General features: G+C 37.3%; 2 protein-coding genes and 2 pseudogenes across 4 annotated transcripts; 3 read left to right on the forward strand and 1 right to left on the reverse strand.

The window, feature by feature from the left end:
* Nucleotides 1-6,067: 6,067 nt before the first annotated feature.
* LOC143266736 (R3H domain-containing protein 2 pseudogene) lies at nucleotides 6,068-6,673 on the forward strand (annotated as a pseudogene).
* Nucleotides 6,674-7,282: 609 nt separating this feature from the next.
* LOC102915107 (R3H domain-containing protein 2 pseudogene) lies at nucleotides 7,283-9,169 on the forward strand (annotated as a pseudogene).
* A 3,181-nt stretch (nucleotides 9,170-12,350) lies between these two features.
* Nucleotides 12,351-20,356, reverse strand: LOC102913554 (prolactin-7C1-like). 2 transcript variants are annotated; one of them, XM_076573107.1, is made up of 6 exons: nucleotides 20,248-20,356; nucleotides 17,406-17,581; nucleotides 16,630-16,668; nucleotides 15,278-15,385; nucleotides 13,352-13,531; nucleotides 12,351-12,668 (listed from the first exon to the last, which is right to left on the reverse strand). In XM_076573107.1, exons 1-6 carry the CDS (start codon nucleotides 20,276-20,278, stop codon nucleotides 12,462-12,464), a joined length of 741 nt encoding a protein of 246 aa, XP_076429222.1. In that variant the 5' UTR covers nucleotides 20,279-20,356; the 3' UTR covers nucleotides 12,351-12,461. The 2 variants fall into 2 exon arrangements, with proteins under 2 accessions (XP_076429222.1, XP_076429221.1); XM_076573106.1 differs by having other exon boundaries at nucleotides 17,406-17,584.
* A 1,649-nt stretch (nucleotides 20,357-22,005) lies between these two features.
* On the forward strand, nucleotides 22,006-42,302 carry LOC102913246 (prolactin-2A1-like). 2 transcript variants are annotated; one of them, XM_076573108.1, is made up of 5 exons: nucleotides 22,006-22,085; nucleotides 37,827-38,002; nucleotides 39,329-39,430; nucleotides 40,651-40,830; nucleotides 41,941-42,302. In XM_076573108.1, the coding sequence occupies exons 1-5, from the start codon at nucleotides 22,070-22,072 to the stop codon at nucleotides 42,130-42,132; spliced, it is 666 nt and encodes a 221-aa protein (XP_076429223.1). In that variant the 5' UTR covers nucleotides 22,006-22,069; the 3' UTR covers nucleotides 42,133-42,302. The 2 variants fall into 2 exon arrangements, with proteins under 2 accessions (XP_076429223.1, XP_006992558.1); XM_006992496.2 differs by lacking the exon at nucleotides 22,006-22,085 and adding an exon at nucleotides 34,881-34,988.
* The last annotated feature ends 29,787 nt before the right edge of the window (nucleotides 42,303-72,089 follow it).

Here is a 72,089-nt window from a genome sequence, read left to right on the forward strand (position 1 = left end):
GAGAAACTCAAAGCAATTCCACTAAAATCAGGAACGAGACAAGGCTGTCCACTCTCCCCATACTTATTCAATATAGTACTTGAAGTTCTAGCCAGAGCAATAAGACAACATAAGGAGATTAAGGGGATTCAAATTGGAAAGGAAGAAGTCAAGCTTTCCCTATTTGCAGACGACATGATAGTATACTTGAGTGACCCCAAAGATTCCACCCAGGAATTGATAAAGCTTATAAACACCTTCAGCAACATAGCAGGATACAAGATCAACTCAAAAAAATCAGTAGCCCTCCTATATACAATGGACAAAGAAGCTGAGAAGGCAATTAGAGATACATCACCCTTTACAATAGCCAAAAATGACATAAAATACCTTGGGGTAACACTAACCAAGCAAGTGAAGGACCTATATGACAAGAACTTTAAGTCCTTGAAAAAAGAAATTGAAGAAGATCTCAGAAAATGGAAAGATCTCCCATGCTCATGGATAGGCAGGGTTAACATAGTAAAAATGGCAATTTTACCAAAAGCAATTTACAGATTCAATGCAATCCCCATCAAAATACCAACACAATTCTTCTCAGATCTGGGAAGAACAATACTCAACTTCATATGGAAAAACAAAAAACCCAGGATAGCTAAAAGAAACCTGTACAATAAAACAACTTCTGGAGGCATCACAATCCCCGACTTCAAGCTCTACTATAGAGCTACAGTAATAAAAACAGCCTGGTATTGGCATAAAACCCGACATGTGGACCAATGGAATCGAATTGAAGACCCTGACATTAACCCACACACCTATAGACATATAATTTTTGACAAAGAAGCCAAAAGTGTACAATGGAAAAAAGAAAGCATCTTCAACAAATGGTGCTGGCATAACTGGATATCGACGTGTAGAAGGCTGCAAATAGATCCATATCTGTCACCGTGCACAAAACTTAAGTCCAAGTGGATCAAAGACCTCAACATAAATCCAGCTACTCTAAACCTGCTAGAAGAGAAAGTAGGAAGTAGTCTTGAACGCATTGGCATAGGAGATCACTTCCTAAATATAACACCAGTAGCACAGACACTGAGACAAACAATCAATCAGTGGGACCTCTTGAAACTGAGAAGCTTTTGTAGAGCAAAGGATACGGTCAACAAGGCAAAGGGACAGCCTACAGAATGGGAAAAGATCTTCACCAACCCCACAGGTGACAGAGGACTGATATCCAGAATATATAAGGAACTCAAGAAATTAGACATCAAAATGACCAACAGTCCAATTGAGAAATGGGCTTTAGAACTAAACAGAGAATTCTCAACAGAGGAAACCCAAATGGCTGAAAGACATTTAAGGAATTGCTCAACATCCCTATTCATCAGGGAAATGCAAATCAAAACAACTCTGAGATACCACCTTACGCCTGTCAGAGTGGCTAAGATCAAAAACACTGAAGACACTTTATGCTAGAGAGGTTGTGGAACTCACGGAACTCTCCTCCACTGCTGGTGGGAATGCAAGCTTGTACAACCACTTTGGAAATCAATATGGCGCTTTCTTAGAAAATTGGGAATCACTCTCCCCCAAGATCCAGCTATACCACTTTTGGGCATATACCCAAGAAATGCTCAATCATACCACAAGAGCACTTGCTCAGCTATGTTCATATCAGCATTGTTTGTAATAGCCAAAACCTGGAAACAACCTAGATGCCCTTCAACTGAAGAATGGATAAATAAATTGTGGCACATATACACAATGGAATACTACTCAGCAGAGAAAAAGAATGACATCATAAGGTTTGCAGACAAATGGATCGATCTAGAAAAAATCATCCTGAGTGAGGTGACCCAGACTCAGAAAGACAAATATGGTATGTACTCACTCATAGGAAGATGCTAGATGTGGAACAAGGATGACTGGACTGCTACTCACATCACCAGTGAGGCTACCTGGAAAACGAGACTCCAAAAAAGACACGGAGAAATGGATGAGATCTACATGAACAGCCTGGTCATGAGTGGGAACAATGAAGGGCAACGGTCGAGGGAAAGAGAGTGGGAGATCCTAGCTGGATCAAGAAAAGAGAGGGAGAACAAGGAATAGGAGACCATGGTAAATGAAGACCACATGAGAAGGGTAGGAAGCAGAGAGCTAGGGAGGCCCACGGAGATCCACAAAGATACCCCCACAAAAGACTGCTGGCAATGGTCGAGAGACGGCAGGAACTGACCTACTCTGGTGATGGGATGGCCAGACACCCTGTTAGTTGTGCCATAAACCCCATCCAAGGAAGGTCTAAGGAATCTGGATGCAGACATCCACGGCTGGGCCCCTGGTGGAGCACTGGGAGTCTAATTAGTGAGAAAGAAGAGGGTTTATATGAGCGAGAATTGTTGAAGCCAAGGTTGGATAAAGCACAGGGACAAATAACCAAATGAATGGAAGCACAGGATCTATGAACCAAAGGCTGAGGGGCCCCCAACTGGATCCGGCCCCCTGAATGGGTGAGACAGTCATTTGGCTTGATCTGTTTGGGAGGCAGCTGTGTGTTGGTGCCGGGTCCTGGGCTCGTTGCATGAGCTGGCTGTTTGAATCCTGGGACCTATGCAGGGACGCTTGGCTCGGTCTGGGAGGGGGGGACTGGACCTGGCTGGACTGAGTCTACCAGGTCGATCCCGGTCCTCGGGGGAGACCTTGATCTGGAGGAGGTGGGAATGGGGGGTGGGGGAGGGGGAGGGGGGCGAGAGTGGGAGAACAGGGGAATCTGTGGCTATTATGTTGAACTAAATGATGTTGTAAAATAAATTTACTAAAAAATAAAAAAAAAACAAAAAAGAGTATAATCAAAATATCACCACATAAACCCCTTCGAAGTTTCATTTGTTGTTCCTGTCTTGAGACTTAGTTTTTGATATCTTAATGAATTTTTATCATAAGCACTCACCTGTGTTAAAAACCCTTTGATTTGCTTTTGCTGAATCCCAAAGTTTCTAAAACATTGTTACCATTCTTGTTCCAGAGTTTATTCCACTGTTTAAATACATAACCTTGATTTATTTAATGGCATACTGTTTAGTTTGGTCTCTCGGTATTTTTATAATAAGTTTGGTTTTTCTTATAACTGATTGCTGGTTTTATTCCACTGTGTATTCTAAATCCCTCCAGGACACTATTTTGTATCTTTCATACTTAAGGTTTACCTTATAGTCTAAAATGAGATCTTTGGAAGTATGATCCTTCAAACTGGATCCTAGATTCTCATCCAGTGAATAACACTGAATTTTTTCTTATGGCTTGTAGAATTTTCTTTTAATTTTTACAATGTTAAAACGCTGATCTTATGTGGAATCTTCTAACCAGACCTTTCACACAGGGACTCTTAAATGGAGAACTGAATCTTTAATCATAGAGCTAAGACCTTTTACATTTAGGATTATTATTCACGCCTTACTCATTCCTACATTTTTTTTTTAACTTGGTTGGACTGATGCTTCTTCTTCCGTATTTTACCAGGTTAATATTAGAAATTGAGTTGTTTATTAGGTTGCATATGATTCATTTTTTTCTTTTTTTAAGTATAATTTCTATTTTATTTTATTTTTTACCAGATGGTTTTGCTTCTGTCCTTATGAAGAGAGATATTTACATGGGCTTTGGTAAAGTTGGTAGGGCAGCACCAGCAACTCTAAATCATGATGGGGTATTTAGTTCTCCTTGGCTTCCAGTGGTGGATTCCTGACCACCTTGCAATTAATGTTACTACTCTTGCAGCAATGTAACTTGATATGGAGCTTGGAAAGCATATAAGCATCAAAGACACTGCTTTGGAAATGTCCCTGACTGTACTGAGTTCTACAATGTTCCAAATGAAAAACTTCTTAACAGCTCTGTCCTTGGCCATAAACTGGGCCCAGGCGGTGCAGTAAATTGTCTTCTTCTTCTTCTTCTTCTTCTTCTTCTTCTTCTTCTTCTTCTTCTTCTTCTTCTTCTTCTTCTTCTTCTTCTTCTTCTTCTTCTTCTTCTTCTCCTCCTCCTCCTTCCCCTCCTCCTCCTTCTCCTCCTCCTCCTCCTCCTCTTCTTCTTCTCTTCTTCTCCTTTTCCTTCTCTTCCCTCTTCCTGTCCTGTTTCTTGCCATCTTGGAGCCTGAAATCAAAAAATCCATTATTTCCTATTCACTATCACTCTGTCTCTGATCTTTTATCTCTCTCACTCTCTCTCTGTATCTCTCTCTTTCTCTCTGTGTGTGTATGTGTGTGTGTGTGTTACTCAATCTCTACCTTTCTATTTTATTTCATTCTTTCTTTCTACATACACACATACACACACACACACACACACACACACACACACACATCTCCTTGTGACAAATAATTGACACAAGCAAATTACTTTAAGGAGAATTGACTTTTTTTACAGTTTGTGATTGCATTCGACCTTATTAAGGAAAGCACAATTGCACTCATAGCTCTTGTCCTTTGAGGCAGCAACATGATGGCATTTGCATAGATTTGGGTGCCTAGATGAAAGAGTGTGTTACTAAAATGCACTGGGATTTTTCTTTTTCTCTATCATTCAGAATGAGTTTCCAGCCTATGCTATTATGCTATACTTCACCTCCATTTGGGTTGGTTTTAGCTCTTCTGTTAATGCTTTCTGGCAACAGCTTCAATGCAGGGCCTAGAGTTGTATCTCTGGAGTGATTATTAATCCAGTTATGTTAAGAATGAAGATTTCCTGTAATGGATATCTGACTATAATGACATGGAAGTTTGTTTTCTGATTTTATCTATTTCAGGATCTAGAAGTTTCCTGTATGTTTGTATTTTCCTTTTCTTCCTCCAATTGGGGAAATGTTTTGCTACATTTTAATTGAACAAATTCACCATACCTTCCATTTTTATTTCAGATCCCTTTTCTGGCCTACGGACTCTTGTTTATCTTGTGGGTCACTTTCAGGAGTAGTCATGCTTATATAATCTACTTTTCCATGTATATAAACATACTTTTTTCTTGAACTAATTCTTCATCCTTGACATTCTTTCTGGGTGATTTTGTCCACTGTTTGTACTTTCCATAACACTGGCAAGACCATACATTGTGGAGGTTTAGTCACATATTTGTGTCAATAGGAAAGAAATAAAAAGAAAAAACACATACATACAGATGATAAATGGATAGAAACAGAATGAAAGAGAGATGTACATAGAGAGACAGAGAAAGATACACACACACACACACACACACACACACGAGAGAGAGAGAGAGAGAGAGAGAAACAGAGAGAGAGAGAGAGAGAGAGAGACAGAGAGACAGAGAGACAGAGACAGAGAGAGAGAGAAACAGAGAGAGAGAGAGACAGAGAGACAGAGAGACAGAGACAGAGAGAGAAAGGGAAGAGGAGAGAGAGAGAAAGAGTTGAGAATCCCCTTAGAGGAAAACACAGTGAAATCTTGTACCAGGTTCCGTCTCTTAAATCTCCCACCACCCTAATGCTGATAAAAGCTTCAACTTCAAGCCTGAGCTCTTGGGGATGGTATAGTTCTATACTGTAACATGACAAATTGTAGACTTTAAAAAGTTTGGACTTCACCTTCCCTGCTTTTCTTCATTTCTGAATTGCCCCTCTTTCTTCCTTTCTCTACCTCCTTCATGATGCCCACTCTTTCTCCCTCTCTGTTCCCCTACCTCCACACCCCAGACTCCAATTAAGGACACCAAAAGAACCCCACAGCCTTCAGCCTGTTATCTGGGCCTAGCAGCAGCTGAGCAAAGAGCGGAAATAGAAGATAAGGTGACTCACCAGCTCCAGCCCTTCTGGCCAGGTGAATTGCCAGAGGCTATTCACTGTTGTTCCTCAGTGTCTCTCAAAATTATTCTTGATGAATACTGTTCTGAACACTTCACCTGCATAGATGAACCCAGGTGTCTATGTCAGAGATCAGAGTAAATTTGTTCCTTAAATGAGATTCTATACCCACACTGAATTCACTGAGAAATTTACTCAGAAATCCATGGAGGCTACTGTATTGTGCTAAAGAAATGTCAAACAGTCAGTATGTAGGAAAGTCCAGGAACAATGAAAGAATCAGAAAAACAAAACCTGGTGGATGAATCTGTAAACAAAAACAGGTTTATATCTAAGACTCCAAGTAGGAAGAAGCTGAGAATGGTGTTGAAGATATTGGTTTATATCAGGAGACAGAGCAGGACATCTGGGCATGGTTACACCAGGAAAAGAACCAAGTCAAACTCCAAGTTCAAGCTGGTACGCAGCCTGACAGTATGTATAACACTGTTATACAACTCCGTATCACCCTTCCTTCTGACAGGGAGGAGGAAATTCCACAAGGATGTCTTTGAAATGGAAGGCAAGGTCAAAAGCAAAGAAAAGTTCTCAAGGGAATTGTTGTCTAGAGACTCCTGCCAAGAATATACAAACTCCACTGGAATAGACCTATTTGAATTTAGCTAATCTGAAAAAGAGCCCAAGAGATAGAATGATCCTGCGAAAATTAGAGTAGGAGATTCTGCAGCTTATTAATGGCAACAGTAACCTGTTCAAGAAGTTCCCACAGACAATTTCATATCACCAATGCTATTACAACAGGGAGCTACTTATTTAGAGATGGCCAACAATGTTGACCAAACTGGGAAAGAAAATCATCAATGCAAGAATCCTTGAACATTGGTTCTCAGGATTCATAAAAGATGAGAATAGAGAATTCATTTTTATGATTATAATTCTCTCATATAATACATCCTGACTCCAGCCTCCCTTCCCTCCTCTCCTCCCATCCCCTACAACCCACTTCCCCTCTCCCACATATCCACTTCTCTGCTTGCCTTCAGAAAACAGCAGGCCTTCCAGGGATATCAACTGAACTTGGCATAACAGGATGCCATAAGACTAGGCACAAACCCTCATATCAAGGCTTGACAAGGCAACCTAGTAGGAGAGAAAGGGTCCCAACAAAAGGCAAAAGAGTCAGAGATACCTCTGTTTCCATTGTTAGGAATCCCACAAACATCCCAAGCTAAACAACCATAGCATGCATGCAGAGGACCCAGCACAGATCCATGCAGGCTCTGTGATAGCCACTTCAGTCTCTGTGAGCCCCTGTGAGCCCTGTCTAGTAGATTCTGTGGGTCATGTTCTCCTGGTGTCCTTGACCCCTCTGGCTCCCACAATCTTTCTTCCCCCCTCCTCTGCAAGACTCCCCAAGTTCTGCCTAGTGTTTGACTATGGATCTCTGCATCAATAGAGATTCTTTTCAAGAGAGATGAGGACAGTATGGATGGATATCATACACTGATCAGAGTTCCACTGCAGAATAAAATCAATGGAAGACAGAGAGGATATCAAAGAGTCTGAGAGAGAATTTTTACCCAAGAGACTGACTAGAGTAGTTATCCAAATGACATATGGGGAAATAGAAAGTCTGAGCCACACCTCAAGCAACTGCCAGAGTAGCATAGATGGTGAACTCAAATCCCTGGAGCCATGGCCTCAGAGCAGCGCAGGCTCAGAAGGTTCAGTCCAGATGATGTGATCCTATCACCCAATCAAGAAACTCCAGTGGAATTTCCATCCTCATCAGAGCCAACAGCAGTGGTAGCAGCCAGGTACGGTACTAGGTGGCCCAAACATGAGTAACCAGGTCATCTCACACCAGTCTTTTGGGCCTTCTCCCTTGTACTGCCCAGCTGTAACAACAGTAGAGCAACAACTTCCTGCTCTGACCCCCTCTCCTCATCAACTGTCACCCTTGAATAATCCCATGATTTCACAGCAGGCAAATGACCTCAACATCCCCTTCAGACAAATGGCATTCAACTGAGGCAGCTGATTCATTCTCATCTCTCTTCCAGCCCCAAATATTCCCCCAGCATCCTCAGCAACTTAGCTCCACCATGACTTCTATAAGCCAGCTGTTCCCTACTTCCAACCACTGCACCTCTCTCCTTGTACCACCTACTCACAACGAATCCTGTCACTTCAAGGCTACCTGCAGGCCCCTCCACAGTTCCAGTTATTTTTTAATATCCTTGGACAGTATCAAGCTAGCAATATCCACTTCTCTCTCTCCCCCCTCACACAGGCATGCACACATATACACACCTGGTGGCCTATAGCCCCCAGCATGGTCAACAGCTGCCTCTCTCAATAGCCTATTTTATAGCTCATGACTCCTAGCCAGCAGCACACAAGTTACGTGCTTGGGGTCCAGCAGCCTCAGAACCAGGATCTCCTCAACAAACAGAGAAGTGGCATGGGAGGCCATATGCAAGGCCCTGAATTCAGTTCACTCTGCTGCCTTCTTACCAAGCTCTACTATGCAGTGACTCACAAAACATTGTCCAGCCACCTTTCCAACAGCCCATGCTGATCCCTCACATCAGCCTGTGGAAGGAGGCCTCTCAGCAGGGCCTGTACCCATGTTCAGTATGATCCTGCTAGCACAGCAGACTTGTCTATGTCCTTCTATAGGGTTTGTGCAGCCTCCTGGCTCTAATCAGTATCAGATACCTCAGCCTCCCTCTCTCTGAAGCTCACCACAGATAGCAGAGCAGTGCACAGGAACGCCACCTTCTGGACCAAGTGCATTAATCATGCAATTGAATGTGCCTAAAGAACAACAGCACACACACACACACACACACACACACACACACACACACACACACACACATCCACCCATGGTCCAGTGGAGTCACTGCAGACATTACAGTGTAGACCAGCAGGGTCAGAAGCCTGGAGACTTGTACAATCCTGACAGTAACCTCAGGCCAACACACACCGGTGCAACAGCCCTGTCATATCTCTTAGTCTCGAGCACCCTCTCCTGTCACCATGCTGCCTGCACTGGACTCAATCTCCTGCCTGTCCTCATATAGTCCCACAAGTCTGGGGGTCCTTCACAGGATGGTGGGCACCATTCCCTCTAATGGGCAGTCATCACAACACAGTCTGTCCATTTGCTCTATGGCCAGTCAATTCACAGTGTGTCAGGGACAGAATAGAATGAAGCAAAAAAAAAAAAAAAAAAAAAAAAAAAACGGAGCAAGAGACAAGCACTCCACCGACTGAGAGACAGCAAGTGCTCTGCTGGGAATGGTGCTGGAAGTGACAGATGTCCCTGAAGGTATCAGCTACACAGAAGCAGACAATTCTGCATGAAGCTGGCACCAAGATCCAGTGGTTTGTAACAGACAAACATGCACATTATGTAGTTTACAGGTGTTTGCTGAGTATATTCACTGTAAATTTTATATAAGCCATTATTGATTGTTTGGGGAGTTACTTGGGGGATGGTTTTATTTTTAACTTTAAAAAATACTTGTAAAAATTGACAGAGAATAGACCTCTCTTATACGAAGTCCTTAAGGAGAACAAGTGACTTATAACTCATCATTGCCAAACAATAGAAATTCTGGTTGTGGGACAGTATATATTTAAAGTGTTTCAATCAGCTCATTTTTGTGATTTCCCTAGAATTACTCATTTTTGTTAAGTTCTGGTAAAAAGTCAATGTCATTTAGGAAAATCAAGTCCATGTTCAATTGGTCATAAAATTCATTCTTTTTATCCCCTCTTCTCTTGGGTTATCCCTCATTAACTTTTCCATCTAGTCTTGTGTTTAAAGCTTTTTTGTCACTTTCATCTGCCAGACCCCCACACTGAACCATGGCCCACTTATGCCTCTATTGGTCCTATACTCTATAAACACTTCATCATTAAAATGCCCTTATTACATTTCTTTTCAAGTCTTAGCATTGTACATCAACTCAGTTCTGGGACCCTTCTCTTAAAATTCAACCAAATCTCCTGAAAAATAGACATTTGAAAACCGCTGTTTTGGGTCTGTATCACTCTCACGATGAGTAATTCTCTATTTTATTAGGTATATCCATTTCCAGAATCGGACTCTTTCTGTTTTAATGGCACTGTTGTTATTCTTGCTGCAGAGAGACCATACCTTCAAATGCCATCTTATATTGAAACCCAGAGTGTTAAGTACACTCACTCACTCTCATTAAAGAAGGGTTGTTTCAAAATGTCTTTTAAGTATTCTTTCCAGTTATTTTTTCTTGAATCTATATACTACCTGTAGCCACAATAAATCTGTCTGAAAATTTTGATTTCAATTATAGGCCACTTTGAGGCCTTTTACTGTCACACTGGAACTGGAGAGATTTCCCAGAAGTCTAAAATTCCTTCTTACTATAAACTTATATAACACTGAAAATTTCACAGAATTGAATTGTCATTTATTTCCAATACCCTCCAATAAATTGCCATCACCTGTGTTGGAAACAGGCATGGATCAATGGGAAGAATGTTAAGAGAGAACACTGTAAGATGCTTTTGACAACCAATGACTGAGATATAAACTATTTGTGGGTCTCATGACAATCTCTGGCCTTTTGAATGAAAAGAAAGATAAAATATATCAGAGTAGTTAACACTTTGCCTACATCCAAGAGGTAATGAAGATGTTGCTAGCTTAGCATGGAGCACAACCTTCTCTACTGTTCTAAAATATGGAACCATAGCAAGGTTTAGATTAAATACTCCCCAGGCTATGTATGAGAGCCCAGAATGGTTTGGCTGAAACACTGGTGCTATGCACATCAGGGATTTTTCTCATGTGGTAGAAATTTAACTTGAATTCTTAAAAAGAAAAAGATCTAGACTTGTTTTGCTTTAGAGCTGTAAAATTCCCATGGATGAAAGAAGAGATTTTTTTCTAATGATGAAACCTCTAGGAAAGCAAGGAACAAAAGAGGCATGAAAGGAGAACACGGGATACCACGGGTTATGTGAGTCAAAGAGTAAGGTAGCTTGGAGTTCTCGTGAAGTTGGATATCTTGACAGCACATTATCTTTCATACCCTGTATTTTACTGATTTTTTCCTTTATTCTTTTATTCCCTTGTTCTATTTTATTCCATAATTCTATTTTCTTGGTTCCATTTCAGTCTTTTTTTTTTCTATCAAGATGCCAGCTGGATCATCATTTAGTTTCTAAACCTCCTTGATAATCTAATATTTACTGGAAAGTACCTGGCAGTCTTTCCTTTCAGGAGACCCACAGTGAGATAAGCCTATATCCTAATTAGTCATAATCAGTTGATAAACTGAGTCTCCATTGTCCTAAGAGTCAAGATGAAGTAAATGAAATTTAAGTGTTTTAACATTATATTGAAGTCTTCTTAGGATTAGTGGTTTCCTAAGGAATGTCTGTGTGACTGACTCTAAGATGATTGTTCCTAGACAAAATTACTTTGGGGAGTCAAAAGAAGAGAATAATAGCATCTGTTTTCTCTGGTGCCATGTGTTAATTATTTCTTATTGCTGTAGTACGTATTTGTATGAATAGGAAAGAAGAATTGGTAGAGACCACAGGGTGGAGTCAGCAGTGATCTTTCACTGTTGTGACTCCACTAATACAGTGATCTTGATGTATTTCCCTGTCAGTTTCTGGAAATCATACTTACAGCCACTCTTCTTCAGTAGAGTGGCATCTGGACAAATGAGAAAGGGTGTATGATACAAATGGCAGAGATTTAGAGCAGATAGGAAAATATAGCCAGGAATGTCTTCTGCCGAAGTGCTCTAGCTGGTTTTAAGAAAATGCTAGTGAGCCTCAAGGACCCCAAGAGAGGTATCTTCAATTTAAGTAATTCACCTTGTGGCAACTTCAGCAGTAAGTCTTTGAAAGAACCCTGCAAGTTGCCCATAGAGGAAGTGTTCCCTTTTTCTTGGTCCTCTTTCCAAAGGAATAGATATCAAGAAGCAGGAAAAGATAAGTTGTAGGAAATGTCCATCTCAGCCTTTCTTATTGTATGACTTGGACCACAAGAAAGTGAAGTGGATGCATTATATAATTTCAGCATGTGATGGGGTTGAAATCACTTTAAAGGAGACTTGTTAAACACAGAATAAAAAGATCTTATAGGATATGTCTATGATGAAGCTGAGGAGATGAGCATCAATAATTAGTCTTGTAAACTTTAAAAAAACAAGGATACAAAGTTGCATGTTTAGGGAAGAGTTGGGAGTAAATGTGATTAAAACAATTGGTGCAAAATTCTCAAATAACTAAGAAAATTGTTGAGTGTCTCAAAGTATCCCATTATTTCCAAGTTCTAAGTAGCATGGCTTTGGCTATATTTTTCTTATTGATGCCACTCTTTTATTCTAACAACTTGATCCATACTCACTGTGATCCTAAAGTAAGTGGTAATTCATCTTATTTGTCTCTCAAACATTTCTTTGTGCTAGGGTGTTCTCAGTGCTACTGATACATTTAGTGCTAAATGAACCAAAGATACTGACACGTATTTTCACACTTTGGCATAGCTAGAATGTCTCTTTTTATTTTATAAAGGAGAACAATTACACTCCGGCATACTTTAAAAAGTATGAAATTATAAGAAGCTTAAAAGGATGGCTCATCAAGGATCTTTTCAAAATTCTTCAGCGTAGCAGCTGTCACCATTAACAAGCACACACCTCAGGTACTTGAGGTAAATATCAACTGTATATGTGTCAACACGAAGGCAGTAGAACAATTTATAAAGAGCAAAAAAGTGACTTTCTTCATCAGCAGCCCGTAAGGAATCTAGATCCTTCCAGTCAGGGTATGTCTCATTTTCCTCCAGTCCAGGATGAACCTAAAGACCAAACAGGTAGTCAGACACTTAATATTACCACTGATTGTATGATTGTATTTAACATTACTGATTGTATTTTTTTATGTCTTTTTCCCTTCTAAATACTGATTTATATTAGGGGAAATGTTAGTAATGTACAACGTTGGTCGGGAGCATGGATTTTCAGAAATCTAGCACAGAATACGTAAAATCTGTCATTTAAAAACTAGGATGGAAACCCGCTTTTCCATTTTCTTACAATAAATTGATACCATTTAAAGTGTGGTATTTTGTGACTAAAGAGATAGAGGACCAGGGAATTGTCACCTGAGCATAGATTTCTGTTTTGCCAAGGGACAATGAAAGAGCTGATGACAGTTTTCTCACTTATGAGGCAGACAGGCCAGGGGTGAATGTGCTAAGAGACAAGGAAATAATCAGGAGCATGTCACTTTGCTCAGGAAAGTTACTCTCTAAATGACTGTAAAGAATAGCTTCTTTTATGTACATCATAATGGTTTAGCTGCATGCAAGATGTGTAGCTGACGTTTTCTAGGACCTGGGCAGGACCAAGAAAATTTCAGCTACAAAGATGGAGTGCCTATATTGTGCTCTTATTAAGTGAGGTGTGTCAATTTTATCACTCACTACAGACATAAAGTCATTAGGGAAGGAGAAAAGTGGGAGGTAAGAGGACTGCTCACCTTGCTCAGTATCATTATGATGCTCTCCAGAAGCTCACTGTTTAGGATCTTAATGCCTTTGGCTCCTGTTAAAATAGCAGCAGGGGCACCTCTCATATCACGGAGTTCAGCCACTAGGTGATGCAGAGGCTTATTCCAGGCATGCACTAAGCTGCGAATCATTTTCAGGAAGTTTTCAAACTGTATATCATAAAGGAGCAACAATATTAAGATAAATGAAGCACATGAGGATTAGTTAAATGCATTTTTAATTAGAAAAAATAACATAAACACTCTTGTAGATAAAAGTGTTGTAGAGCTGTAAATTTCAACCATTCACCTACATTCTGCCAGAATAAAAAACTTACATAAATAACTTTTAAAATACAAATTTAAATTTATAATAAAAACATATAAATAACTTATATAAATTACTTTTTGTAATGAGCTATATTGATCATATTTTCATGTCCATTTGAAATTCTACCATCTGCTCCCCATGTGAGATCTTACATATTTGATTGTTTTGCTTGTCCATGGGACACCAAGGCTTTGCTTGTAACTCAGAAGGTTCCTAGCAAACATGATTTAGAAAAGACAGATGTCTCAAGTATCAAATACTTATCATTTAACTCAGATTCACCTTTCTAATAAACTAGATTGATCACTGTTGTGCTAGTTTACTACATTTAGGTTATTTTACAATATTAATAAAAAGATATCTTGAAGGCACTTGCTATTGACAAATGTGATATCCTGAGTCAACATGATTCTTTGCCCCTTGTCTCTAACAGAACAATCTGTTTCTTGGCATGTACATCAGAAGAACAATGATACAACCTTGACTTTAATGAGCACATGGATAGAAATCACAAGGGAATTCTGACCCTCCGGGTGTGTGCTCTCTGCAGTAATCTTACATGAAATTAACTGTTTTAGAATGCCTCCTGTATTAACATTCACTAACTATTCCAGTGGTCATGAAAATGAAGAGAAGAAGGAATCCAATGGGCACAGCAATAGAAAGAATAGAAAGTTGTAAAAAATAAAAGGAGAGAGGCAAATCAAATGGTGATGACATAAATATAGGTTGCTTAGATAATGGCAGCATATGCCTAATAACAAGGGCTTGAGTTGATAAATATCAGACATTCCTCCTAGTTACTGTAAAGGTCCATTGCATTAATATTTTTAATTCCTCATTTTTGCTATCTCAGCTAACTTTTACAAGGCTATTTGTAGTAACGTTTTGTTTTGTTTTTTAAAAAGAGTAGTCTATGAAGTGCCTAGTCATGGAGTGAGTCTCTAAAAACATCTACAAACATTCTCTATTCCTTTAAATCTTATTCCTTCACTTCCTTTTATTGTTTTCAAAATGATGTCAAATTAATTCATTGGGAGAGAAGTTATGGCAGGAACTCAGAAAGGAAAGATCATAATAATTATGAATGCAGTTGCAGGATTAATTTGTACAGATACTTTTATTAAGGCTCAGAAGAAAGTACAAAAGTCATGAAGTAATGCAAACATAAAAATAAGAACCAGGAGAATTGTGAGAATCAAGAAGAGTCAGTGTAGTGGTCAGTATTGAGAAATGTTGTCAATGAGGAGATATTAGTAATAGATAATAATGACAATGGCTTTCACACATCTTAGGAATATCCAGGGATATCCAATTCAGTTAGTAAGCCCTCATATAATAATAAATAAAATCCAGTGACAGGATATTTCTGTGTGGCTTTGAGAGTTTATGACTCTCCTACAATACTATTTAACATCTGCTTTAACTTATAATTTATCAACTATCGCACAAGATTTTTTATTTAATTGATCACTCTTGCCCCATTTCCCTGCAGGTGTAATTATAGTGTTTATAACAATCTACAAAATGGCAAAGCCAATGTGTTGCTTGAGTTATTATGTGAAAAACCTGGCCTGAGTACTCACTGAGATATCTCGGGCTTCCTCCACAGTTTCTGGAGTATTAAGAGAAAATGTGTGACAGCTGTTAAGAGTCTCGGTCATGTACGCCTTATTCTTGAGGAAATCCAATACCTACAAATGTTAAAATAGAAACTGTGTTAGTTCAGTTTTGGGGATTGAGTAAATGAATCCATAATGAGCATATGAATTAATTCAGTAGATCTGTAATTTTTACAAATGAGCACTACATAAAATCTAAGATGAAGAAATTAAAAAGCTATCCCTTTATCTAGAATTTTCCCATTAAATTTGTAATCTCAATTTGTTTTTTATCTAATTATTTTTTAATTCTCAGACTCTTTCCCTCTTTATCAAGCTCTTCTGTTCTCACACATCAAAAATTTTTGTTTGAAGGAAAAACCCTAAAAATAATGAAATTACAAAATATGAACGGTTTTAGAGATAACCTGTATTTATGGTTTGAGCCCACTGTCATGGTTTCTACGAATCTATATTTATTAGTCTTTATTTTTTGATTGTCTAAACTGAAATGCATGTAGGCATTATAAAATTATAAATATTCTTTCTACTACCACTGAACACATATAACTTGTACCATTCAAAGTAAAACATAATACTTGAATGCAATTTTTTCAATATTACTAAGTGTAAATTTATTAATATCTATGAGTAATTAGATAAGAAATAGTGATCCTCCTTAGGAAATGCAAGTTTCAAATCAATTAAAAACATAAAAGAGAAATTAATGTTTACATATTTATCAATATATAAACTTAAATACTATATTGATTTAAATATAGTTCTTGAAAATCTTTTATGTAAATCTGTTAAAAGCTAGTTTGTGGAAGTTTAAAGGATGACTATGAATGTTGAGACTTAAAGGATATTAGTCAAGAATGGGGAATAAAAAGATCTTATGAATAAAAAGACAATATAACACAAATTTATATCAAATACAGACATTCTTGGGATGCCCATTGTTGTATTGAAAGCCTTATCTCTTTTCTCCTGCCATTAATTCACTTGAATACATAGCATATAATCAGCAGTAAAAGAGAATCCAGTTTCTCTCCTAAACCATCCCTCCAATTGAACAAACGTTGGCCTCTGAATCGTCTAAGCAATGATTCCTAGCATTCTCTTTTTAGTGAGGGATATTTTTTTTTACTTGTGGAGGTAAATTCTTGAGATTTGTTTTGAGGTGTTTATCATGTAAATAACATTGCAAACCTTAGCAAGAAGGTTTTGAGTTGTTTTTTGTTTGTTTGCTTGCTCCCCCCACCCACCTGGTGTGGATATTAGTTTTGTTACTGTTGTTTGTCTTTGAAGAAGGTAGAAATCAGTGGGGTACTTACAAATTTTTTGAACATTTTTGCGGAGAAACCATCGGAGAACTAAAACATCATGAGGGGATGAAAGGAAACTCGTGAGTAAGCACAGAATGAGCACATGCATACTGTAAATGCAGAGATGAATTCTCTGGCTCCATTATCTCCTGCAAATGCTGTCTGACGTCAAATAGATAACATACAGCCATTGGGAAGAGATAACTCATGTCCCTTCTAAACCTGCCCTCCCATAGAATAAGCCTGAACTGGAAATCTTTTATACAATGACTCCCGGGATTTTAAGAGTTTCTGAGAGGCTAATAGCTTTTGATTATTCTTCTTTGTCCCTACTCGGCATCAAAAGAGTTGATATTTGTTTTACACATTCTAGGAAAGTCACTATACTGCACTTCTCTACTGCATGTCTGCAGTGGATAACTGAAGATGCCACTGGAGACTGGCCTCCTGCCAACAAGGTAAGGAAGTCAAATCTCTTTCTGAGATGTGACTAGTAGGTATTATGTTACAAAAGTAAATTTAAGAATAATGTATTTTAAGAAAAATAGCATGTCACTAGAAGCAAATTTTGTAAGTCAACAGATTCTTTGAAAATCCTTGTGATATCTCAAAACTGCCCTACCCTCCTTGTTTTACTCTTCAGTAGTTCTTGCTTTCTCTTATCTATGAAACTTGTATTATTAGAAATATGGTCCAGGTGATTTCTAGTTAAGACTAGAACACACTAGAGTCATTGGCTGGGAGGCTCTTTCTGCGAGGAAGCCAGAAGTAAGTGAGGTACTTACAAATAATTTTCGCATCTCCATAGTGAGAGCACTGGTGGTCTGTGACAGTGCAATGGCATAATCAAACAGGTCCTTGAGGGACACCTCACCACGGTCACTCGCCTTGTCGTGTACGGGAGCAGAAGTCACAGTCTCCCAATGGAGTAGATTTGACATGGACAGTAACAGGAGTACCCCTACTTATAGAAAAGAAACACAAGCTATACTGGACCTCTCCATCTGTGGTCATCAACCATGACTCTTTCTTGGTTACTAAGAAAAATGTCACCTCTTCCAGACCCGCCACTCTCTGCTCTGTCACTGTACAGCTGTGCTACTGAACAGACATCTTCTAATGAAAAAATCCAATTAAGTAACTACATTTGCACAGATATATAGTTTCTGAACTTTGGTGGTAGTTCCTATTTTTTGGATTGTTATCAGAAATTATTATCAGAAATTATTATGAAGTTTTCAAACATTTGAGCTTAAAACTATTGAGTGAGTGTTTTTAAGTCATTCTCTGGGGACAGATTAGAGTATTGGGTATTTCTGCAGAGGTTAAGTAGTCACCATCTCCTATACATTTTTGTTATAGTGTAGACAATGTTTACACTGTGACAAGGACAACATACTACCATTTCAACTTCATGTCTGATAAAAAATAAACACAAAATTGCCTGTTGCTCAATACTGAGGATGCAGAGAATCCTGCCATGAAAAGGATTCTATAGCTAGCATTGCTCACTCACAATAATAATCCCATTCATTTGCCATGCTACCAAAAGCTTCAGGTTTTTTTCTCTGTGAATTTGAGCTTCACAACAACTGTGTAGGTAGACTGGGCTAGTGTATTATCATTAAACTATATTGACCAATGAAGAGCCTTACAGGGTTAAGTGATTTTCCTTAAATCCTATTCTTAGCTTGTGTGGGAAGCAAAATGCCAACAGTATAGACTTTGCACCTCACACTGGCCTATCTTAATTGTCTTGGGCTTTCATATAGATTAGGGTGGCAGAGACCACGCCCAAAATCTTGAAGCTCAATGTCACCAGGCACTGTTATTTGTAAAGTACAAACTTTACCTTTGATTACATGCCCTGGTAGTTTAGATTTTTGTCTACTTCTATGGCTCTATCATATAATCTCCCTTTTCTTTTTACAGTGACTGGTGTTGGTTTCATCACCAATTTTATTTCACAGATGGACAGAAACAGAGCTGTAACATATCAGTAATTTACACACTCAGCAGGATTGAACTAGCATATGTCTCAGCATGAAAAATCCATTCACATTTAGTAATACAAATTTTAAAAAATTCTCTGTTCCATGAAACTTTTAATGAATGCAATTGGAAAATGTATAACATAAAATTAGGACACTGGTAAGACTTTTTCATGAAAAATACTTAAACTTAAATACTAAAAAATAACTAAATAAACCAAAATCTTTGCACTACACAAGATAACTATCAACCATTTGCATGCAAAGAAAACATACTTCTGAAAATTTTTATTCTATAAAATAAATTAAAAAACATGATGCTTCTTCAAATTTGTATTCGCTTCATAGATATTTATATATTAAATAAATATATCTGCTTTCCTGCCATTTGTCATCTGAAGGATTTTCATAGTTTAAGAAGAGTACAAGGGGTCAAGATCATGATGGGGAAACCCACAGAGACAGCTGACTGGAGCTAGTTGAAGCTCACTGACTCTGGACTGACAGCTGGGGAACCTGCATGGGACCGAACGACACCTTCTAAATGCAGGTGACAGTTGTGTGGCTTGGGCAGTTTGTGGGGCCATTGGCAGTGGGACCAGGATTTATCCCTAGTGCATGAACTGACTTTTTGGAGCCCATTCCCTATGGAAGAACACCTTGCTCAGAGTATCCCTCCATAGGGATACAGGGGGGAAGACTTGTCCTACCTCAACTTGATATGCCAGACTTTGTGACTCCCCTTGGGAGGCTTTACTCTTTCTGAGGAGCTGATGGAGGGTAGGGTGAGAGGGAGGTCGGGGGTGAGCAGGGGAAGGGGAGGGAGGGTGAACTCTGGTGTGGAAAGAAATTAAATACAAATAAAAAAGAAGAGTACAAGGAAACTACTGACTCAGTTTTTCACTTCACAAAATGCAATTTGTTTTTGTTAACAAATCCATTTAATTGGAAATATTGTCAGGAAAAGAAAAGCAAATATTAGTAGTGATTCATGTTTTGAAAAGGATATTTTGCTTGAATGAAACTGACAAAACAGTATAGCTCTTCTAGCCTTGTCTAATTTGCTTCTAGAATTGAAGGTATGATAAAGTTCACTCAATTCCTACAACTCCTAGCAGAGACCCAGGAACCAGAACATGCTGCTTTCTTCTACATTAGTTCCATATGGAATTTATAAAATTCTGTGGTCTCATTACAGTCAAATGTCCCAGTATCTGCAATTTTGACTTTTAGAGGTTGGTCAGTCCACATTCTGGAGCTCTCCATGTTGTACATTGCTGAGCAGACTCATTGCTGGTCTCTTCCATTAGACACAGTACTATTCTTTTTTTCTACTTAGATCAAAAAAGATTATGCAAAATGTCTCTAGAGATTGCTGTCTATCTCCAGGGTAAGAAGGCTTCCCTTTTGGAATCACTGATGTCAAAGTATACTGTGCAGTTATGCTCTAGAGCAATGATTAGAAAGTACTTCTCTGTTCCATGTAGCTTTACTTTTGTGAGTTAGGCATAAATAAAGGTCAATTCAGACCATGCATAAGAGCAAAAACACCAAAGAGGCAAATGGTCCAAACCAGCTTTGCAAAATAATGCATTGTTTAAGCTCACCTAGAAGAAATTGGGAAAGAATTACTTACATAGGGATGGCTTAGTCAAAGACAGCAACATCTCTGAAGAGCTGACCACAGCTTGACTGCTGATTCGGGATAGCTGCTTCAAAGCCGTTCTGCTTTAAGTTAATTTTCCACTGCTACATATTGCAGTACACCATGCCCAAGGCCATCAACTGCTAGGAGGCAGGCGGAAGTACACGCCTGCAATCTCAGTGACGGCTCCATGTTTCAATTCCCCTCAGAGGATGTCAACAGCATCATAACAATGGTGACTAAAGTGGTCATAGCTACATCATTCAGCTTATTTCAGGGTCAAGACGAAGCTCCAATTGAAATCATAAATAACCAGAGTCATCTCTACCCTATGAAGATTGAATTTCACAAGCTAGAAAAAGAACTATGCCTTAGACCTTTATTTTTTTCCTTTAGATTCTTGTGTATTTTGGTGACTACTTCTGAAATATTTCCTGAATATTGTATAAGATGACCTATTTGTTTCATGGTTTCTGAACAATGGAACACAAGACCACAGGATGAATCACATGCTGAGCAGCTTAGCTTTTATGAGTCTTTGCAGGTATCCATGGATCACTGCAGCTGTTTGCTATTATATTATACTCTAGGCCCACAAGAGTAACACAGGGTGCAAATGCAGATCCTTAGAAGGCTTTTGCACTAGTAAATGACATTCATATCCTGAAACAACATCAATGAATTTCTCATTAGTGCCTAAGACTTGACCTCTATAGACTTTGAGCAAGGCTTATTGTAACAATCAGGTTCTTTCCATGAAATTAACTTTAATCTATTCTAGATGTATTGGGCTACACCTATATGAGTTGGAACACTATTGGATGAGTTGATACATATGGTTTGGTTCAGCAATAATCTTAACTTGGACTTAATAAAGTTATCTTTGTGACAGTTCTCAACAGTAGCCATCTATCACATGGCACTACAGAAGTCAAGCAATGCTACGTTTTCTTCTATTTAATCAGATGTCTTTTTTATCATGAAACCAGAGCATGTGACTTCTCATTCCACTGTCTCTTAATTTTGGTACATTTATATCTAAGACACTGTTATATTAGACAGCTGGCCCCTGGAGCCTCACTGTCACACACTTCATAGGCAGACTGGGAAAATGAGGTATGAAGAAGAGTTCATTCAAAAGAAGAAGTTCAACTGGTAGTTCCCTGATAGTGTTTAGGATTCTAATGCTTTGGTGACTACAAGACTAATGAAAAGCAATTTGGATCACTGAGCTTTGTTGGATGTATTAAGAAACAGGGCCATAAAGGTGACAATGATATCACATCTCCTATGTTAAGTAATGATCCTGCCAAAATTTTATACAGTGTACTTCCTCAAATAAAAGGGAACACACACACACTAAACACATCTCTGCTTGAGATCATGGTATGTATCCAAAGTAGAGAGTCTTACCAGAGATTAAGACAAATATGTTGAACTTATTTTTTAGAGGAAAGGAAAGCATTTGTGGTGGAAATTTTTCATATAACCCTGAAATCTTTCCACAGACGGATGTGACTAATAAAAAGCAGTGGCCAAAGAGTCTAGAAGCCAACAAATCAGGAGTGTTCTTAACAAGATAACTGGGTTGGCAGGTGTGAATTGTCCTTTCCCCCACTTACCTGAACTGGGCTTATCAGTTCAAGTTCCTCCCAAGTTATCTATTCTTTTGTCCACTGGAAGATCTCATAAATACAGAAGCAAAATGCTCCTAGGAAAGACAATGTCTTATGGAGACATAAAGGTGGCAATGACTGCTATTCACTCTGCTTTGCCCAAAATTGATATTTAAAGGAATCAACTGAAATAAGTCATGGAGTATTTCATTTGTAAGTTGTATCTTATTTGATTTTTCTAAGATTTCATTTTTATGTTAACTATTATATGCATGTGTGTATATGTTTGAGTCTGGGTTTGGCACACAGGTGCAATGCCCATGGAGGGCAGAAAGGGGTGTTATATCTCCTGAAGCTGGATCTATTGTCGGTTGTGAACCATGTTGCCCTGATGCTGGAAATCAAACTCATTTTCTCTGTAGGAATGATATGCACTCTTAAAACACTGAGCCGTCAATCTGGGAGGAGGGGACTGGACCTGCCTGGACTGAGTCTATCAGGTTGATCCCCGTCCTCGGGGGAGACCTTCATCTGAAGGAGGTGGGAATGGGAGTTGGGCTTGGGGGAAGGGGAGGGGGGCAGGAAGGGAGAGAACAAGGGAATCTGTGGCTATTATGTAGAACTGAATAGTATTGTAAAATAAATAAAAAAATATAAAAATAAATAAATAAATAAATAAATTTTGATAACCTAAAAAAAAATTAAAAAAAAAACACTGAGCTGTATCTCCATCCCCTGCTTATATTTGTTTGCTAATTTCATTTCTGAAATAGTCAATTATTTATTAGTGTTTTAAATAGAATTATATCATTCCACCTCCATTTCCTCACTTCAGGCCCACCCAAAGACGCTTCCTTAAACCCCTGCTATGAAGACTCCACTCTCAAGTTGATAGTCTCTTCTATTTTATGTTTGTTTTATGCACACACATGTGTGTGTTGTTATATAAAAATACAAACTGATGAGTTTGTTGTTTGTATGAATATAGTTTTAGAACTGAGGACTCTTCATTGAACAACCCATAAGAGGGCTCATCTGTGGGAAAGGCTGTTTCCTTCTAGCAGTCAATAGTTGCCTGCAGTTCTTTGTCTAGGGGTGGAACCCTCTGGAAGTTTCCTCTTCCATATTAAGATGTCCATTGATATTGCTACTCTATTCTCATTTATGGAGCCACTTTTTAGAATGGAGTGGTTGAGGGCAGACTTTCTGATATTGTGGTTCTTTCTGTCTTTCTGTCCCCTCTTCTGAAATGTTTCCTGAGCCAGCAGTGCAGTCACTGTGATGTAGATGTGTCTATTAGAGCTGGAGTTTTCATGACCATTTAATCTCTGTATTGTGTCCAGTTTTGATTTTCAGTGACAGTTTCCATCTGATGCAAAGAGAAGCTTCTTGGTGGAGGGTAGCAGCTACACTTATCTGTAGCTGTAAGGATAAGATTCAGAATGTAATAATGAATTATCCTGGTCAAGGATATGAAGGCAGTGTTTTTTCCTAAGGTCCAATGATCTTACTAGCATGGAGGTTAGGTTTTCTCTATGAAGGATGATTTTTCTCTTGTTGAGTGAACCTTAAGTCAAATTAGAGGGCTGTTTGTTACCATTGACATGTGAGTACCATTCACTGTACCTTTAGGCATATATCTTGCCTTGCTGGTGATTATTATACTTCATAGGTGTTTCAGCTGGGTAGGACTGTTTAATTGCTTTTCCCCTCTTTGTAGCTTGCACAGTATTTTCTGGAGTCCTGGAAGCTAGACCACAGGGAAGAGACCTTGAGGTCCGATCCAACTTGAATTGTCTGAGTTGTGTGTCCTAAATATGTAATGTCTTGTCTTCATCAATAGGGCCCTCCCTTAAACTCTGAGAGGTAACCAAGGCTTTGCTGATATTTACATTGTTTTAGGAGTCACATAAATACATCCACTTTTTGGATCTAAATTACTACATTCAATATCATCTTTTCTAGGTCCACTCATTTCTCTGAAAACTTCACGCTTTCATTTTCTTAACAGCTGAATAGTACTCCATTGTATGTACATACCACATTTTCATTATCTATTCATCAGTTAAAGTACATGTACATTGTTTACATTTCCAGGCTATCATGAACATACTAGAAGCAATTGTTTTCTGTTTTTTAATGCTCCTAGGTGCTGAATTCCTATATTAGCTCATAATTGTTTGAAGGTTTTATCACTGACTTTTAATGATATAGCCCATCCTATTACAAATGTTCATTATGTTATGCTAACATCTACCATCTCATAGATTCACACAATTAAAATTGCCTATAAAAACAAACAGAGCAAATGAGATTTAGAAAGACACCATTTACGAGAGGAAAAAGATGTATTTGAATGCATGGGGTTATTAAAAATCTACACTCAAGAGTGTTTTCTTTTGTACTAATATGTATCTCATTGGTAATACTAAATGAAGTACTAGAGAGACTATAGGACAGAAAGATAATACATGTGGGAATGACAGATGTTTCTCCACACTCTAATGGCTCTGTTGACTTTGGAATGGACACTAGTTATTTGCTGTTTGGAATTACATACATGTCTATAATGTGTTCATTAAACCCATTCCCTTCCAACTCTTTTTGTAATCCCACCACTACTTTTCCTTCCCAACTTCATGCAAACTTTTACAAACAATCCAAGTACATTTAGTGTTGCCAGTATACACAATAGTATAAGGACATCCACTGAGGCAGGGCTATTTATATTTCTAAGGGATGACATGACATCACCTAGGAAATCTGAATCTCCCTCTCCAAACAGCCATTGAATGAAAATAACTCCTTATCCATGGTCAGGACTTTATAAGCCCATCTTATAACCATGCTGGAATTTTGGCTGAATTGATCATGTGCAGATCTTTTGTATACACTGACAACTGTGTGTGCAAAGTATTATGTCTATCAAATTCTATTTCATATCAGTATTCCTCTATTTCTGGTTCTGATAACAAATCTATATTAGTTTTGTCTTGTGGGAAAACACCTTCAATCTAATTAGGAAGTAGTCAGATATTCCTATTACATTTGTGCTGTTACTGCAAAAATGAGCTTAGCTTGCAGTCCAGCAGTCACTATAGCTTTAAGGGTTCACAACTGGGAAAGGCTGCTGATTACTCCTCTTCCCCAGTAACATGCACCTTCTGACACTATGAAAGCTATGCAGTAGAGATGATATATCTTAGTCAATAAAGCATGGTATCTCTATGTGTAATGTCTTCAGTAATAGGATCTTACAATCAAGTTGATATGGGTAACCAAGAGAAATGATAATAGGCTGTATTCTTTTATGGGAGGCCTCTCAAACCCAATGGAACAACAGCTCAAGGGATTTGAGAACACCTGACTTTGGAGTGATTCCATACAATGAGAAACCCCCTACTACATTAAGAGATTCAGTACCAGCATTTTAGAATTCTTGTCAGTGAACTGTCCTCTCAACATTAAAACATTCCTGAAACACTTGTGTTCATCTGACAAACTTTCTCCAGAATTTCTGCTTCTGACCTATCCTAAGTGGCCTCAAATTCTTCTTTCTGTGAACTTATTGCATTTTCATTTTTTCCTAAGTCTCCATACTTCAATTACTTTCATACCATACAGGTCTATTTTATTTTATTTTTTAATTTCTCATTAGGTTTATTCATTCACTCACTCATTCATTCATTCATTCATTTTACATCTTGACCACAGTCCCCCTCACCGTCTCCTCCCAGTCCCCATGCCCCACCTCCCTTCTGCCCTCCACAATCTACTTCTATTCATAAAAGGGCAGGGCTCCCATGGATATCAACAAAACATGGCATATACATATCTATTTTAAACACCAGCCACTGTTACACAGATTCATTAAGGCTCTCTTGTCCTTATAAAGTTGTCAATACAAGAGAAGAGATATTCTAAAGAGAAAAATGCATGGGTTCATCCACTGTCTATTGCACCTCTCATAGTATATCCTTTTTCAATGTTCCAGAATTTAGTTTCTTTACTAGACATAAATAATTTGGGAACTGATGCTGTTCTATGATTGAATATGGGGCAGCCTTCCAATCTTTGCTTACCACAAAATAGACTGTCAGTAAAGAAGTTAGCCATGAATGCAATTAAGCTAGAATTAGGAAGCACAAATTGATAATTTCATATCCCTATAAAATTCCTATAGAAATTCTAAAATATTTATGTGAATCTTTATTGCACAAGCTAACAAAGACAGTACTCTATCCATGATTCAGGCCTCAGGCTTTCCAGATGATTTATCTCCTGTTCCTACTTATTATACACTTTACCAAGATGACTCTCAATGTTTGTCTGTCACTGAAATGTGGAGACTGAGATTAAACCAAGACTTGAACAAACAAATACAAAACCAGGCTACATGTAAAAGGAAAGTGAGTGCCCTGGCAAGCAAAGTGTTAGATAATGAAAAGACACTCAACAAAAGTTTTTTTTTTTTTTTTTACAAATATACACTAAGAACACAAAACAATACATATCTGGACTGTAAGAACTTCCCAATGCATAAAACTAGATAACCAGACTACTATTAATAGGCAATAAAATGAATAATTAGAAAGTTCTTTCACAAACCTCTTTTCTCTAAAAATTCTTCTCTGTGTAATTCATCACCTGAGTGTGATTGAACTGGGGTAAAACACCCCACCAGGTGGGATTCCCTCCATTATAACTACAGTGAACAGTTAATCAAACTTAGACTTCTGGTTATACTAATATCAAGCTACTCTTGGCACCTAGGTCAATAAGCCTGCTGCCTCCGTTTTTGGCTATCAAAGATTTGGGGGGAAATTTGCCAAAAAAAAATCAAGTGACTTGATTTAGCCTGGACAAAAAGATGGAGGAAGGGAGAAAGTTCTACAAGTTAATCCCCTCAATAAAGCCTGTTACTCTCTTGTCATTTATCCAAAGCCATAGATGTGTACCACATCATTTACAGTCAGAGATGTTACAAAAATGCACTGGTACAATCTTCAGAACAAGGGAACCAGTGACCCAGGCTGTCTGCAATCTTTATTATAGATACAAATATTCAGAGATATGAGATCTTCACTAATTGTAGGTCTGGCAAATAAGGGTGCTTGGTGCATTCCTTTCACAGCTAGAGATGGAAGATTTTCAACAGTCTTTTGAAGGTATTATTGATCTTTAAATTCCCACGTTGCTGACAAATCTACTAATTTTGTAAGTGCAAACCTAATAGACTGGTGAATAAAGGGTAAGACTTCAGTGTTTATCTTTAGAGTATCTCCTCTCCAGCCAGGGATTCAGCATAGGTCATATATAGAGCAAGTGACATTTTTCTGGATCTCAGTGACAGAGACTGTCCTGTATATTTGATTTGAGAAGTTCTAAAGCAATCAAGATGAGTTGAAAAAAGGGAGTGAAAAAACAGTAAAGGAGGATTGCTCAAAAAAATAGATCAAGAATTACCATGAACTCAAAGCAGACTTCTTTGGAAAATTTTAGGAGTGAGCCTGGGGAGGCTCTAAGTTCCCAACAAGAAATCATTGATTAGAGAAAGAGTTCTTTCTCTAATCAATGATTAGATGATCTTCCAATTTGTAGAAATCTGAATCTTTGGTGAACTCAAGATCAACGAGAATCAAATTGGTAAGCCTAAAGTCCATCTGAGCCATGGAGCAACTGTGGATGGATGTAGATACAGAGCCATGCAGATGAAAATGCTCTACCATTTCTTAAGCTAGGGGACCATCTTGTCCCAGATAATACGCTGTGAGCTTTTCTCTGCTGAAAGAATATATGTCAAAGGTGCATTTGCTCCTGGGACTCATGGTGTACCCAAGAGGTGGAGTTTTGTCTGATGGCACAAGGGTAAGGGTGACATATTTGTTTGTAAGGAAATGACAGCCTTTGGGTCTGGAAAATCTTTGCGCAACCCTTGGCCTTTTCAGCAGGCAAGGATATGGGAGAGAAGCAGTGGCAACCAGATAGCCTAGAGGCAATGAGAGCAAGGGCACATTCTGGAAAAACAACTGGGACACCAGGTGACAATGAGATGGTTCCCTTTTAACCATGACTGAACAGAGGAATATGAGTTCCTCCCAAATTATCCATTTCCTTGTCTATTTGGAGCAGCTCCAGATAGGAATGACAGGAAATACATTGAGAATAATAACATAATACAGAGAGCTGCACATGGAAGTGATTTGTGCCATGAAAGAGACAACTGCCACCAAGTATGAATTCAAGTTGAGACTTTGTCAGTAATAAGGGTTATTTTTTTCACCAAATAAGTTGTTTGTGGGAGACTTTCCACTCTTTTCACAATCTTTCACTACATTCTGATAAAGTGAAAGGAACAGACATTGAGAAGTAGGAAGTGACGAAGCTGAGTTCTTCTCTGAATTCCCTGCTGTGGGACTTGAACCAGAAGAGGAAGGTGGGGATGTATTAAACATTTTAATGTTAGATGAAGTGGAAAGTAGACCAAAAGAAACTTATTAGACAGAATGAAGAAAGTATACAGAATGTATCTAGGATGATGCTGTGATGATATGAATTCAAAGGAGCAAAGTGGAAGGAAGTTATTAGAGAAGTCTTCAGCTATTTAGTAATGCTTGTTACACTACAATTTTCTGTTTATAAAAGTAGTTATTGTTTACTCATGGTAAAGCTCTATGATAACTGTCTTTCCTGTCATTTCACTGTGAATGTTGGCTTCTAGAAATGACTGACTTTTTAAAGGTATTCCGATATTTCTAAGTTCTTAGTAGTATTGCTGCTCTTTTAATAGTGATCTTAGTCATGATCGGAAGTTGATCCAGATGGTGGACTAGAAGCCAAATCAGGCTGAATGGCAGATTGAAGTCTGTGATGTAAGAGAATACTAATAGTTTATCCCTCCATCTGCTACATCTCCAGTCCAAGGAAAAATTCATTCAGTACTATCACAAATTTATTTTAGCACTGGGCCCAGGAACTTTCTTAATCGTGGAACTGAACTTGCTACTACTAGTACAATAAAAACGCAGTAGCTACCACTGTATGTAAGCATGTTCACCCTGGCAAACTATGCTAAAGGACTCCTACATGGAAATCTATAAAAGCATTGAGGATTTAACTTTTACTGCAGGAGATTCTAGAATTAAATAAAAATGAAGCACAATATATAAAAGATCTATGAGACATTGTGAAAAAGTATTAATAGAAAAAGTTTATACAACTGTATGACATCAAAAATTATGAGATATCTCAAATCAGTAACTCAATGATACACCTGAGCATATTAGAAAAAAAAAGAACAAACAACATCCTCCAAAAAGTGGACAGAAATAGATATCAAAATCAGATCTGAAATTGATAAAACAAAATTTTAAAAATGAATCAATGAAACAGAAATTTTAAAAACAAATCAATGAAACAATCTGTTTGTTCTTTGAAAATATTAAAATATTGGCAAAATTTTAGCCAAATTAAATAAAGATACAGAATCCAGCTAATAAAATTAGAGATAAAAGAGGAAATAGAAACACAGAAGAAATTCTGCAAACCATAAGGACACTTCTAAAAATTTATATTCCATCAACTTAGAAAAATATGAAAGGATATGATGAATTTGTAGATGTATATAACATACAAAAGTTAAATCAAGATGATGAAAATAATTAAAGTAGACTCACATCATCTGATGGGATAGGAGCACTAATTTAAAATCTCCCAATTAAAAATTGCACAAGGCTGTGTGGATTCAATGCAGAATTCTACCATATCTTCAAAGAATTGCCAATTCAAAATATTGCAATTATCCCTCAAAATATTCCAAAAAATAGGGAAGTCTGAGCCAGAGTTATCAGAGTCATGAAGAAGATGAAGGAGATACAAATAAGAAAGGAAGGAGCCAAAATATTCTTATTTAGAGGCAGTATAATTCTATATATTAAAGACCCTAAGGACTCTACTAGAAAATTCCCACAATGATAAATACGTTCAGCAAAAAGCAGGACACAAAATTAACACACAATAACCAGTATCTTTCTATACATACTTAATAAGCATACAGAGAGTAAAATCAGTGAAATAATACAATTCACTCTATGCTAAAAAATATCTTAGCATGAATTTAACCCTGAGGAATGAAATGAAAACTTTAAAACACTAAAGAAGATACCAGAAGATGGGAAGACCTCAGATGCTAGTGGATTGGTAGAATTAACACATGAAAGTGGCCACCCTACCAAAAACAACCTACACATTCAATATAGTCTACATAAAAAGTACAGTGTAATTCTTCACAGAAGAAAAACATAATCATTGATTTCCTATGGAAGCATAATCAATTCACTCTTACTCGGGCCTTACAGACTCACAGGGTCCAGGAGCATAGCCTCTATCATACTACTAACATCTTATATAAAACTCTGGTTTGAGATGAGCATAATTATTGACATGTTTTCCTTTAAGTGTCTCCTTTTATCATTTCTTTTTTCACACTTCTTGATTGATTTAGCCTTTCACAAATCTAAGTTCCATGACGATCTCTCTCATATACATCTAGCAATGCATGTCTTACTATAATAAACACAATCTTTTGCTGAATCCCAAAATGGAACAGAAATATTGTAAAAAAAAAAAAAGATAAAGTCACATCATTTATCTATTTTTTATATTAAAGAATTACTGGGTTTGTCAGGCATTTAGGGATTGGGGGACCAAGAGCAACTAAAAAGAAGATAGAAAAATTTTCTGTCTCCAACTACCAAAGAAGTGGACCCAGCAACAGCAACAGCTGCTAGGGCTAACATTGGCTAGGATCATATACTCAGCATAATCTGTACTTGTTTGTAATAGAGGATGAGGGCAACTTGGGTGACTGGCTACTTTGATCCTAAGAATGCACTCTTGAAATTCTCTCACATTCATATCTAAAAGTGATATAATTGATTTCAATAACTGGATAAATTGTAAGATGATAGCATGCACAGAAGAATGAATTCTATTAGATAGATTTCTCCATCAACATGTTTAAACAGGATAAAATGAGTAAATGTAATTTCTTTTATCAAATTGTTTTCCCCAAATTTGGGGAAAAATGGAAAACTGAAGCAACAGGTTTATGGAACTATGTACCCATCAGCAATTTAGCTTTAATGCACCCTCGAGAAAAGATTTTATTAAGTAACTGCTTCCAGAGATTATAGTGTAGGAACTCCATGTGTTATGATGTTTTATCCCAGGTCAATCACCTTAGGGTGTTGGTTTCCTACAAGTCCATATTGAAGAATATGAAGAGAAAGTAAGTTTCGAGCTTGGAAAGAATATTGTAGTTATCTATTTCCTTTCTTGTCAATGATAGTCAAGTTATTCATTTTCAAAAGCTGGGGAGTTCCTGGTGAACTGTTTTGAGATGCTGATGAATTTCTGCTCATGTTTCCCATTTGTAAAGACTGTTTTTATTGAACGCTTTGTGGAACAGGGTCATTCATATTTTGCTTGACAGAGCACTCACGTTGTTTGCTGCTCTGTTTAGACCAGTTTTGATTCACTTGTTCAGATTTTAGTTTACTTTTTACCTTCACATTTTGCTAACAACAAGCTTTTGTAGCTATGTATAGCAACATTGAAATAAATGATGACACTAGATAAACTATTAAATTGATCTGAGGCTTGAATAGTGGATATTTTCTGTTTTATTGTATTGTGTAATAAGGATTTCAAATACACTTTGAACATTTCCATTGCAATTTTTAGTACAGGGGATGTGAAATCTAAGCTATGTTTCTCTGGCCAGAATTCTAGCTAAATTCCATTCCTGGCAGATGCCTTTTGTTGTTCAATCCATCTCTTTATTGAACAGAATTTGGGAGACTGTTGAATATTTTCTCAGATAGGCATCAGCTCCCAACTGCTGTATGCCTGATAAGAAGGGAATTTGTGAGTACAAACATGATAATTGTATGAAACATATAAGGAGGGACTCCTGTGTTTCTCTTCAGAATATCTCCTGTCTGGACCACAGTAGAGGGAACAGTAAGGTCTAGGAAGATCAGAATAGTGATGCCTAGTGTGAAAACTGGGCTGGTAAAGTGCTAAAGTGAATGAAACGCAATGAATAAGAAAAAGAGTGGGAAAGGTACACATGGAAAGAAGCATGTTGGGAGACTGGGGTCGCCTTCAAGTATAGTTTCTAGGGACAGTTTGACTGAGGGCTGGATGTCACACTAAAATGTTTCTTAAAGATGAGAATGTTGAGAGTTCAGTTCACTGAAGACAAAAGGAGGTACAGGTGTTAGCAGTGAACCTGTTGCTGTGGTGAAGGAGATGCCATTAATGGGAATCCATTCAGGCATTTTATTTGCAGAATGGTCATTGTTACTGGTATATATGGGCACAGAGCACTGCTGACTAATCTCTCACTGTTAATTTATAGATGTATTGAATTCCCACTAATACACTGAAAACTACTGTTTTGCTGAATGTTCAACTAATAGAGCATAAATCCTTAACAAATAACAATTGTAGGATTTAACAGACAGCAATCAGCAGGATATAGCTATGGACATAGTAACATTAAAGTGGAATGGATTTAACTTAAGCTAAGAGTAGACAATTATCTCTACCAAACACATCATACAGTGTAAAATGTATAGTAAAAGATCTGTAACATGGGTAGGAGCCAATTACAATACAGCGTGTTCCAGCATTGAAAAGAGTCATCTAAAGACATGAAATCAGGTTGAGTTTTGCAATCATGGAAAAGAAAAACTATTGAATGTGAACATTGCTCTTCCAGCTCTGGGCCCTTTCAGCAGACATGTATGGCTAATAAACAGGATGTGGCCACGGGGTCAGCCTGAAGCCAGTCTTACACAAGTAGCCAGGTGAAATGGCAAGGATCTGCAAACAAGAATGGACCTGGTTCCCCACTTCCTCATGGCCAACACAAGTCATGCCCCTGGCCAGCAAAAATAATATAAGCTGCATACGCCAAAGCACCAGTTGTTCTGGGAAGTGCCTCAAGATGGTGAGCACTGACGTTTAGTGGGTGATGACATTTGCACAAACCCCATTTTTCAGTGATCTGATAAAGGCAATTTTGATTTGGTAGAGTTAATTGTGGCTAATATTGCAGTGGAATGTCATCATAGCAGGGCAGATGACACAGCTGGTCATATTGCTCCCACCCTCAGGAAGCAGCAGGGACAATGCTGTTTTTGCACTTACCTTGTCGTTTTCTTTCAGTCTGAGACACAACCCATGGAGTGATACTGCTCATAAATTGGTCCTCTTGCCTAAGGTAGCAAGGTATAGACTCTTCCTCATGAAACTACCCAGAGTTTTGTCTCAGGGGATTCTAGAGCCTATCCAGCTGCCAATCTATATTAGCAATCACAGTTCTAAGCTCTGTCAACATGACACATAACTATAACATTTTATGCAAAACTTTTCTGTCCCTTTCCGCATGGTTAATACCCTTGTCATAGTACATGACTCATTGGGCCTATTCATGAGTCCTCATAGTGAATCAGAGTTTCAATAATGCTCATTCATCTACTATTTCTACTTTGACTCAAGGCAATTTCTTGATTGTGAGAATCTTATTGTTAGATTGGTACAACGTCAAAAATGAAACATTCCCTTGCAAAAAGAAGGAATATGGGATAATATCTACAGCCATATAAGGCACTGCCTGGGGTATACCATGTTGTCCACAATTTCACTCTTTGGAGGAAACAAAACAAATGAGATCTTTTCATTGTATAGTATAATGTAATAACTGTTTTCATTTGTAATGATTCCTGTATACGCTGAATTCATTCCAACTTGCATTTGTTTGTGACAGAGAATACCAGGCCATTGATGATTCTGATAACCATCTGCAAGGGTTGACTATATAAAGATAGCATCTAGTATTGTAAATATTTCAAAGGCCTTCTGTAAGCAAAGACAACAGTTAATTTGAAGGCAGTAACATGCCATTGTTGGAAGAAGTCTAAGTCAAATTACAAAGTTACTGAAATATCCCAAGGTCTAGTTACTGTCTTCTTATGAGTTATACAACAGCACGACCCTATTGACTACTTATGTAATAAACTGTCAGTGGATTAGATGTAAGCAATACTAAATATAAGAGACCATAGAATGAGATGCCACAAGTCATGATTGCTTGAAGTGTATAAATCCATCAGGCAGAAGATCTAATGCTAGTATTTGACTTCCATAGGACAAATGTAAGTATCCTGGCTACTGCTAGGAAATGTCACTAAAGAAGCTGTTCAGCCAAAGTCAGTGACATTACCAAGCCAAGCAGGATGTACAGATTTATCTAATACTGGTACGTAGACAAACACATTTGGATTTAAGTCTAATTCCATGGATATAACCCATGTATATTCACTGTAAATCTGACTGAAAGTCTATAAGTGGGGCTATCATAGGCTCCAACTAGAAGGTCTTTGCTGTTTTTTCTTATAATGAATGTGATTACCTACCAAAAGTCCCTCTAAACATTTGTATCTGGCCCTACACTATTCTCTTATGTGCTTACTATTTAAAGGCAAATGCTATTCAGTGTTCCAAGGATATTGGAAAAAACTCACAAGGCTAAATTGTTCAGAATTTCTGACTCATTCCTGACCTTCTTCCCAGTGCTCCAAAAACAATGAAATCAATATTTTGACATACCTAAGATTCAGTGAAAATTTCAGAAGTAATAACTAAAATATAAGAAGATAAAGAAAATAATGAATGCTTTGGGCACATGAAGAAAAGTCACATATCTTCTTGAAGCAGAGTTTACTGGTGTGAATTACAATGCAATTAGGACTCTAACCACATACTTAGAATAAAATAAGCAATGCAGTTATACATAGGTTAATCATCATGACAATTAGGCTGTAAAACAGCCCCTGAGGGGGGAGAGTCAAGGTATCCTCAACTTGGATTTGCATATTACTTCCTCCTGCCCCTGGCAGTATATGGCCTTGGGGATAGTGTGAAACACTATATAGGAGGGAAAATTAACTTTAGGTACGATTGTTGTAGAGAAGATTTCTTAAGTTGGAGCCGTGCTGCTGTGGGACTCGTCAGAGATGCAGCTGTCTTTAACTCATCCACGCTTTTGTAAGTAACTCATTACTAAGGTGCTTTCAAATGACCACCTTACACATTACATTGATTTACAAAGCTGCACTGGGCAGTTTTATTTTGGGGGTGTTGTTCCTACATTGTGTTCTGGTTCCCAAGCTTTAATAGACTCTGTAGAGGTAGAGCTATCTTTAATTCAACTCTGCTCATGTCAGTGACTCTTCGCCAGAATTCCTCCAGGTGACCTTAATTAAACATTGCCTTATTTTAAAATGAAACTGGTTTGGAGAGGTTTGTTGTTGTTCTTGGGTTTGGTTGTTTTGGTGTGTGTGTGTGTGTGTGTGTGTGTGTGTGTGTGTGTGTGTGTGTGCATGTGCTGTGCATGTATGCATGTGTGTGCATTCATGCATGCATGCCTGTGTAGGGGTGTGTGTGTGTGTGTGTGTGTGTGTGTGTGTGTGTGTGTGTGTGTGTGTGTTATTGTTCTCATATATGCAGTGAATGGAAATTGTCCACCAGAGAAGTCAGAAGGAGCTGAGAAATAATTTCTAACTATTGCTCTAGAAAACAACTGCACAGTGCACTGATGTATCAATGGCTCTGAAAGGGAAGTCTTCTTATCTGGAGACATCCAGCAATCACTAGAGACATTTTGCATAGGCTTAGTTGCCCTAAGTGGAAAACAGGAACAGCACCTGTCTCTAGTGGTAGATACCAGCAGTGAGTCGTTTTAATAATTCGTATTGAAGAGAATTCCAGAACATGGAATGATCCACCTTATAGAGCCAAACTTGCAAACATTGGTATTTCTAGTCAGAGAAACAACAAAAGTGGGTACAATTTGTTACAGCTGTAGAAGGAAGACTATAACATATTCTGATTTCTGGGTCTTGCTTGACTTGAATGAACGGAATCATATTTTCAGTTTTGTCCACAGAATAGATAAAGCTACCAGATGTGGCTCTCTACAGCTTTGAGAATTTCAGTCAAGCAAAGTACTCTTTAATACAACGGACGCTTTGCTAATATTTACCTTTATTTTCTTGCTAATATTTCCAACTAAAATGAATTATTAACATCCAAACATTTCACAAAGGCAAGCTTTTAAATTTTATGAAGTTATAAGCCAAAACCCTTAGCTCCTTTTACTCCACTTAGATTGTGAAAATCTTTCAGATGATAAATTAAAGATATGCATATATGCTTATATTTATTTTACAAATAAATGTCTCCCGTGTATAAAATAAATTTGGAAAACTTTCATGATTTTTGAACAGCTTTCTTCTATAATAGGAATTATCCAAATATTTTTATTTTATTTGAAAAGGTTCCTGTTTATCTGTATACCACAGAGTATTTTTGATAGTTTTAGTTATTTTGCATATTTAGTTTGTGTTTTCCATTATAAATCTTATCAAGTTTCTAAATTTCTGATGTGCATATCCAACTCCATTTATCACAGCTTCTGAGGGTCAAGGAGTCTTCTCAGATTGGTGTCACTGAAGGTGCATAAAGTTTCCACTTTGGGACATTGATGGTAATTCATAGTATTGAGACTATAAATTATCCATATGTTATGGGGTTTTTTTTGTTCTTTTATGAAAAATGAGTTGATTATGACACCAATCCAGCTCATTAGAAAACACTTTGTAACTGTTTTACACAAAGAAGATAAAATCTACTTCTTACCGCCTGGCCTGTGTTATCCAACCACATGGACAGTGTGTAGCAGTGTAGGATGCTGACAGCCTGCCACAACACAAGGCTCAGGTGCTGGCCAAGAACTCCACTGTCAGTGTGGTGACTCCTCAAGCGACTGAGGGGAGAGACAATAAAAAATGTAGAATATCTACATGCAATCTATTTCATCATCACGGTTGGTAGAATCTATAAATTCAGAAGAAAAGTATGAACATTTTAACAAAAAAAGAAATGCATGACATTATTACACTGAGCTGGAAGTTCCACGATGTGACTTCATTTTCATAACACCATTCTCTTTGTCATAAGTATTTGTAAATAAATAATCATGAGTTTATTCCCATTTTGCCATGAAAATAAACCCAGAAACAGAACTGTTCTTCTTACATTGGTGTTCAAAATACTAATATTAGACACTGAATTCAAGTTAGAAATTTGGGGACTAGAGTGATGGCTCAGTGGATAAAAACAATTGCTTTTATTGAACAGGACCTGGGTTTTGTTTCTACCACCAACTTGGCTGCTCACAACTTTATCTTTAATCCCAGAAAAACTGACCCCCTTCTTCTGGCCTCTTTGGGTACCAGGCATATCTCTCTCTCTCTCTCTCTCTCTCTCTCTCTCTCTCTCTCTCTCTCTCTCTCTCTCTCTCTCTCTCTCTCTCTCTCCTCTCTCTCTCTCTCCTCTCTCTCTCTCTCTCACACACACACACACACACTCACAGACAGACACACATACACACACACACATACACACACAGATAAAAAACTGCTACACATGAAATAAAATTAACAATTTTATTAAAAATATTACAAATTCATGAGTGGTGTTACTGAAAACCAGCAGAGAACCACAAGACCTTCAACTATCTGAAGAGTTAAGCTTGAACACACACTGGCACACTTAAGTTAGACTCCAAAAGTTTGGAGACTGCAGAAGCAAGTCTCCAGGAGTAATAAAGAACTGCCAAAAGACACTCATATTACGAAATATGAATATAAGAAAGTATAATCCTCTACTTGAATATCCACCTTGGAAAATGCTCATTATTCTCACAAAATTAAACAACAATTTGTACAAAGGAGGCCACTGTTAGCAAAGGCTTAGATTGATGACGTCACTGTTGATAAACTCAGATGACTAGATCTCACAGTCATTATTCTCCTTTAACAGGGTCGCTGTTTCTACTACTGATGTCCAACCTGCTCCTGTGGGAGGATGTGGCCTCAGTGCCCATGTGTTTAATGAGGAATGGGCGCTGCTTTGCTCCTTTGGGAGAAATGCTTGATCGAGCAGTCAGTTTGTCTGAGCACATAAGTAAACAAGCATTTGAAATGTTCACTGAATTCGTAAGTACTGCCCCCTGACTTCCAGCTTCTTACCAAATTGTTTCTCCATTGAAATGGTTAGTTTATAGTATAGTCTAAAGTGGAAAGCATCGTGGTCCAAACTTCAAACAATGTAGCTTCATAGGTAGAAAAAAAATAGAGGCTACAAGATTATGAACCAGAAAATAGGGCAGTCTCATGGAATGCCAGATATAATCTTAGTTTCGCTATTGTTAAATTTTTTATTAATTCATTGTTGTGACATGAATATACACAAGACATGCTGAGGAAAGATTTGACTCTCTTTCAAGTATTTGGTAGGCTAGTCTTTGTTTGCATTACTCTCATTTAGATTTTATATTACCTACAAGAGAAGAATGTATTGCAGTGACTTGCAAAGGTTAAATAGAGTTAAAGACACTGAGGCCATGTTGGGAGAAAAAGAAAATTAATATTCAATCTTCATATTCACAAATGTTACTAATAATTTTAAACTAGTCAAGATATGTAATTTAATAACAAAGGGTCTGATGCAGGGAGCTAGGTCAGGTATTCATGATGAAGACATCTTTAAGGCTTCATGGCACATGTTCTGATCCAGTCAATGAAGTAACAAGCAATGATGACTGCTCTACATTAATGGGCTTCTCAGAAGTTGGCTCAGTCCTTGCAAAGCCCATATATTCCTAACATTAATTTCGCATATTATTGTTTCTGCCATTTACATTTCCTGATGGGCCACCTAGGACATTCAGAATCATCCTAAAATTTCGTTCAAACTGCCAAATGTCATTAATAGTAGTTTTGAATAATAGATATTTTACAAAATAAAGATTTAGAAGTACATAACAAATAAATATTGATGAGAATACAAAAAATCTAATAATTTTCAATTTTAATTGGTTCATGGCTTAATATTTTCTAGTATATTATGCATAGAGTATAACTTAATTTTGTCATTATCGATACAATAGTTTTTTGTTATTCTTAATGAACTAAATGAGGAATACCTGTGTAGATGCCAAGGTATTTGTAAGAAAAATTGTTTACCATGGCATTTGTTACAAATGATACTTTAAAAAATTGGTACTTGGTAGCCTTGCTGGTTTTTGCTGAGCAGCAAAGCTAAGAATAGTAAATAGGAGGGAGTTTGGGAATTTAGAAGTTATATGAATAGAAAAATAAGACTACAGATTGAATGTAAATGTAGTTAAATGGCTCATTTCCTTACTATATTAATATTTTATTTGTAAAATGAAACATCTATCAAATTCATTAATGTGTTGATCATTGATTCATTTACACAATTTCTAGTCACCAACTAACTGAATATTTTATCATTTCCAGGATAGTCAGTATGCCCAGAGCCACCAGCTCATTAGCAAGACCCTCAAAAAATGCCACACATCTTCTCTTGATCTTCCCAGGAATAAAGCTCTGCAGACACACGTGAGTCCCCACCCTTTGCATTTCTTTCACACTGGCTTTGCCATACTAGAAGTTATTGTAGTCAATATATTGAGTATGAGAACAATATCTGCAAGAAATGGACATGGAGTGAGTAACAAGAAGAAATTTTATTATATAGTTCATAAATTGTAAGGAAAATCTGCCAAGTAACATTTAACAAATCTATAAATCCTTTATGGCAAGGACCCTCTTTCAATGCCAAACCTTACGGATTCACATATCCTATAGAAAAAGTTAAATTATCATTGACATTGTTAAGGGCAGTAATGTGGATTTATACAATACCAATGTGGTTGTATTTATCTTATGTTGCTAATGGACCATGTTGACAGCTCTTTATGTTACTAACTCGTTTACCACTTCTTCTTGCCACCTCCTGGTTCTACTTATGTTTCTGATCCCAAGTGTTGATTCCTAAGTGATTGTTCTGCCTTTTCTGCTGATTTTTCACACCTGAAAGTCAGCTAAAGAAAGGAGCACAGTTAACATTCTAAGATGTTCGTAACTGTACGAACCCCAGTTCGTAACCATCCCCCCAGCATGCTGACAAGGTTACATATCACACATCTCATTTAATTCCTAATCTTTATCACCTCTCATTTCTGATCTCCTGCCATAAATGATCTCAAGGTAATTTAAACTAAACTTTATTGTATATCCTTGCATAACCCCATACTTAGAATGCATATTCTATGTACGGCTTAAGGGCTATAGCATTTTGTCTCTAAAATTCTTATTAAAATAATGATGAATTAATGAAAGAAAGCAGGGAAGGCAGAGCTGAGATGAGAATACATTTAATAGAAGTTATTACTATAGGGATTGGGGATTTAGTTCAGTGGTAGAGCACTTGCCTAGCAAGTACAAGGGCCTGTGTTCTGTCCTCAGCTCCAAATAAATAAATAAATAAATAAATAAATAAATAAATAAATAAATAAATAAATAAAAATAAAAGCTATTACTTTGCTAACAACTTTAAAGTACTCTACTAGAATTTCTGAATTTAATTTACTCAAGTTTTATATACAAGGTCAATGGCAATATTTCATATCATCATATAATTTACAAAAGAATGTTTTAAATGCACGCACAAGTAACAAAGAAAGCTTAATTAACCCTTTTGAGTAAAAAAACTGTCTGTGTCTAATGCTGTTCCTTTTCACTTATTTTCATATGATTGTTCAAATATGGTTACTTAGCCAATCACCCTACTGAAATTAGTGGAAAGCTTGTTGAGTGCCTGGAAAGTCCCCATGTATCATCTAGTGAAAGAAATGCCTTCCTTGAAAGACATCCCTGCTACAGTCCTCGCCAAAGCCAGAGACATTGAAGAAAAGAACAATGGACTCCTGGAGGGGGTTAGGAGCATTCTCATCCAGGTGAGCAGTCCTTTCCACTTCTCTATTTTTCTCCTTACTAAACCAAGTCACCAGGGCAAGGAGAATTGAGTTTTGCAAAATGTCTCTTTATTAAAAAAGAACTGTATTTATAATTTTTTTCATTTTTCTTTATTAAGAAATTTTCTACTCACTCCACTTACCATCCACAGATCCCCCCTCCTCCCTCTTCCCCCCGCAGCCCTCTTTCCCAAGCCACTCCACATCCCCACATCCCCTGTATTATTTGTACAACTGAAAGAGAATAGTTGAAAAGCAAGAACAAATAAAAAACAGAGAAATCTGTCTATCATGATTACAATCTTAAACATTGTAGAAAATATCAAATCATCATGGTGTACACAATATATATGCAATTGACATATGCCTATTAAAAGGAAATATGTTTGAATTAAAAAAAGAGAGAGAACTGTAGGCACTGAACTATCACAGACACACCATTTAAGGAGAAGCTGTTAATTACAACCATCTAAGGGGTGTTTCACTCAAAACTGCACATCCCAGGGACCTCAGAAGAAAACATCTGCTCATCATTTATACTGGGACAGGACTCTTCATAGTCCAAAAGTCAATCACTTAGGTAGTTGAGCAGATCTTGTAGCATGGTTATCCCTTGACTATTTGCACCTAAAACTGTCAAGTGCAAGAGTTATTGAATCTCAGAATTGGGGTGGATACATTATATGAAGAATTTATTTGATTGAAAATAAGAGTGGACAATGTTTCAATATAAGAACCTATTGAGAAAAAAAAGGACAAGTTAGGAACTATGTTGAAGACATGTAACATTACTTAAGAGATTGAATGGACACTGGATTTTTCCTTGTACTTTTTTCAAATCCATGTCTAAAATCAAGTAACTTCCTGTCAGTTCTTTCTTCAACTTCCACAAGACTTTAGTTTATCAGGCAGAAAATGCATACATCAGTTTGTCACATTTTAAGTGCCTTGGTTCAATTCTCATGAAAATCCATAGGTTTGGCTGAGTTTAGCAATCCTTCCTCTCCTCAAGTATTCATTCCACATTTTAAAAAGTGTGCACCCCAAAATACTAAACTATAATTGATCTTTGACTCTCCTTTTGTTGATCAGATTCAAAGTAAAGACGAAAGAAATGAGAACTACCCTGTGTGGTCTGGACTGGCAGCCTTGAAATCTGACAGTGAAGATACTCGCCAGTTTGCATTTTATAACCTGATCCGCTGTGCAGGCAGAAATGCTCAAAAGGTTGAATCTTCTCTCAAGATTGTGAAGTGCAAAATATTAAAACAAAACAACTGTTAAGCCCTTTCCACCACACCTTTTCTGAGATGCTACTGGATGATCTGTTGATGTGAAACGTCCTTTAAGTTTTTCCCTTCTGAATGCATGCTTGTTGTGATGGTTATCTTCTTTTAAAATAAAAACTGACTCCATATATGCTACCCTCTGAGGAGCCAGCCAAATGATCCTAACTGCTGTATGTCATTTAATTTAAAAAAATCTGTTCCCGGGTCCTGGGCTCGTTGCATGAGTTGGCTGTTTGAATCCTGGGACCTATGCAGGGACGCTTGGCTCGGTCTGGGAGGGGGGGACTGGACCTGGCTGGACTGAGTCTACCAGGTCGATCCCGGTCCTCGGGGAGACCTTGATCTGGAGGAGGTGAGAATGGGGGGTGGTGTGGGGGGAGGGGGAAGGGGGCGAGAGTGGGAGAACAGGGGACTCTGTGGCTATTATGTTGAACTAAATGATGTTGTAAAATAAATTTACAAAAAAAAAGAAAAAAAAGTTATATTACTATGCTTTCTAAAAAAAAAATCTGTTTATACCATTAACATATTCCCATCAATATTTCACAAATAACAGAAGTTAGGCATGCAACTGACATATTTCACAACTAATTTAACCGTTAGGGAATTGTAGCAGGAATCTTAGAAGGTCTTATTAATAAAATCAAACCTGGATCCAGGTATTAGGGTGAACACTGGAAGATCAGAGAGACAGAACAGGCCACAGCTAACCTCACCTGGCCAACTTCTCAGATGATCTTGTTTCCTCAGACTGGAAGCCTCTGTGTCCTCATATCTGAATGGCTCTCAGCTGAACTGTGCTGCTCAAAACCCAAAAGCTTAACCAGCCAAATGCTTCTAGTTTCTGGTCTTCATGCCTTATATATCTTTCTGTTTTTGCCATCATTCCCTGAAATTAAAGGCTCACTGCATGGGATTAAGGATGTGTGTCACCATGCCTGGCTGTTTCAATGTGGCCTTGAACTCACAGAGATCCAGAGGGATTTCTACCTCTGGAGTGCTAGGATTAAAGGTGTGAGTGCCACCATTGTGTCTAGTAACTGTTCTGTCTCTGACCCCAGATAAGTTTATTAGGGTGCACAATATTTTGGGGAACATGATATCACCACATTTCTCTTATTGGGGTGAGGACACAGAAGTTTCCAGTCTGAGGAAACAGGACCAGCTGAGAATCCAGCGAGGTGAAGGTAGCTGTGGTTTGTTATGTCTCTTATTCACCTCAATGTGCATTAAGTTATTAGAATCTAAGGGAGACATTTTTCACAAATTTCTTCATTCAGCCTATTCTAAAACTTGGGATTTTTTGGATCATTAACGAAAGGATCCTGACATTATAACATTTAAGTTTCTCACAGACAACACAAGTGCAAGTGAACTATATTTCCCTAGCACTGTGATATTTGTTGAAGAACCTCAAGTATCTTGGATACAAGTATAGAATGGTTCCTGATTTCTTTCCAACTGTCTTCAAACAGTTCCTCTGATTTTGGTTGTCTTAACATCATCTCAATCAACCCTGTATGCTGTATCTCTAAAGGCTTCTCTGGATGATACCAAATTTAACATCTTTTTTATATTAGTCAGTACTTTCCTTTTATCCCCTCCTGGCTAAAGTGACATGACAAGGAATGAAAGCTGGACAGTTTCTATGATGTTTATTTCCTTTCATTTACATTCCTGTTTTGTTTTTGTGGTTTTTGTTTGTTCGTTTGTTTGTTTTGGGGGGGAGGTTTATAAGACAGGGTTTCTCTGTGTAGTTTTGGTGCTTGTCCTGGATCTCTCTCTGTGTACACCAAGCTGTCCTCACACTCACAGAGCTCCATCTGGCTCTGCCTCCCCAGTGCTGGGATTAAAGGTGTGCACCACCGCTGCCCAGCGCATTCCTATATTGTGGTTTTTTTTTTTTATAAGTACATAAAGGATCAGAAGACCGAACAATCATGACCCTCTAATTTATTGCATGACTAAGTGTATTGCTTACTGGGGCTATTGCCTCCTACTGAAAAAATATTCCTCCCATATATGACCACAAACACAGGAAATAGATAAATATAAAAGATCATTATGTGGTTTATATACTATGTGGAATTTTCTAAAACTGCAAACATGAAAGAAGGCAGATTGCAAGAAAACAGAAGCAATTGGATGATTACATTAAATCAATAAAGCAGGTACTAAATAGGCAAATATATGTTCTTTCATTTGGGAGTCTAAAATTTTACAAAGCCAGATGAGCTCCTGTATTTTTAGAGGACCAGAGGATACATAAGTCAAAATAATTTTCTCTATGGGAACAAAGTGAGCTAACATGATAGGGAGTGGAGAAAATTGTATTGTGGAATGGAGTCAAATGTGTGCAAAGTATATTTACATATGTGCACTGAAATGGCCTTATATCATCAAATAGAAAACATTTAAAATTTAAAAAGTCTGCAATTCAGAGCAGTGAAACCATGAAACAATGGGTTAAGATTTTGTTCACACATGCACTTCTTTCATGACTATCCTTCAGTTCACTTTGGTTCTTCATTTACCATCACCTGAATTTAATATGGTAATTCACATTCTTTTTTAAAATTGTATTTGTTTTGAAATTTTCATTCATATATGTAATGTATCTTGACCACACCCATTCTTTCCTGCCCTGTCCCTATTCCTCACAACACCATAATTATGTCTTCACTGCAACTTCATATCCCTCTTTTATCATAATTTATGTGTGTATTTTAGCCACTGAGTCCAATATTAGTGTTATCCATAAAGGCAGGAGTGTGGTATCATTCACTGGTTTTTGAGGAATTACATATGGCCACAGACATAAAGAAATATGACTCTCCTTCCTCAACAACTATCACTTGCCAATAACTCCTCAGCAAAGGCTGGGGTTTTGAAGTCGGTCCATCCACTATATTGCCTTGATCTTGTGCAGAAGTTGTATATGATGACAGGTGCTCTGAATTCATGTACACACCAACTATCTCATGTCCATAGTATAGCACTCCTCCCACTTTTCCAGGTCTTTCATTTTTCCCATTCTTCTCCCCAGGATTCCTTGTGTATATTTTGGTAAGTTTCTACAGTTATAGGTTTCCAGAAGACATGTTCAAAGTCTTTAGTTTCAGTTACCCCCCTCTAGATACCCCTTCTATCTTGTTCTCCTATCCCTCAATCTATTTCAATCGTCCTGTTCATCATTTCCCTTTCTTCTTCATACAATTTACATTATATCCCATTTCCCTTAAATTATCTCCCATAGTAACTTACTAGTTTTCTCACATGTATAGATACTCTAATTTAAACATACATAACAATCCAAAGCTAGTGTCTACATATGTGTTTTCTTTCTGTGTTTGACTTACCTCACTGAGAATCAATGGGGAGGGTAGAAGTTCATCAAAAAGCTGAAAATATATCTTCCATATGATCCAGCTGTAGCATCCCTGAATATATAATAAAAGGACCTATAGTCTACTATAGAGATGCCTGCACATCCATGTCCATTGCTGCTGTATTCACAATAGCCAGGAAATGATAACATTCTAGATGTCCATAAACTAAGAATAAAGAATAAATGTGGTATATCTGCACAATGAGATATTACTCAACTGCTAAGAAAAATGAAATTAGCAGACAAATTATAGAACTAGGAAAAAAACATTCTGAGTGAGATAATCCAGACTCAGAAAGACATATTTCCTATGTATTCTTTCATGTATATGTATACATTTGAATCTACAGATTGTTATGTTTCACTTGGAATACACATAGAGGTCTAGAAGTTAGTAAGTGGTCATTGTCAAGGGTGGCTTTTAAGGGAGAAAGAATAGAACACAGTGGTAAAAATGATTAAAAGGAAATAATGGAACAGGAAGTGCTAAACTGAGGTGGGAAATGGGAGGACAACATTGGAGTTTAACATCTCATACACTCACCCCTAAACATTACAGTCTGTTGCCAATGCTGCTGTATACCCTCCAGAACTTATTGTTCTGTAATACCTTATTGCTGAAGACAGGGCTTACTGGAGTCAAGAACACGGAGAAATCAAGCTGGCACTGAACTGGAAGCTTCATCCCTACTAGCTAGCTATCAAAGTACTGGAAGGTATTATGCATGGTATAGGAAGAGAAAATTACCAGTTTTATCCAGCTGTAATCCCTGCCAAGTATAGTAGCAACTGGCCTGCCCAGACACGTCAATTGATGCAATAATGGCCCTAGCATCATAAGAGTAACCAATAGCTTTCTGATTGAATTTAATCTTATAGAATACATACCAGGCACCATTACCAGCACAGAAACCTATGCTAAGTCAGGTCAAAGGTCCTAAGGAAGGGTCTATAGTTATTATTCTGATAAATGGAATGCTTATGATTTATTATTATGACAATAGGCTAATACAAATCTCAGTCTTCATCGGAGAAGTTTCTTTTGCCATTGATGGTGACTAATACAAAGACCAACAACTGGCATAGGCAAATACAATAAGAGCTTGTGAAGTGCTAGGTTCTAAGTTAGACATCTTAATTACACCCTCTTTTCACAAGGTTCAGGGATCATTACAGAAGAGAAGACATAAATGATGTAAGAGTCAGAGGTAATGATTTGTGGACATAGCAGGACAGTGGTATATATGAATTCATGCAGTTGTGACAACATGCACAATCCTGTATAAGCTCAAGCAAGACCAAATCCCAGTATGGAGAACTGAAGGCAAAAGTCTCACCACTAGCCATGGAGCTATTGACAATACATAGCTACTGAGAGAAAGAGTCAGTTTTCTCTATGATTATAGTTCTTGGTGAGTCAAATATGTTCCCATGGGAGACCATATATCCAAGAATATTTCAATAGTCCAAGTTAAACACAATGGTTTTAAGAAAAAACCAATATAACATTGGGTGAGTAGGGAAGAGGGGTAGATCCAGGAGGAGTTGGATTAGCAAGTGTGGCAGTTTGAATGAGAATGGCCCCCATAGGTTCATAAATTTGAATACTTGGTCACCTGGGAGAGGAACTATTTGGAAAGATTAGAAGATGTGGCCTTGTTGGAGAAAGTGAGTCACTTGGGATGTACTTTGAGGTTTCTAAAAGCCTATTCAAAACCCACAGTCTCTCTCTTCTTGCTGCTTGTGAATCTGAATATAGATCTCCCAGCTCCATGTACCATGAGTCCAGAACCTCCAGTACCATGACTGCCTGCAGGTCACCATATCCCTTGCCATGATGACAGCTGATTAAACCTTTGAAATGGTAAGCAAGCCCAAATTAAATATCTTCCTCTATAAGAATTATCATGGTGATGATGTCTCTTCAGAGAAATAGAACACTGGCTAAGACAGGAAGTGAATATGATCAAACTATATGTATGAAATTCTCAAAGAACTTAGAGTCTCATGCAAACCTCCAAACATAGGACAGGTTGCCCTGTGCAAACACACGGTGAGGCCCCATTGTCAAGCACAACACCCACAAAACTCAAGGAACACAGAGAAGTCAGAGCAGTAGAGCTGTTGCCTACATGGAGCCCTCACTCCTATGTTCCAGTCCCTTTCATGTGGGAAGGTACTCTTCAGGCTTCTGAAAGAGGAACTTGGACACCCATGCAGCCACAAAACTTTTGACCTGCAGTCTATCCTGCCTGCAAAATATGCTAGAGCAATATTGTCACAGAACTTGTGGCAATAGCCAAACAGTCTCATTCGACATAGGGTCCACTTCATGAGAAGGAACCCACTCCCAACACTACTTGGGTAACCAAGAACCAGAGGCCAGTAGTCCACAGATCTTGAGTAAAACCAAACACTACTGGTATTTAAAAAAAAGAATCAATAAAATTAGTTATAATGATATACTTCTATACTCATGGATTGGTGCCTTATCCAGTCATCATCAGAAAGGCTTCCTCTGGCAGCAGATGGAAACAGATGCAAAGACCCACAGACAAACATTATGTGTAAAGAGAGTTTAAATGGAAGGTCTCTATCAAATCCCTCCCCTCAGAGCTTAGAGAATCCTGAAGAAAAAGAAGACGTGGAAAGATTTAAGAGCCAGAGGGGATTTGGAACACCAAGAAAACATGGCCCTCTGAATCAACTAAGCAAGGCACATATGTGCTCGCAGAGCAAAAAGCACAGGGACTACATGTGTCTACATCAGGTCCTCTGTGTGTGTGTGTGTGTGTGTGTGTGTGTGTGTGTGTGTGTGTGTGTGTGTGAACGCACACGCATGTATGCATGTATGTATGTAATTATGTGTGTATGTATGTATATACATATATTATAGCTATTAATATTAGCTTAATATGTTTATAGGACTCCTGAATGTGAAAATGTGTATGCTTCTAAGTCTTGGGCCTACTTTTGGGACTCTTCTTCTGTTAGATTGCTGTTTCCAACTTTGATATGATAGTTTTTGCTTCATCTTATTATATTTTATTTGGTCACATTTGATGTTATCTCTTAGATGCCTGTTCTTTTGTAATGAAAGATATAAAGAGAGTAGATCTGGAGAGGAGAGGAGGGGGTAGCAACTGGGAGGAGTAAATAGAGGGGAGACTATAATCAGGGTATACTGTATGAGAAAATCCACTTTCAATAAAAGGAAAGGAGAAAAAGAAATAACAGTTAATACAAATGGCTGAGAAATATTTCAAATCTGATCAATATCATTCATCCTCAGGGAAATGCAAATTAAAAGTACTTTGAGATTTCAATTTAGTCCAGCAGCCTATATAGGATTTTCTAGTACTATGAAAGTTAGTAGCGATTGTTTTCTGGTCAGTTTAGGAGTGATTTGTCTGTATCTTGCAATCAAAGTGTATAGTTTCAACAATAGATTCTTGCTATCTAGATAAGATAGACAACTAAAAGTAATGGCAATAGCCATTATTATTTGGGGGTTCCTCTGTAGTTTCTCTGATAGGGAGGTACCATGTATCAGGCATGGAGATTTCCAATCAATAATCTATGCCTTTTAGGAGCAGTATTGTTCACTAATATGGCACACTTGTGTGCAAAATCATATTCAAAGGGATTTTAATTAGCTTACAAAATTAGGTGGCTTTCATTGGTATTTTTTCTTTCACCCTTAGTACTCATTAACTTACCCTTACCCCTCATTTACCCAGATGGTCTGTCCCCATCCTTATTTAAGCCATAGTTTACAATAGTCTCCCTTGTTTTCTCATATCACATATTATGTTATACTATCCACTCACAGTTTTTTACTTGAATGAAAGGATCATATGCTCTCAATTAGCACATTCATGTGAGCTTCCTTCTGATTAAGGACTCGCTTGGTTCTTCATTTCTCCAGTTTCATCATTCTGTTACCTGTGTAAATCTGCTGCTCCCAGTATTCCAACTCTCTACTTTCACTTTACTTATACTCGACTATCCTCTTCCCTAAATGCATCCCTCTCCCAGTGGCTCACTTGTAGTCTTCTAGCTTCCTAATTTGGTATCCATAAAACACACACAGAAAAAAAGAAAGATTTGAAGCTAAGCATTTCACATGAGAGACAACACACAGTTTATTGTTGGAGCACTAGGGGACCTCACTCCATACAATATGTTACAATTCTACAAGTTTATCCACAGTTTTTATTATTTTGTTTAATTTACAGATAATAATCCATTGTGTATATATATTTATGGCATTTTCATTACCCATCATGCTTTGCCTTTCACTACAGCTCTTTCCTCTTCCCATGGTCACTGCTTACTTTCCTCGTTTCTGTGGTATGTATGTACATCTGAAGATTTGGAACAAGAACCACATTTCTGGACCAAGGTTTTCTCATTCAACATAATATTTCCTACTTTCATCCACTTCCCAGCAAACACCACAGAAATTGCTCATCTCTGTCTTCCAGGCTTTATGACATTAAACATCAGAGACCGAGAGGACAATAATTAATCGTTTTAAAATGAGATGAAGTCAATATTATCACAAAATGCCTTATTCTCATACTTTACTTCTGCTGTCAACTTAACATAAACACAGAGTCACCAGTGAAGAAGAACCCTCAACTGAAGAATCCAGCAGTTCAGATTATCCCAAAGTCATATATATGAGGCATTATCTTAATTGCTATTGCACTGTGGGTTGTGTAATCTTTAAGCAGATGTACCTGGACAGTATAAGAAAGATAACTGAGCAATATAAGGAACCAATGACATAAGTATGGGTTCTCCATGGTTTCTACTTGAACTTCTGCCTTGAGATCCTGCTTTAGCCTCATTTAATTATAGACTGTAACCTGTAAGTTCAAAGAGACTTTCTTCTCCAAGTTGCTTTTGTTTGGGTGTTTAATACAGCAATAGAAAGCAAATTATAAAACTTCATTAGTCAAGAATAAATATGAATGTGAGCTGATGCTAAGGAAAACCATTTCATACTTGCATCCTAACACATCTCATATTTCAGAGTACTTAAGTATAGCATAATCATATAGCATTTGGATTGTCTGTCAATAAACTAAAAATATTGTCTGATAAGTAGCCAGACAAGTAAGGTTCATATTATGTAAGTCAATAATTATAATAAATCATATAAATGGGCTGATAAATGAAAATTGCTTTATCATTTCAACAGATACAGATAAAGCCTTTGGTAAAGCCAGCATCCCTTCATAATAAAAGTCCTAGAGAGAGGTAGACTGGAGAGAATGTATCTCAAAATAATAGAAGCTATATGACAAATCTACAGCCAATATTATTCTAAATAGAGACAACTGGAAGAAAATCTATTAAAAAATCAGGAACAAAAGATAGCTATCCATCTTTCACACTCCTTTCAATAGAGCAGAAGCAATTATGCAAGACAAGGAAAACAAAGGAATGCAAATGGGAAAAGAAGTCTAATTACACATATTTTCATGATAAGATATTATACATAGAACATCTTGTACCATAAAACTTCTAAAATGATTGACAATTCCAGTAAAATGGCAAAATTCAAAACTAACTTTAAAAAAAAAACAATAACTTTTCTATGTATCAATTCCAAAGTTGCTGAATAAGAGCTCGTGAAGAAATCTCCATTCCATGGAGACTCAAAGAAAGTAAAGTACATAGTAATAAACCTAGTCAATAGGCATGAGGCCCCTATAATGAAAACTTTAAATCACTAAAGAAAGAGATTGAGAAAAAGACCTCCCATGCCCATGAATTGGCTCAATTGTGATAATGATTGCTCTACCAAAACGAATTTATAAACTCAATGTAATCCAAATGAAAATCCCTACAAGACTCTTCACAGTAACAGGGAAAACAAGAACACATTGTAAGATTTATAAGGAACTACAAAGACCAGAGAATGAAAGTTGTAGGGATTACCATGCCAGATTTCAAGTTACAGAGGTACAATAATAAAAGCAGTATGGCACTGAGACACACACAAAAAGAATGGACATGTAAACAGAAGGAACAAAATAGAATTCTCAAACATGAATATAAGTAGCTATAGCTATCTGGCAACAAGGATGCCAACACATATACACCCTGGAGAAAAGACAGCATCTTCAACAAATGGTACTGACAAAATTGAATGTCCATATGTAGAAGAATGAAACTAAATCCCTATCACCTTCTTCAAAAATCAAGTCCAAATAGATTAAAGGCTTCAGTGTGAAACCTGAAATGCTGAAACTCTTAATAGAAAACTCCAATAGAGTATTACTGAATACTATTCTGAATATATGTGTAGGAAAATACTTTCTCATCAGGACTCCATTTGTCCAAGAATTAAGGAAAACCATTTTCAGGTTGGACCTCATAAAACTAAAAACTTTCTAAGTAGCTAAGGAAACAATTCATTGAGGGAAAAGGAAATCCATGGTGGAGAATTTTCCCAGCTATATATCTAACAGAAGATTAATATTCAGAATATATAAAGAACTCTAAAGTAAGAGTCAAGAAAATAACCCAATACAAAATGGTGGATTTGAACATATAGTTGACAAAATGAAAATTGTGAGAAATATCCTAAAATGAGTTCATAATCCTTAGTAATCAGGGAAATGTAAAATAAAACAAATTTGAGATTTCAGCTTAGCCAGCAAAAATGAGTAAGATTAAAAATCTTAAAACAAAAAAAAACCCCAATAGCAAATGTTGGCAAAAATTTGGAGAAATGGGAACCCTCATTCACTATGGACAGCATTGCCAATTGGTGTGTCCACCATGGATTTCAGTGTGGAGATTTTTCAAAGAATTAAGAATAACATTCACATATGACTCAACTATACTACTCCTTGGAATATAGTCAAAGGACTTGGCATTTTACTCTGCAGACACACACTTAGTTGTGCTCACTGCCAATCTATTACCAATAAATAGGAAATGTAACAAAACAAAACAAAAACCTAAATGTCTTCTAACAGGCATGCCCAGCCACAAATGTTGCATCTGCAATTACCCCCTATACCTTAGACGCAGCAAACATCATGGAAGAAGGGGAAGAAAGACAATATGAGCCTGAGGACTAGGAAATCTCCTACAAAATTGTGTCTTCTAGATATGACAAGGAAGCTACACTCATGACATTTCATCAATATGGTGGTTTAAACTAGCCCTGAACAATAACAACACTAGTGATATGCCAATGGAGTCCTACCCATAGGTAAGAGCTGTAAGCATTTAATGACTTCTGAGAGAGAGATTTACTGTTTCTCAGGAATAAGCCCCTGTAAATGGTTATTCAGTATCAAGTGGTTAGCCCTAAAACCATATGCATATAAGAAATACAAAATGAATTAAGCAGGCTTCAATCATATGCTAATTTGAATATGCAGATACATATATGTGTAATTGTAAATATATGTGTATATGTATGTTACTGAGGCAATAACAATTAAAGAAAAGGAGGCCATGAATTTTTGAGGGAGTGGGGACATGAGAGGAACTGCAAGAAGGAGATGGAAACTGAAAAGGAGGGGCAAAATGATGCCATTATATTCTAATTAAATGAAAAGTATTAAATATGAAATAAAATAAACACAAGAATTTTGAGCAATTGCCAATTCAGAATCTAGCATTCCTCAAGAGTGATTTTTTGTTTTTCAAGATGAGACCCATTCTTCCAAGCATGCATTCAAGAGAGAAAATTTTAAAGGAAATTTCACCACAATCCATTATCAAGTGGAGTCTCCGAAGTAGAAGAGCTGTCTAAGAAGTCAGCTGTTGCTTTGAAGGATCATTTGGTACTTGAGTATCATGAGATAGGCATCAACCTAATTACAACATCTGTACAGGCAGCAGATAGTTTATAAAATGCAAAAAGGCAAGTGTCTTTATTAGCAGACTGCAAGGATGCCTGCTCAGGCAGGGTAGTCCTCATTTCATCTCCACTCTTACTTTAGTCATCAAAAGAATAGTTAGGTGTGTGTTAATTATAAGTTAATAATTTTGGTGCCCTTACACTGTAACTGTTTAGCACAGATTAATGAAAAACTAGGGGTGTAAAATATATGTAGATGCAAACGGATTCAGTGAACCCAATGTGATTAAAAGCTTTCTGACATCTATGTATTTTCTAATAAACTATGAACTCACAGGATTTGACAATGGGTAACCAACAGATTGCTACTTAGTTTAAGACAGGAATTTGGCAAAAGAACTAGGAAAGAACTTGTTTCATTTTTATTACTAAAAGAACTTTGTGTATCTTCAGTATACATACAGTCTCCCCGCCTCGCCCAATTCTTATTACTTCTTTGGGAATTTTGTGCACTGCATTTTGAACAAATTCACTCCCCTCTCTCAATTCCTTCCTGTTATATCTTATACTTCATCTTCTCTCACCATATGTCCTCCTCTTTATAAATCCAATCAACTATAGTTCATGCCACCTGGGTAGTCTCGACTGTATGTTCTTACTCTGGTGTATAGCATAGTATACCTAAAAGGGACTACGTCTTTAATACTGAATCTTCCTGCCTTGGGAGTGGGCAATACATCCTTAACTAGGAGTGGAACTTCTTGACCAATTTCCCTTTACATATTGGTTTCTTTGTGTGTGGGTGGCGGGGGGTGTTCTGGCTTCAGCTAATGCGGGACTTATACATGCTGTCATGACTACTGTGAGTTCACATATGCAACTGCCTGATGTGTCCAGAAAATACCATTTCCGGAGGCTGAAGAGATGTCTCAGTGGTTAAGAGCACTGGTCTTCCAGAGGACCTAGGATCAACTCCCAGCACCCACATGACCGTTCACACCTGTCTGTAACTCCAATTCCAGGGGATCTGACATCCTCACACCAATGCACACAAAATTAAATTAAATAAATTATTTTTAAAATAGGAAACGAAAATATCATTTCTTTGTAGTCATTAACTAACAGTGGGTTGTAGAGTCTTTCCACCCTTCTGTAATGACTCTTGAAACTTGGGGATAGGAGCGTTATTTAAATATCTGGTTCAGGGCTGAGTTTTCCAGTCTTTTATTCTCAGAACACTGAGCGGTTGTATTCATCACCATCCTTTATAAGAAAAAGATTTATCTGATCAATACTGAAAAATGCAGTAATCTAAAATGTGCTGGGCAATTTTATGCCAATGGAACACAAACTAGACTCATTTTAGATTTGGAACTTTAATTAAGAAAATGATCCAAGCCATTTGGCCTGTGGGCAAGTCTGTAGTGCTTCTTTTTATTGATGTTGGTATGGGAAGTCCCAGTGTATTATGGGTGATGCCACCCCTGGGCTGGTAGTCCTAGGTACTACAAGAAAGCAGGCTGAGTGATCTGTGAGATGCATGCCCAGAAGCAGAATTCCTCTACATCAGGGCCTAACTCAAGGTTGCTGCCCTGTCTTTAATGATGGATTTTGTTGTGGAAATCTAAACAAGATATAGTTCCTCTGCAAATTGCTTTTGGTCATGGTGTTTAGTAACAGAAATAGAAAACCTAAGGCAAATTTGTATCAGACCATGGGGTTCTGTTGTGACAAACTTGATCATGTTTTTGGGGAGGATTGTCAAAGGACTTCAATACTGGGCTAAGTAAGATATTGAGTGCTTAGAGCGTAGTGAACTATTGAGGATACTTGGGATATAATGGTGCTTTGAGCAGTGCAGACAATGGAGGTCTGCCTGTCTTGGGAAGTTTGAGAGTCCCTCAAAGATCCTGTCAGAGCTATTCTTGCAATGCTTTGAATTAAGAGTCATTAAAGTGAAACCTTTGCTTTACTGGAACAATTGATGTTGGTTAGCTGGAGCTGAGCAGTTAGTGATGATTAAGAAGAGACCAGCATCACCAAGGATTTTAAATCTGGGAATATTTCCTCACACAGAAGCTGGAATCCAGATGGGCTGAAGCTACATCTCAAGCTGGAAGCTAAACTTAGTGATGTGGAGAAGTCACTCAAGTGGTACAGGTTTTGAAAACATGTAGGAATCACAAAGAAAAGCTGAGGCTTGGCACTGTATAGAAGAAATCAAGTCCCTTTACAAAAAGGCCCAAAGAGGCCAGTGGGCAAGGGAAGTCTCAGTTGCAAAAGAAGTTCCAGAATTTCTGGAGTCATGGAGAGAAGTTGAAGTTAGTCACCATATGAAAGGATTAGAGTCCCTGTAGAGAGCTCAGGATATGGAGTTGATGAAGGTGCAACCCATTTGCAGCAGAAACCCAATAATCTTGGAGATGCTAGTACCATGGGATGACTGCCAAGGACAGCAGTAGCTGTGGAGTGGAAACCACCCTGGGGCTGGGAGGCAAGCTTTGTGTACCATGAAGAGCAGAGCAGAGAAGAATTATGGTTCAAACCCAAAAAAATTGTGAGTGAATCCCAGACATTGGACTCTGGGTTGTTTACACTATTGGATTTTGATTTTGCTTTGTTCAAATTTAGTACTAGGTTATGATTCTTAATTTTGGGAGTAGGAAAGGATTTAAATTATTATTGTTTTATTATTGTTATTATACAGGAGCATTGTGTTAGGAAATTTTGAAGTCTTGGAGAGATTTTAGATACTTATTTTAGAAAGACTGCAGATGTTTTAGAGACCACGGATATTTGAGAGAGGCTTGAAACATAAAAGATACTTCAGATATTTTGTGTTTTTAATTATGTATTATCTTTCTTTTCTTTAGTTTGTGTATTTTTATTTATTTTATGAGCAAATCAAATCATTTCTCACTTCCCTTTCCTCCATGAAAACCCTCAAATATACCTTGCTTCTCAAATTAGCAACCTTGTTTTTTGTTAATTGTTGTTACCCATATAAATACATATATACACACATACACATATTCCTAAATATACATAAATATAACTTTCTCATTCTGTATAATGTTATTCATACACACACACACACACACACACACACACACACACACACACACACACACTTTGGGGCTGATTATATGGTTTTGGGTAATCCATTGGTGTTCTTGTCCCTGGAAAATATTTTCTCCTGCTCCTAGCATTCCTTAGTTGTCTGTGGATCTCTGTGTAGGGTTGAGGTTCCTTACCTTTCCCCCATTTGTGTCAACATGTCTATCAATACTGCCCTTATTCCACTCATGTTTTGGCAGTCATTTTGGAGTTGTTTTATAGGTATAGCATCTGACATTCATAGGAGAAACAATCTCATAGCAAACTCCATGATCTTCTGGTTCTTAAAATCTTTTCTTGTTTCACAATGATTCCTTAGCCTTAGGTGTTAGAATTGGGCTCCATGGCTCTGAATTCTGATTGATTGTAGTTTCCTATGATGGTCTCCATCTATTGCAAAGATTAATTTCCTCATGATGGGTGAAGTATGAGGACAAATAATTTGAACACAGTTAGGGAATATGCTGGTTTAGTAAAGAGGCAGTTGTAAGTTCTCCTCCAAAATTCATAACTTTACCATCCCCGTGTTTTGGCCAAATTTCCTGTATAAGGAATGATTTTCCACTTGTTGAGAAGATCTTAAATTCATTGAGAGAAATATTGGTTACCACAAAAGTATGTATGCCATTACTACACCATAAAGTTGTTGGACAATGCTTGTCAATGTTAGAGCTCACAGATGTCATAGTTGGGTAGGACTGTTGGTTGCTTCTCTCCTTTGAAGCTTGTATGGTACCTTCTGATAACATTAAAGTCCTCAGGAAGAGGTATGTCTACTTCAGGGGCCTCTAAGACCTGTGTCTAAAGTGCATAGTGTCCTCTACCTCTTGGGTATAACCAAGGGCAATAAAATAGCTTACATATATCAATAAACCAAATTACATGTATTATAGGTATACAGTTAATAGTATGATTCCTGATGACGTTTTCAAACATTCTTACAGTTATTTTACCCTTCACCTTCCTTCTGTATTATTCTGCACCCCCATTCCCTAAAGAAACCCACCCCCGTTTTTCCATCGACCACTCTAGATCACTTATAGCTTGCTATCTCCTTCTCTGTTGTCCCCACACACTCTCACCGTGCAATGGAAAGAGACTTATTTTTAAAGTGTTTGAATTTTTAAAGACTGTGGGACTTTTAATGTTTGAAAAATGTTTTATCAAGCCAATCAACTGTCTCACCTATTCAGAGGGCCTGATCCAGTTGGGGGCCCCTCAGCCTTTGGTTCATAGTTAATGTGTTTTTATTCATTTGGCTATTTGTCCCTGTGCTTTATCCAACCTTGGCTTCAACAATTCTCACTCATATAAACCCTCCTCTTTCTCGCTAATTAGACTCCCAGTGCTCCACCCGGGGCCTAGCCATGGATGTCTGCATCCAGATTCCTCAGTACTTGGATTGGGTTTCTGGCACAACTATTAGGGTGTTTGGCCATCCCATCACCAGAGTAGGTCAGTCCTGGCTGTCTCTCGGCCATTGCCAGCAGTCTTTTGTGGGGGTATCTTTGTGGATTTCTGTGGGCCTCTTTAGCACTTTGTTTCTTCCTTTTCTCATGTGGTCTTCATTTACCATGGTCTCCTATTCCTTGTTCTCCCTCTCTGTTGATTGGCTTGATCTGTTTGGGAGGCTTCTAGGCAGTGTTACCAGGTCCTGGCCTCGCTGCATGAGATAGCTGTTTGAAACCTGGGACTTATACAGGGATGCTTGGTTCAATCTGGGAGGAGGGGACTGGACCTGCCTGGACTGAGTCTATCAGGTCGATCTCAGTCCTCGGGGGTGGCCTTGATCTGGAGGTGGTGGGAAAGGGGAGTGGGCTGGGGGGAAGGGGAGGGGGGCAGGAAGGGGGAGAACAAGGGAATCTGTGGCTGTTATGTAGAACTGAATAGTATAGTAAAATAAAATAAATAATAAAAAAAGAAAAATGTTTTATATTTTGATGGTAATATTAACATGTCATCTTGGAGACCAATGAGAAATGAAAGCTGGTAATTAGATAGTAGATGTATTTGTATGTTATGTTACTAAGGAGTCAATTGTGGTGACTAGTTTTATGTCAACTTGACACAAGCTAGAGTCATTTTAGGAGGAAGGACTTCACTTGAGAAAATGCCTACACCAGATTGTTCCACAGGCAAGTTAGTAGTTCATTTTCTTAACTGATGATTGATATGGATGAGCTCCATTCACTGTGGATGGTGCATCCCTGTGCTGATGTTCCTGAGTTCTTTAGGGAAGTGGGATAAGCAAAGCATAGTAATAAAGCCAGGAAGCACAGCCCCTCCATTGTTGATATATAAGTTTCTGGTTCCAGATGTCTGAGTTGAAATTTGGTTCTTGGTGTTTCTTGCTTGAGTGGCAGTACCATCATTACCATGGTGGCTCTTTTAAAGGTGGACAGTATAAAAACAACAGTTTCTAGAACTTTACAGATATCATTCTTGAGGAAAAGTCACTGCAGAATGGAAGCAGAGTGAGGGAATAAAAGGCAAGTTGTGAGTGAAAGGATAACATGAGGACACACTTACAGCAAACTCATTGTCCATTCTGTACCAAAGGCCTGTCTATTTTATCCACCTTGACCTTGAACACATAATATACAGTCATCAGGAAGAGTCAACCTGTTTTACTTGTAAGTTAGCCCTACTACTAAAAAACTTAGGCACTGGTCGTCTCTGAAAAATGATTTCCAGTAATTAAGTTTCTGAGATGCTAATATTGATGTTCCTCTCAGCATTATTGCAATTTAGATTGTTTCTGCTCATTCCATATAACCTACTAGAGTGCAATTGCCTTTATTGAATATCTACAGTGAACTGTCAAGATAACAATGGAAACTGCCCTGCTGCAAACAAGGTAAGGAATCAGAGTGTTTTTCCAAGCTATAACTAAAGTTTCTATGCTACAAAATGTAAATCTAGGAAAAGTTGTCTTTTAATAATAAAACCCAGATAGACAATTACATCTATCCAAAAACAAGTAAGAGTGAAATCTAACATGTAAGCCTCAGAATGCCACTCCAGACACACTTGGAGTTGTAAATGAGTGGGTATCAGCTGGATGAGTCCCCCAGGGCCCAGCTTGTACTCCTCTTATATGTACAGGCCATCCAGAGTCTCACGGAAATGCATGTCAGAAAGGCAAGTCTCACTGAGCTTTGTGTTTGTTACTTCTTCATTGTCTAGCCTAACTAAATTTACTTTCAAGTGCATGAGAAGCAGCTAAGTTACTCAAACCCTTTCTATGCTGGCCACAAATTGGAGGCTCTCCAGAATCATCATATCCAAGTACTACCTAGCATCATGAATTTTTCAGATTCTTCAGAAGACCAAGCAGGAGAAAAAATAACACCTCATCTTGAACTAAACAAGTGTATCATTCAGAGCAACACCCATAAATTCACAGACACAGAACAAGTCACACTGACTGACCTCTAATGATGCCCCTCCAAGACTAGGCCTAACTGGGTACTGCATTCACAGACTATCAGGAAGTCTTCCATACAACCTTTGCCCTCACTATCTTTCTATATGCAGACACAGCTATGAAGCATATTATATACTTCGTGGTTACCACTGAATTAAAATCAACTTAGTCTCCCCAATCAAAATCAACACAGAATTTCTGAAGGAATGTGCTGTGGATATTGCTCTGTATGCTGTGAATGTGTTGCTTTGATTTGGTTGATAAATAAAACGCTGATTGGTCAGTAGCCTGGCAGGAAGTCTAGTATTGGCGGAATAAGCAGAGAGGAGAATTCTGGGAACAGGAAGACTGGGTCAGGAATCACCAGCCAGACACAGAGGAAGTAAGATACTAAGATACAGGTAAGCCACAAGCCACATGGCAAATTATAGATTTATAGAAATGGGTTAATTTAAGATATAAGATCTAGCTAGCAAGAAGCCTGAGCCATTGGGCCATACATTTCGTAAATAATATAAGCCTCTCTGTTTTTACTTGGGTCCTAGTGTCTGCGGGACTGGCAGGTGAGAGAGATTTGTCCTGACCATCAGTAGGCTGGGACACAGGAAATCTTTTAGCTACAGAAATGACCTATAAACTCTTCACATCTAATTGAAAATCTATCACCATGTTTGAGCAAGTAGCAAAAGTGTCTATTTAATACAGCTAGGCTAGAATATTATATCAGACATACAAGCATCGCCATTCGTCCACATACCTTGTTATATCACAAAAATACAAACAATATGATAAGGTAAGACAAATAACCTAAATCAGTGACCAAGAAACCATCCATCCTACAGAAATATTCTCCAATGAGACTCACCTAGATGTAATCTAAGACACACACTTTAAACAAACAATGATAAACATTATCAAAGAAGTAAAGGAGCTTAAGAGTGACATGAATAAATATCTGAACTAATTTAAAGATGTCAGGAATAAGTATCCAATTAAATTCCAAGAAAGCAAAAGCATACCAGTGAATAAAATAAAGAAGACTGTTCAAAATTTGAAAAGTGAATTCAATAAAAAAAAGAAATACCAAAGAAAATTCCAGCTAACCTGAAGATGAAATTTGAAAATTTAGTTACCAAATTAGAGAACTCAGAGGAAAGCCTTATGAAACACAAGGGATCAATAGCAGATAGAATATCAGGTTGTATGGGTTAGTTCTGGTCAACTTGCCATACACTGGCGTCATCTGGGAAGATGCAACCTCAATTGGGAAGATACTTCCATCACATTAACCTGTAGACCATCCTGTGTTGTTTTCTTTACTAATGATTTATGTGAAAGGGCCAAGCATACTCTGGGTAGTGACACACTGGGGCAAGTGGTCCTGGATTTTATAGGAAAGCAAACTGAGTAAAACATGAGGGGCAATCTAGAAAGCAGCATTTCTTTGTGACCTTTGCTTCGGTTCCTTCTTCCCACTTCCTGCTTGAACTCCTGAGCTGGCTTCTTTCACTGTTGTATCTGGAAGACGCTGTTTCCTTCAAGTCATTTGACATATCTGGTTCTTAAAATCTTTCCATCTCTTCTTGCACGTAGATCACTGAGCCTTGAAGGAAGTGAAGGACTTGATAATGACATCCCATTTTGGGATGAGTGCTCTAAGGCCTCTCACTGTCTGCACATTGTCTGGCTTTGGGTCTCTGTGTTAGTTACTATCTACAGCAAGAATAACTTCCTATGATAAGGGTTGAGCAAGGCACTTATCTATAGGTATAGCAATATGTTACTTGGAATTGGCTTGCTGTTATGTTTATTCAGAAGAATGATAGTAGTAGATTTTTCCCTGGAGCCCAAAGGGAATAAAGTCCAAATATTGGTCTTAAAATTTGCATAGAAAAAAAATAAAAATTCCAAATCAATGGCATAGACTAGCACTTTAACAGGATCACAAAATAATCTTATTCCAAATAAGGAGTTATGCAACTATATAATTATAAGAGATATGGAGAACAACAAATGGTAAGAACAAGAAAATGAGCATCACATTACAGTTATTATACTAAATATAAAGAAGAAATTAGTGATAATTAAAACTTTAAAACTGCAAGAGAAAAATCACAAGTCACATGTTAAAAAACACTATCAGAGTAACAGCTGAGTTCTGAATGAAAAATTTAAAGTCAGAAGAGTATGGAGCAATGCTCCACATTAAATACATTAAATATTTAAAATAAATATTTAAAATACCACAGAAACAAGCCCAGACAACCTTACCCAGCAAAACTCTTTGGCATAGTTGAAGGAGAAAAAAATCATTCATGATATAAACAGTTCTGAAAGAATTCAAATCTACTAAATCAGCCCACAGAGAATACTAGAAACAATACTTAAGACTAAAAAAGGAATAAACATAGCCAACAGTCTCAGAAAGAAAACAAATGAAGCTATAAATGTTGAAATACAAAATAGGGTTATGAATATAAACAGAAAAAAACAGCAACATGAAGACAGCAATCAACACACACCTTTCAATAATCAACTTAAATATGAATGCTCCAATTCCCCAGTTAAAAAATGAATTTAGTCAAATAGATAGAGAAACAAAACTTATCCTTTTCCTCTAAACGAAACTCAACATCTGTTCAAGAATAGGTACCAACTTAGAGTGAAAAGATGCAGAACAGTATTCCAAGCAACTGGGACAATAAATTAAGCAGGAATCTCTATCCTAATACCTGAAAAAATAGGCTTAAGACCAAAGTAATTAAAGAGCAAAACCAAGCTAAACTCAATTCCAGTAGACATGAATAAAAATTAATAAGAGAAAATTTAATGCATCTAAGTCCTGGCTCTTTTAAAACATAAACAAGACTGATAGAGCCATAGCTAAATTAAACAAAAGAGAATACCCAATTTAATAAAATTAGAGATGAACAGTGAAACATTACTAAAAGCACCAAAGAAATTCAGAATATTATAAGGAAATAGATCACAAACCTATGCTGTATTAAGTTGGGAAACCTGAAAGAAGGTTCTAGTTACATCTGAACCATCATTTAAAACAAGAAGAAACCAACCACTTAAACAGTCCCGGAGCAAATGAAAAGACTAGCACAATAATTAAAACTAAAAGAAAGGCTATTTTCAAAAGAATTCACAGCACAATTCTGCCAGATATTCAAAGAAAGATTACAAGCAATACTTTCCAAATTATTCCAGAAAGGAAGGAAGGAAGGAAGGAAGGAAGGAAGGAAGGAAGGAAGGAAGGAAGGAAGGAAGGAAGAAAAGAAAGAAAGAAACAGGAAAACTTCCAAATCTCTTTTATGAAGCCAGCACTATTTTATCAACTAGTGTTGGGGTCTAGTAAAAAGTGCAATTTAAAAAGAGAAATATAGGCCAATATTAATATTAATAATGAATATAGCTGCCAATATAATCAATTAAGTACTTTCAAGTAGAATACAAGTCTATGTCAAAAGTTCTTCAGAGGTTATCAAGTTGGCTTTATTCTGGACCTGAAGAGACGTTTCAACACATATAAATACATAAGTGTGATAAATCAGATAAATGGACTAAAATACAAGAAAAAAGCATGATAATTCAATAGATTCAGAAAGGGACTTTCACAAAGTCCAAAATTCATTCATGATATAAGTCAGAGACAGAATAGAACTGGAGTGAAAAAACCTCAACATAGCAAAGACTACATAGGAGACAACCACCACGGACATAAACATAAATGAAGAAAAACTGGAAGTAATCTCATTAAAATCAGGAATCAGGACTAGCCCTCATTTATCAGAAGTTGCCATGTAAAGTCACATGGTAGAAAATCAACCAATAAACCTATCCAACTATAAAGTCTGTAAACCACGACAGTAACCAGCGCATGCAGATTTCCTCAGTGATGCAATAATAATATGTAACCTGAGGGCAAACAGCAGCTCACTAATTGAAGTTAAGGTATGCTCATTGGGAATGAATGTCTGATACTAGAAATCTAGCCAATGATAAAGGGTTGGAAGGTCATGGACCCTATAGGAGAACTTTCTATAATTTTCTATATAGTTATACCTTCACCTGTATGTGGAGGCTTTCTTTTGTAAAGAATGGAGGCAGCAACAAAACCACAACTGCTCAAAATGTAGAGAAAAAGATACTGCATGACTCCATGTCCCAAGTGCTGGATCCAGACTACAATGACTACACTTAAGGTTCAGGTATCATGTGTAACAGAGGATTGAACGATGGTAAGAATCAGAAGAACAAGACACTGTGAAATCGTATCTTATAGACATGTCAGGTATACTGCACCTGTGAAATCTCAACGATGTGATTACCTGAATGAGATCTGAATTATAACTACTCCAGGTGGCATGTCACCATGCATGGGGAATTTTTCACAATACTCCTTCCCCAGATGAACAGCTACAGGCTACTAAAGGAGCGTGAATCCATGTGAGGTTGAATATTGTACAGGCAAAGAAATGGGAGTCTGGTTTCATTTTCCATCATTTGCCTTTCCTGTTTGACAAGCATTATTCTTGATGATACTATCCTTTCTCCAATTTATATTGTTGGCTTCTTTGTCAAAACCAGGTGTCTGTAAGGGGATATACTTATATTGGAGTTGTATGTTATTTCCCATTGGTCTCTTGTTGTTTCAATTCTATGCTGTTATTAGGATAGCTCTGCAGTAGAAGTTAAACTCAGGGTGTTGATATTGGCAGCAGTTTATTTTTTTAACTGCTCAGTGTCATGACTATGCCTGGTCTTTCTTTTTTCCCTGTAAAATTTTAGATTATTGTTTAAATTACTGTGAAGAAATGAGTAGGAATTTTGATGAGGATTACATTGACTACATAGATTGCATTTTTCTTGAAAGGCTAATTTCACAATTTTTATATTATTAATCCACAAGCATAGGAGAACTTTAAGTCTTTTACTTTCTTCTTTTCTTTCTTTCTCGTTTGTCTTGAAGTTTTCATTATACAAGACTTGCAATTCTTTGGTAAGATTCTCATTAATTCATGCTTATTACTGCTCTATTCTTAATAGACAGGGGATAGAATCTGTGCACACATCTACCAACTAATGAATCAATAATGAAAATGAATACACAAAATGGATTTAATTCAGATGTACCAAAAAGTAAAATATGAAATTCACAGGAAAATTAATTAAGATGGATATAGTACTTATGAATGAGGTAAGATAAATGCAGAAAGACTAATGTTACATATTCATTTTCAGTTGAGCATGCTAGCTTGGAATATTTAGTTACGTGATTTAAAGTGGAGTACCCATAGAGATCATGAAACAAGTCAGGTGAAATTTCAAGGGAAGGAGGATAGAATGCAAGTTGTATGAAGAGTACAAGAGCAATAATGAAACAGGGAGTAATAAACTGGTTGGGAAATGGAAGGGCAATACAGAGAAGAGAGTATAGAGAGGGATATCTAAAGACTTTGAAAGGCATTGTAGAAATCTATTATTGCATTTTAGATTCCTGAAAGGCATAAGTATTATCTTAGTTACTATTCTATTACTGTAAGGAGACACCATGACCAAGGCAATTTATAAAAGAAAACATTTAACTAATTTAAAAAACATTTAATACACTTAAAATTTCAATTTTAGAAGTTGAGCCCATGACCATCATGTTGGGTAACATGGAGAAGGCAGACAGACGTGGCATTAGAGTTTACATCCTACCCAGAAGGAGGAGGCTGTGACAAGGAAAAACTGCCTGCTTGGGCTTTTAAACATCTGAACAACTCACCCCCAGTGAGAGAAGCCACACCTCCTAATCTTTCTTAAATAGTCCATCAACTGAGAACCAAACATTCAAATATGTGAGCCTATGGGGACTATTCACATTCAAACCACACACATGTACATATGTAAAAAGAATTTAAATGGAGTTAGTCTATTATGGGAGGATAATGTTTCTTCCAGATAATACAGTCTATCAAAGAAAAATCCCATTGCCAGATTTAGTTTTGAGTTGCTGGTCTGTGGGATCCCACGATTCCCCAAAGATTTCATGATATTATTTTTCTTGGGTACCCCCAGAATTTGATTGTAAGGCCCTGTTTGTATGTTTGTGAATCATAGGACTAAGAGGAAACAAGATTCCTAGCAGAAAGCTTCATTCATACTGTCTAGCTTTGGTGGTTCCTGAAGTGGTTCTGCATCCTAGCAAAGGAAAAAGAAAAAGGATTTGTGTGTCCCTGCAACATACAAATATCTGGCATGGGTAGATAGTTCCACTAGTACAATAGCAACACTGATAATATAGGGATAATCATCCGCTTTCTGCTTGAATATGAAGCTGTCTCCACAAGACAGAACTCTTTCCTGGCCTGTACAAAGGCCCTGGTTGGCTATGCCATAGACCAGAGGGTAGATTTCAATATTATTATTTTGGTTAATGTACATATTTTAAATTGCCCCATAAGTGCATATTTTACACCCATAGATTAGTGTATCTCTATACACTTGTCAAAGAAGCATCTTTTTGTAGTACATGGCTATTATACAAAGACTGTAACTGAGCAATGTGCAAAGAGTAAGAGATTGTGGCATGTTCAGCACTAAATGAGACATATATATCACACAATATCTCCCTAAAGCTCGGGGATTGCTGTGGGAGAGGGGATAGAAAAAAATCTAAGAATGAGAGGTAGTGGATGTTTGCAGTGAAATATTATGTCATAGACATACAGGGATATTGTATACATAAACTCCCAGAAGCTACAACTTTAAGTGCAAGATTTACACACAATCAAGACAAAGCTCCAGCACTGTAGGAGGTAGCTGAGCATCTTCTGGAAATTGACAGAAGCTGGAAGGAAACAGTTTTCTTCAAGGATGAGGCTCATGAAAGGATGCCTATTCTCCAGTACATGGTTCATGGATGTAAAGCAGGGTATGGACTCAGTGGGTATAAAAAATGAAAACATAAAGTTAGAAGGGAAAAGTGTGGAAGAAATATGGAAGACTTTTAAGGGAATGAATGGACATGGATTGGATCAAAATCCATTAAATGTGAGTATGAAATTGTGAAGCAATAAAAATAGTGATTAAAAATGTGGCATTTACCCAATCTATTAATTGTTGTATCTACAATACAGTTGTGATCCACAGATTTGTAAATGAAAATATCAATGGCTAGGGAACTTCTACTTCCCAGGGAACCTTTTAATAATTTTGTTTTTCTAACTAGTCATGTTTTTAAAATGCCTTGCTTATAGCTATAGATTTGTATAGTCCCAAGTTCAGTTAGAAAATCTTACTGCAGAGTGTAATGAGTAATGTAGAGACACATTACTTTTCAAAGCTGAGAATAAGAGATTATGAGTCTTCAGCCATATACAGGATATTAACCTCCACCATGCAATGCTCAGGGGAAACCCTGGAGAAGGCATGGGGAAAACAGTACAAGATGGGAGATGGAATGGAATGCTATAAAATACTACTTTCCAGACATGACATGACTGCTGTGCATATGAACTCACAGCAGCTGTGGTTCTATAAACAATGTCTATGCAAGGCCAAGCCACCTAATTCTCCAGCATCAAAGGTGGGGAGCTCTGGATGACCCCAACCTAACTGAGGAGTTATTTACAGATGATGATTGCAAGAGAAGGAAATGTCAAGTTTCTTTTTCTTTCTTTAAGATTGATAGATAGATAGATAGATAGATAGATAGATAGATAGATAGATAGATTGATTATGTATACAGTGTTCTGTCTGCATGTATGCCTACACACCAGAGGAGGGCACCAGATCTCATTATAGGTGGTTGTAGCCACCATGTGGTTGCTGGGAATTGAACTCAGGACCTCTGAAAGATCAGCCAGTGCTCTTAACCTCTGAGACATCTCTCCAGCCCAAAGTCGAGTTTCTTTAAGCATGTAGCCACAGATAGGTCCCTCATGTCCCAGAGGATGACCCTATACTTATGCACCTCTGGGTAACACCATTTGGACTCATGGTTTACAAGAATATAGAATGAATGGATAAATGAGTGAGTGAGTGAATGAATAAATTAATGAATGAATGAAAGTAAAGGGGCATGAATTTGGAAAGAATATATAATCAGGGAGTAGTTAGAGCAATGGAGAACATGCATGGAACTTTCAAGAAAACAAAAAACTTTAAAGAATGTAAATTTTCTTTTTTTTTTTTTTTTTTTTTTTTTGGTTTTTCGAGACAGGGTTTCTCTGTGTAGCTTTGCGCCTTTTTCCTGGAACTCATTTGGTAGCCCAGGCTGGCCTCGAACTCACAGAGATCCGCCTGGCTCTGCCTCCCGAGTGCTGGGATTAAAGGCGTGCGCCACCACCGCCCGGCGTAAATTTTCTTAATGAGGATGGGGACTACATGTTAACTATAGGAATAAGGACAATATTGACAGTGTAAATAGGACTTCTCTTTACAACAAAGACTATTACAGAAAACCCACAAGAAATCAAAATCCAGAGTTGTGAAGCCCAGTCCCAAGTGATACATCTAGAGTAAAACTCCCACACCTAAGGCTCAGAAATTATTGCTGCAGAGAGGGTAGAAACCAGAGGAATAGGGTCTTTTATGTGACATTCTGTCTTGTAGGAATGTCAAATCCATAGAGCATTACCAACATGACTAGGTAAACATGAGATGAACAAGGATACAACAATAGACATGCTAACACAGATGGGAAATGACCATGAGACCTCACCCCCACACAAAGAACTATAAGCAACTAAGGAATGTCAAGAGCAGGAGAAATAGTCTTCCCAAACGAAGAGCATACAAATTGACTATCCAACACCAAATGGTCAGCCCTGAAAACATACATACAAGTTAACATTATAGAGACTGATCAGGTTGTAGTTGGAATGTTGCTTTCCAGTCCCACTGGTCCCTGCAGTCCTACAGCCACTTATAAAATAATCACTCAGAAGCTTATATTAATTATAACTGCATGGTCATTAGCTCAGGCTTATTACTTACTAGCTCTTACACTTAAATTAGCCCATAATTCTTATCTATGTTTAGCCACATGCGTTGGTACCTTTCCTCAGTTCTGACTTGTCATCTTATTTCCTCTGTGTCTGGCTAGCAACTCCTGAATCAGGCCTTCCTCTTCCCAGAATTCTCTTCATCTCTCAACCACCTATACTTCCTGCCTGGCTACTGGCCAATCAGTGTTTTATTTATCAACCAATCAGACCAACACATATTCACAGCATACAGGATCACATCCCGCAGCATCAGGTTGTTCTTATTCAGTGTGTGTGTATGTAAAACAGCAATTAGTGAAAACAAAGGAAAGGGACATGGATTTGAAAGAGACCAAGGATGTGTAGGTATATGAGAAAGCTTGGTGGGAGAAAGAGAAGGAAGAAATTATGTGATTATATTAATATTTTTTAAAAGGCAGTAATTTTTTAAAATAATAAAAAATTTAAAAAGGAAAGTAAATTTGTATATGAAATTCAGATGATGAGAAATGACAGTGAATCAAAGGACAGCTATGGAATAAGTACTTGTTGAATGAAAAAAATCTTATCCATTGTTTCATGGATAGACCACTTTGAGATCCAGATTCTTAAATTTACATTCTAAGTGTATTCTATTGGATTATATAACACCATTTCAGTGCAAGTATGTAAATGTACTTTGGGCATATTCAGCTCCATGCCATAATATACTATGCTTTCTCTCCACTTCCCATCATACTATTTTACTTTATTCTCATACAGAATATTATTTTGATTTGTATATCAATTAGGCATACACAAATAAAGGATTTCATGTAACTGTGAGATTTTACACCCCTAAATGAAAGTACATTTGTGATCTTTGCCTTATGAGCATGATTTAATTAATATAATATGATTGACTCTATTTTCAATCATTTTCTTGCAAATAGTATCTTCTTACTTGTTTATACTTTTAGAAAATTCAATTGAACATAATAAATCACACAAATGATAACAAGGAAAATTTTTACAATTATCTATTTTGTATGTGCATATGCTCTTATGGGAGGAATATTTTGAAATAGTAGAATATAGTCCTAGTTAGCAATAGATCTTTAAAATCATGTCATAAGTTAGTGGGGTCAAAATATTCTGTGTTTTAATCATTGATCTAATTCTAAACAAATAAAGGAATGACTATCCAGAAAAATTAAAGGGAAGAAACATCATAAGAATATTCATTTGTACATGCTTGCTATGTGACCTGAACCATCAGAGGATAAATGTAATGTACTAAATATTGTAATAAGAGGTGAAGTTGACCAGCATCCAGAGAAGCCTTGTCAGACACATTGTGAAGAGAGCATATGGAGTTGGTTGAGATGATGCTAGGGAAAGAAGAATTCAGAGGAGGAGTTTAAAGACAGTTGGAGAAAGATCAGAAACTACTTCCAACTTGGGTCCTAAGATTCTTTAGGTTTTAGAAAGTTTCCAAGCACTAGGGTAGTGTAGTTCCCTTGTACTCATGTTTTTGTGAGAACTCTAAATGTTGACATGTAAGGAGGGTCTGACTTTCATTAAGGATCTCAAGAATTCCAAGTTCTGTCATAGGCTGTCAAAAGAGATTAATGGAAAATGTCTCTCCTAGATTCTAACAACTCAACACACATTGATAGTCCCCGATTTTTAAGTATGTAGTGACATAGATTATTTGCATGCTTAAATTCTGTTATTTGTGAAATATTTGAAGGCAGTATGTCAATGGTTTGAATAGACTTCTTTTTTTAATTAAGTAAAGAAATTTTAACAAATTGGCTTTTAAGATTTGTTATTTTTGAAGTCATTTTTTTTTAAAGAAGATAACTATCACACCAATCATGCCTTCAAAGAGAACATTTTAAAGGTAGTTTCACACAATGCATCATCAAGTACCTTCTCAGAAGCCAATGGGATGGAAGGGACTTAGTGGGGATTTTTCTTATTGTTAGAGAATTCTACACTTGAGGACCTCTGAACAGATTCTAGAAGACTGGAATTACCAGTATTCTCCTAAGAATGTGACTTTGAAATATATGAATGTCAAAATTATTTTTGTCATAAGGAGTCTTCTTGCACTGGTCACTTTGTGCAAATGAAAAGTACTGAGTTCACTCTAAAGTCCTCTGCTAGTTCTTTAGTGAGAATAATAGGGGTTCTTTGAAGGCAAGCTCATCACAATTTTCAGTAACTATATGCTGCAAAAGTATCCACCCCATCAGCACCCAATCAACTGCTTACTGGTGGCTTTTTTCCTTTTATTGAAAGTATTTTTTCTTAGATAATATATCCTGATTGTGGTTTCCCCTCACTCTACTCCTCTCAGCCCCTTCCCACCTGTGTCCCATCTGGACCCATTTCTGTTCTAACTTTCATTAGAAAACAAACAGGCTTCTAAGGGAATATGATGTGATACTGTGATATGACATTATATAATAGTATATAGATATGATATGATATAACAAAAACAAATACATTGGAATTAGACAAAACAAAACAAATAGAAGGAAAAGAGCCCAAGAGAAGGCATAAGAAACAGATACCCACTCATTCACACATTTAGCAATTCCATAAAAACACTAAACTGAAAGTCGTAATATTTAGGCAAAAGAACTGTGGAGTAAAAAGAAAGAGGATATATGTATATACATATGTGTGTGTATACATATATACATACATGTATTAAAATGAAAAGAAAAAAAGATAATTTTTAAAAAAAGGAAAAAGAGAAAGGAAAACCTTGACACAACCTTATGAGACAAGGAATCTCCAAAGACATCATTGAATTTGTTTTCTGTTGGCCATATACTGTTGGACATGCAGCCTACCTTTAAGAATAGTTTATTTCCCCAGTGAGATTCCTTTAGAGGAAATGAATTTTTCATTTGCAAGTAGTTATCAATTAGAGATTTCTTCTGGATTAGGGGTGGGGACATATGTCCACTTCTCCTTCTAGCACTAGGACTACATTAGGTGCACACACATGCAGGCCCTGTGCATGCTGTCTCAGTCTTGAAGTTCATATGTGCATTGATCTTGTAGATTTACAGGACCTGATTTCCTTGGTATCCTCCACCTTCTTTGGCTCTTACATTTCTTTTGCCTCCTTGTCTACCATGTTTTCTGAGCCGTATGGAAAGAGATTTGAGGAGACATCTCATTTAAGATTGGGTATTCTAAGGTC

Source organism: Peromyscus maniculatus, chromosome 5 (assembly GCF_049852395.1).
Source record: "Peromyscus maniculatus bairdii isolate BWxNUB_F1_BW_parent chromosome 5, HU_Pman_BW_mat_3.1, whole genome shotgun sequence".
NCBI lineage: Eukaryota > Metazoa > Chordata > Mammalia > Rodentia > Cricetidae > Peromyscus > Peromyscus maniculatus.

What these genes read in the sequence shown, in the direction of transcription:
- LOC102913554 (XM_076573106.1), bottom strand. Translation starts at nt 20,278, where the DNA reads ATGTTGCTGTCTTTGACTAAGCCATCCCTAT. An exon ending in TGGAGATGCGAAAATTATTT is followed by an intron (nt 16,669 to 17,405) that starts GTAAGTACCTCA and finishes ATGATGTTTTAG; the next exon opens with TTCTCCGATGGTTTCTCCGC. An exon ending in AGGAAGCCCGAGATATCTCA is followed by an intron (nt 13,532 to 15,277) that starts GTGAGTACTCAG and finishes TATGATATACAG; the next exon opens with TTTGAAAACTTCCTGAAAAT.
- LOC102913246 (XM_006992496.2), top strand. Translation starts at nt 34,958, where the DNA reads ATGCAGCTGTCTTTAACTCATCCACGCTTTT. An exon ending in TTTAACTCATCCACGCTTTT is followed by an intron (nt 34,989 to 37,826) that starts GTAAGTAACTCA and finishes CTCCTTTAACAG; the next exon opens with GGTCGCTGTTTCTACTACTG. An exon ending in TTAGGAGCATTCTCATCCAG is followed by an intron (nt 40,831 to 41,940) that starts GTGAGCAGTCCT and finishes TTTGTTGATCAG; the next exon opens with ATTCAAAGTAAAGACGAAAG.